Source organism: Mytilus trossulus, chromosome 4, assembly GCF_036588685.1.
Source record: "Mytilus trossulus isolate FHL-02 chromosome 4, PNRI_Mtr1.1.1.hap1, whole genome shotgun sequence".
NCBI classification, from domain to species: Eukaryota; Metazoa; Mollusca; class Bivalvia; order Mytilida; family Mytilidae; genus Mytilus; species Mytilus trossulus.
In genome coordinates, this window is record NC_086376.1 from 75,072,851 (window position 1) to 75,144,939 (window position 72,089).

General features: G+C 31.9%; 2 protein-coding genes across 4 annotated transcripts; one reads left to right on the top strand and one right to left on the bottom strand.

The window, feature by feature from the left end:
• Nucleotides 1–5,911: 5,911 nt before the first annotated feature.
• On the bottom strand, nucleotides 5,912–23,734 carry LOC134715974 (ionotropic receptor 25a-like). 2 transcript variants are annotated; one of them, XM_063578589.1, is made up of 15 exons: nucleotides 23,615–23,734; nucleotides 21,952–22,068; nucleotides 20,407–20,670; nucleotides 18,465–18,637; nucleotides 16,817–16,870; nucleotides 15,795–15,956; nucleotides 15,052–15,216; nucleotides 14,747–14,857; nucleotides 12,337–12,432; nucleotides 11,428–11,634; nucleotides 10,344–10,686; nucleotides 9,872–10,121; nucleotides 8,459–8,643; nucleotides 7,757–7,889; nucleotides 5,912–6,698 (listed from the first exon to the last, which is right to left on the bottom strand). In XM_063578589.1, the coding sequence occupies exons 1-15, from the start codon at nucleotides 23,724–23,726 to the stop codon at nucleotides 6,293–6,295; spliced, it is 2,778 nt and encodes a 925-aa protein (XP_063434659.1). In that variant the 5' UTR covers nucleotides 23,727–23,734; the 3' UTR covers nucleotides 5,912–6,292. The 2 variants fall into 2 exon arrangements, with proteins under 2 accessions (XP_063434659.1, XP_063434661.1); XM_063578591.1 differs by lacking the exon at nucleotides 23,615–23,734 and adding an exon at nucleotides 23,021–23,115 and having other exon boundaries at nucleotides 5,914–6,698.
• A 4,557-nt stretch (nucleotides 23,735–28,291) lies between these two features.
• Nucleotides 28,292–43,143, top strand: LOC134714188 (sphingolipid delta(4)-desaturase DES1-like). 2 transcript variants are annotated; one of them, XM_063575427.1, is made up of 2 exons: nucleotides 28,292–28,483; nucleotides 40,543–43,143. In XM_063575427.1, the coding sequence occupies exon 2, from the start codon at nucleotides 40,548–40,550 to the stop codon at nucleotides 41,580–41,582; it is 1,035 nt and encodes a 344-aa protein (XP_063431497.1). In that variant the 5' UTR covers nucleotides 28,292–28,483; nucleotides 40,543–40,547; the 3' UTR covers nucleotides 41,583–43,143. The 2 variants fall into 2 exon arrangements, with proteins under 2 accessions (XP_063431497.1, XP_063431498.1); XM_063575428.1 differs by lacking the exon at nucleotides 28,292–28,483 and adding an exon at nucleotides 29,718–29,769.
• Nucleotides 43,144–72,089: the final 28,946 nt, after the last annotated feature.

Below are 72,089 nucleotides of genomic sequence, written 5' to 3' on the forward strand. Positions count from 1 at the left end.
CGTAAGGGTACCCAAATTGCACCGAGTACCCAAATTGCACCTATTTAGAAAAGATAGCAATGGAAATCTTACAAGATTTCCCAGAGACTAAACAATTTGTATTTTTATGATTTGATACTATACACGTCCTTCAACATAGGTAAACATATTAAGATATACACAAAACGTTCCCAGTATTTATCAACAGATGGACTGTTTACTGGAAAAGCAAAATGTACGAAAACGTCACCATGCGACGTCATCAAAACGTCATCTATTTAAAATTGGCAAATACAATATATTATAAGAATCCATTTCGTAAAATATGAAGAGTAAGCATGGACTAATATCCAATTGTTCAAAATATTTGAAAAAAATAAACAAAAGCTCGGTTATAAGACTTTTGACGATGTGAATTTAAGCATGGATGCAATTTGGGTACTCCTCATTACAGAATCATGGGTAGTTTGGAGGTTGATTCAAACCCATATTTTTATGACTCAATGTGGATTAAAAATCAAAATGGTGTACCTATACAATAAAGAAGGATAGGGCTACAAAATAAACACAGTATGGACATTTTTTTCTTGATCATAAAAAAACGTAGGTGAAAAAACTGTCAAAATAGGTGCAATTTGGGTACCGTCACGTTAGTGGAATTAACTATTTGTGGATTCTTATAAATTCTTACTATAACTTTTGGACTAGTTTAAATCTCGGTCTATTTCTGAAATTTATTCTTACATATTTTTAATATTATAACCCTGTATTTAACATTGCCTTTGTAAATTTTAAAATTGTTTGTATGTGACGTGTACAATTTTTATGACGTCAGAAACACACATTAATGAATGTGTTTTTGTGTTCTGTTAAATTGTTCCTTTTAAAATTGTTATACGATGATGACTGATGTACCCATATTTTGACTATTTTATTTATGTCTGTTTAGTTTTCGCATCAACGTAAATATAAAGGAATTTGATGAGACTGTCATCAAAGTGAGAGGGTTAGCGCTATAAAACCAGGTTTAATCTACAATTTTCTACATTTAAAAATGCCTGTACCAAGTCAGAAATATGACAGTTCTTGTCCACTCGTTTTTGATGCGTTTTTTTTTTGGAATTTTGAATCCTCAAGCTCTTCCACTTTGTACTTGTTTGGCTTTATAAATATTTTGATTTGAGCGTCACAGATGAGTCTTATGTAGACGAAAGTTAACGCGCGTTTGGCGTACTAAATAATAATCCTGGTACCTTTGATAAATATTTACACCCATGGGTCAATGCCACTGCTGGTGGACGTTTCTTCCCCGAGGGTATCACCAGCTCAGTAATCAACACTTCGGTGTTGATATGGATATCAATCATGTGGTCGTTTTTATAAATTTTCTGTTTACAAAACTTTGAATTTTTCGAAAAACTAAGGATTTTCTTATCCCAGACATATTTTACCTTAGCCGTATTTGGCACAACTTTTTGGAATTTTGAATCCTCAAAGCTCTTTAACTTTGTACTTGTTTGGCTTTATAAATATTTTGATTTGAGCGTCACTGATGAGTCTCATGTAGACGAAACGCGCGTTTGGCGTACTAAATTATAACCCTGGTACCTTTGATAACTATTGTTATTTGATTTTGCCATGTGATTATGGACTTTCTGAACTAATTTTCCTCTAAGTTGAGTATTTTTGTGATTTTACTTTTTTGTAAATGCCGTCATCTTTAATTTCATCGATTGTTAAGGTAATTAAATGGATTTCGAATCTCCATATTGTATTTCGTACACAAAACTCGGTTAAATTCTGTATGTATGCATTTGCTGTGATATCTACGTGTTAAAGTTCGGTTATAGAAAGAGGAAGATGTTACTTTCTGTAAGATTCTGTTCTCAAGTCCAAATGAAATTACAGAAACGTCTAAGTTCCCAAGACAGTATAAGGACAACGGGAAGTCTGTTATTGTGATGGAGGAACGCGAAGTACTCGGAGAGAACCATCCTCGCTGGTAACAGACATATTCAAAAGATATCTGAAAACTGATCGCCAAGTCAAAGGTGGGGGTCACTTTGACTGAAGCTAACAAAGTATTTTTTTTCTAATTTAAACTCCGGTATAGGTATCTGAGATGTGTTTGGGAGATTGAAAAGGTACTGAAATGTCCACCTGCTTGCAGACAGGATCGAACTTCATCATTATAGATATTGGTCTGAACCAAAAGGCAACAAATTCATTGTCTGAGGTTTCTGAGATAAGTTCAAATGAATTACGAATGATATTTTTCTCATTTTAATATTTACAACGGCAGATATATGCGTTTCCCTGTTTGCCTTTTCTTGTATAATATTTCCAACAGAGATTTGGATAAGCCTATACCACTGGTATGAGGGCGTCCCATTTTAAAAGTAACGTTTGCTGCTGCTGCTTTAGTATTGGGTAATGATGATGCTGCTTCTCGAAGTTGTGCTATTACTGAAGTTGGCAGGATATGTGTTTTAATTTTACTCTTTTGTAAATGGAGAATGAATAGCATGGAGTAGTAGTGTTAAGTGAGAAGCGAAAATGTTAAGTGAGGAGCTTCTTGATAAAGGCTCCGGTAAAAACAAGTGTAGCCAGTTGACACTCCTGGATGTCTACCTCTCAGACACAGACACTTGTCCCTGACATCGTTTTACCTATAGGCTAGTACTTTAATATAAAATAAGGCTCCTAACTCGTATATTTGACTTACTCTACTTTTCAAAACCGTTTCTGAAATATAAACTTAAAATATTTTATTAATGATTTTTTGATAAATATTGCAAAACAAAGAAATAACAACATTTAAAACTATTTACTTTAACAGTAACATGATAATTATACATGTTATGAAACTTTATATAAAAACATGATAAAAAGTAAAATCACAAAAATACTGAACTCAGAGGAAAATCAATTTGTAAAGTCCATAATCACATGGCAAAATCAAAAAACAAAAAATGAATCAATGCTAAATAATAGGTAACATTTCCTGATATTGAATTAGAATTGTCTCCTTTGATGTCCACTACCATTTTGTTAATGTACAGAAGAGTTTTTATGCAATGATATTCACAGAATTCAATACTGTTTTGTACTGTTATGCCTACTGCATTATACTTGTACACAGCTACTTTTGCATAGGTACTATTTCTGTACTTAAAATCTGTAGTACTGGAAATTTACTTGTAACATTTAGTATTATTTCTCTACTTTAAAATTATTGTAATATTTAGGTACTTGTATTTTCCAGTAATATCTTTGTACTCAAAATATTGGTACAAAAATGATACCAACAATGATCACAATAATCCATGTTTGAATATGTAACCGTGCAACCAAAAATATGTAGTACTTATATTTCAAGTACAAATCAAGTACTGTAAAATATAGGTACTTAAATATTACAACAATTCGTAAGTAACATAGTAGTACTGAATATTAAAAGTAGATTTCCAGTACTACAGATTTGTGGTACATAAATCGTACATAAATAGTACCTATGCAAAAGTAGCTGTGTAATACCGAATGTCAACCTCATATACCATTCGCTTTCGGATGCATTATATAATTGACAATGTTTTATGAAAATTTCTGTGTTGAATAAGAACGTATAACAGCTGCCTTGTGACGGAATAAAAGTTCACTCTTGTATCTGTTCTATATCAAAATCATTCATTGCCATAATAAAATAACTTACATATTAGATATAATATTATATAAGAAGGTTCTCTGCTATAGCACTTCGAGAGAAACAATGATATTGGAATATCGAAACTGTAAACATTTTGATTGTAAAATTGCAAATATTTGTATTTGTGACAAACTTATTTACAAAACAACATTCCAAGATTTACAAAAAATATATTTATAAAATGAGGGTAAGTATCTATAATGTATTACAGTTTCCAGGAATAGTATAAGTATGTAAGAGAAGTTATTGGAATAAAATTAAAGAGATAATATTCGTGGCCTAATTAAAAAAATATAAAACTTCATGTACAGCTGATTACAAAATAAAATTGAGAATGAAAATAGGGTATGTGTCAAAGAGACAACAACCTGACCAAAGAGCAGATATCAGCCGAAGTCCACAAATGGGTCTTCGATGCAGCAAGAAAATCCAGCACCCGGAGGTGTGCTTCAGCTGATCCCTAAACAAAAATGTGTACTGGTTCAGTGATAATGGACGTCATACTTAACTCCGAAACATATAAAAGCAATAATACAAGACTAACAAATGCCAGAGGCACCTGAGTGACTTGATACAGGCACAAATACGTGCTTAATAAAATGCCCTTGATGTTCTTGGGTTAAAACAATCATAGGGTTCATATGTATATTCTATAAGGAGGCATACAAGTTATGGGTCTTTATGAAGAAATACATATCATTTAATTTTAGTTCTCAAGAACTTTTGCTATCAACCGTTTTATTTCATGTCGAACATGTATTATTCGGAATAAATATACAGGCACAACCCTTTTCCTTAAATAGAGCACAATCTAGAACAGCTTCAGACAAAATGTTATAAGGCCGCATAACTGGTATGGTGTAGAAAGTAACTTTCATTAACTGATGAATATCCTTGTTTGAATATTTCCATAGTTTACCCATGTCTGAAGTTTCTTAATAATAATTGTTTAATCTTTTAAAGCTGCTCATCAGATAATCTATACGTTAGTAAACTAAGATCCGCACACTAGTAAATAGTACCATCCACACGAATAAAAAAGTTACTTTTACAGAATACAAAAACAAAAGATAGATAATCATTCAAATCAAATTAAATTCTTTTTTTACACATCAGGAAAAAATTAAAAACAGTTCTGTAGTTGCATTCAATACAATATTTGTAAATAAAAGAACAAAATTTCTTCACATAATATGAATAAGAGAATGACAATTTTTAAAAAGAAAATCTATTCGATGAAAATCACATTCATTAAGTCAGTTCTTTTAGAATAAATATAAACTAAACCACTGTCTACAATACAAAACACATAACTTAAATCAACGAGGCATCTACTTAAGGTTAAGCACAAGCTCTCAAAAAGTTCTTTAGCAATGATGGATAAAATTACTGATTTGTAAAAGCAGCATACAATGACATAGGAACTGTGAACAATTTGATTGTAAAATTGCAAATATTTGTATTTGTGAAAAAAATTGTTTCAAGATAACATTCTTATTTTTACAAAATATATCGTTATCCCCGTTTGTAATTATACAATTCAGGGAAATATTTATTGTGTTACATAATTTCTAGAATAGTTATTATGTAAGAAATGTTCTTGGAACAAACATTATGTACGTGATATTGTGACCTTATTTTTTGTTATAAACCCTCAAGACCTTCAATGATAGGTAATTGCAGAGAAAACAACCACATAATACGGTCATGATACACATGTATATTTTATAAGGACGCATGGAATAAATAATGTGATGTTGTAATGTTTTTCTCTGTTACGGTTGTTAGCTGATGTGTTTTCCTCGGCTTTAGTTTGTGACCCGGATTTGTTTTCTCTCAATCTATTTATGACCTTTGAACACCGGCGTACTACTAGTGTTGCCTTTATTTAACATTCTAATTGTTTACTTGTGTCTGAAAGTTCGCTAATTAGAATTGGATAAATCATTTAAACTGGCTGACAGATAATTTATATGTTAGTATACTAAGATACCAGCACTAGTAACAAGTACTATCGACATAAATAAAACCAGTAACTTTTACAAAATAGAGATATGAAAGATTGATAATCATTCAAATCAACTCAATTGTTATACTTGTAATAAATTGTTCATGTTAGGAAACTATGTATTTTCTTTTCGATATACTTTAGGACAATATTGAAAAATTTTGATGTTGTGCAGTATTTGTAAATAAAATAACTAAATTACTATACAAAATATGAATGAGAGAATGACATTTTTAAAAAAGAAAATCAAGGTCAACGAATATCACATTTCTAAAAAAAAAATACTGTATGCTATTTTTGTAAGTAATATAACAAATTCTAAAATAATGGATATTTCACGGTTTTATAAAGTCCGCTTAATTTAGAAGAAATATAAACTAAACCACTGTTCACAATACAAAACACATAATGTAATTCAACGAAGCAGCTAGTTTAGGTAAAGCACAAGTTCCCACAAGGTTCTTTAGCAACGATGGCTAACATTGATGATTTGTAAAAGCAGCGTTTTAAACGTTTCTAGCCAGTCTTGAAGGCATCTGTTTCATTTACAGATATTTTTTGTAAATGTTTTATTCGCATATGATGAAGCGCTATATATTTTATAGCTGTCCATTTAGTTCAAAATGAACCATACCGTTACTTCTTGCCTCTTCTTCCGGTACAAAATCAGGAGCATTGTTAGCCCAGAGAGAACCATTACCATTGGACAAAGTAGTCGTTGCTGTTGGGCTAGTCGTCAATGAAGCTTTTGATTGGTTCCTCTTAACATTATATCTCATTCCATCTTGTTGAGGTCGATATTTATACCAGTAGAATTCAAATGCTAGACAAATCAATGAAAGCGCAGTCCCGACAGCTATCACGAGGAAGACGCCGCCAATGTTTTTTATGCTTATACCATCACTTTCATTTTCAATGTCTGGACATGTTTTCTTTTTTTGATTATTCGTCCACCATTTATGTTTTAATGTTTCCAGCTTCCTTTGATTCAATAGTTGTAATATCCTTTAAAAATATATAAAGTATTAAGCTACATATATATGTCTGGTTCTGGAATATATATATATATATATATATGGTAGAAAAGTAGAAACAAATTCAAGTAATGAGCAAACTTTTGTTTTAAGATGATAAATAGGCAAATGATGTGGAGTATTTTTCAAAATAATATTTTTTTTTTAGCTCAGATTTTTTAATTTTCAATTCTGCATGGAAGGCACATGGGTCTTACAAATACGGATTCAAATAAGAATATCTGTTGATATGCAAGCCAATAATACAGCACTTATATCAACACAATTTAATCGACCTGACATAAATTAGCGAAATATTCTATCAATATTTCATACTTTTTGATAATAAAACAAAACATATATTTTTGTAGTTTCAATCGAAGCTGGTGCCCCTTTAAAACGACTAATATGTTTTTGGATTATTTTCTGAACACATGTTATATACTGCCAATAGACATATTTTGCATTTATTTTTGATGTTAATAACGTCTTAACACTACCGTTGCATAAGACTAGTACTGATTGCTATTCTAGTCTTGTAAAACATGGCTTATTCACAAGTTTCGCTTAGTTTTTAACTAGATTTCAGTAACCTTAATGCACTCAAATGTGTACCCCATGTCCTCTGTATTTTAATTAGATATTTCATTAGATATTTTTGACCTAATGAGTTCAGCCTTTTCCAAAAAAGTTTAATACTAGTAGTTTGTTCTGTGCGTGTGTTACATTTTAATGTTGTGTTTCTGTTGTGTCGTTGTTCTCCTGTTATATTTGATGCTTTTCCCTCAATTTTAGTTTGTAACCGGATTTTTTTTTTCTTTATCGATTTATGAGTTTCGAACAGCGGTATACTACTGTTGCCTTATGTAACTAGTTTGAACGAGAAGAACAAAACTAAGAAATAAAATTATTAGAAAGACGAACACGTGTTGAGTTTCTTTAAAAATAAAAGTGTGGAAAATAGTTAACGCAACTAAATATACAATAATACGGACCAGCCATATTGATCCAAGTCTGTTCTGAGTCAACGCATAATTCATGATTACTTACGCATTGGACAGAATATTTCTTAGTGGTGAGCCTTCTTGTACCGCAAAGGCAAATGGTTTACGACTGAATTCTTCTCCAACTTCCCATAAGTCACATTTTGTCAACGTTTGAAATTTATTCTCCGCAGCATCGCCTATTAAGATTGTAAGGATATGAGTTATAATAAACGGTCTATAAAAAAATAATCATGGTATTTAATTACAAAAACCAATTAAATCTGAGTTAAATTCGAGGGTTTCCGTATTTAAAAGTACTACAGTCTATATATAGTCTGAGTGTATACAAAAAAATCCTTAGTTATAGATAAAAAAAAACCGGAAAAGTATGCGATTTGAAAAAGATGAAAATTGTAATGCCTGTCTACAACCGTAACTATTCTTTGCGATCAATCGACAATGCTGATTATTCATATATAATTTGTTTAATGGAACCCACGATTCTGTGTATACAGACTTTTCTGAGACCTTATCTTAAACCTAACACGTCATACAAACTTCAAAACAAACATTGCATGCAAAATGAACAATTGATGATCGTACTGTTGTCGAACTATTAATTATCGCTGTCTGTAAAGTCCATTCTGTTAATTTCATTTCAAGTCAGTTCTTTTAAGCAAAGAAGTTGATATAAAATGCATTTGTTCTGATTGTCATTTCTAAGAGTATTTGTAACAATTACAACAAAAGAACAAACTCTTCTCACCAATATACGCAAAATCTCCTGAAATAACCCTCTTTGTGGCCTCTTCCAGAGAGTCAGGAAATCCTGTATCTTGCATGGTTTCCCACAGCTTTGTGTATTTATTACTAACTGGATAGTCCCAAACAGCAAGTTTGGCTCTTTGTACAGCATCCAAGCTGTCATTCAAACTCATCTGCTTCCAAATTCTAAAACGATCATACTATTTGATTGTGTAGACTAACATAGTGAACCTATAGATGTGTATCTTCACACACAGAGGAAAATGCAAACATGTTTACACAGTATTCTCTCCAGGCCCCTAACGCACCGTGGTACCCGGAGCTACAATTTCTACCCCGTTGCTATCTTGGATGATTTTATAATAGAATGTATAGGGGCAATGGTCCTATATTATTTGGAAAACAAGTGCTATGTTAATAAATTTGATATATGCCTGTTTGTGCTTCCTTGCTATATATGTGTTTGTTTTTAAAGTGATTGTGGTGATAACACAATGTTGACTGCTGTACCCATATTTTTTTTAATTTTTACTTATTATGTCTGTTTGTTTTGTTCACACACCTTGTCAATATAATGGAATTTGATTCCGCTGTAGAACAAGTGAGAGGCTTTATCCCCCATTTTGCCTTTACTAAGTCAAAAGAATGACAATTGTTATCCATTTGTTTGATGTGTTTGAGATTTTGATTTTGCCATTCGATTAAGGACTTTTCGTTTTGAATTTTCCTCGAGTTTAGTATTTTTGTGATTTTACTTTTTTCCATTGTGCTATTTGAAAATTCAGGGGAGAACACTGATTCTGACAGGAGGATCTCATGCTAATGATAAATTGCTAAGAGACCTCATTATATTTGTCTCTGGAAGATAGCAACACTTTTTAATCAATCAAAGAACACAAAGAAATGAGAGAGAAAAACAACATATACAAACCCTAACTAGTATTTCGACGACATTCAATAAGAACAAAGAAAATTAATGTTTTGCTATTCAACTTTGTACTTGTTTAGCTTTATAACAATTTTGATTATAGCGTCATTGATGAGTGTCATGTAGACGAAACGCGCGTCTGGCATATTTAATTATAATCCTGCAAATGTCACGTTATAAAGTACGTGCGTCTGGGGTTTAATTGAATTCATCTCTTGCTGAAATGCTCAAACATACACAACAAAAAATCCAATGATCTATAAATACGGTGTAATTAGAATCAGTTAACAACTGCAAAGGAAAAACAAAGTAATATACCGTTAAATAAGCATTCATAACATTTCAAACTGTAGAATTTCAGATATAGATAAATATTGCCACAAACACTAGAATAAAATTATAAGGATAAAAGTAGAAAAAGTATAATCTGTATAACTTATTTTTATGGGATACATTTTCCGATAAGGAATAGGAAAGTCTGCTTACGTGTAAAATTTCTGTTCAATTTCTGCCATTCTTTTAAAGTAAACAAGGCCAGTACTTCCATTCATTGGTGCATATTGGATCTTATACTGAGACGATAGATCATCTAAGGATTTGATTGGCTCGTCCATTCTTGAAACCGTCAGGAATGCAGCCAAATTTGCTGTATATGTTGCAATAACTATGAACCCAAACAACCACCAAGTGGCAGCTATAAGTCTACCTGATAATGCTCTAGGTGCTTCACCACCACCTGAAATAGTAAGTGATTGCTTGTTTATATTTTAAAAATAAGTCGTGAAAATAATAAAATGACGTTTATTCTGTCTATTAAAATGTAAAATAACAAAAATACCAATCTCTGAGGAAAATTCAAAGCAGAAAGTTATCTTCTATAATATAATAAAGCATTTTGTTCAAGTTATTGGGAAATAAAATTTAAGTTAAGCCATATGAGTAAAAACAAAAATATTACCTTGTGGTGTCAGTGACATCATACAAAACCAAATCCCCTCTTTGAAAGAGAAAACCCTAGGCTCTGGTCCTTGTCCATCCCAAAGTGTTTGATCGTTCTGGTAACTATAGGGACTAAACTTATCAAAGGCCCACAGCAGTCCACTAAATAAGAAAAAAGCAGCAATGATACACAGCCACACATAATTGTCTAGAACTTCAATAAACTTTGTAATTTTGTAATCAAACTTAGGTTTCTTCATGAGTATGGTCAATCCTACAAGGTCATAATATGGAACTGTAAAGTCAACCACGTTTTCTCTCTCAGCCATCACTGAAATTGGTCCAACTGCAATATCAGCTTTCTGGAAAATAAAGTACATGTACCAGTAATTAGGTAGAGAATGAGAAAATTTCACACTGATATGTTTATTTCAACCTTTGAACAATCAATAATGTCACAACTTAATATTAATCAAAACTACAATTTGATAGCTTTTTGCAGTATCTGAAAATTTGTAAAAGATTATTGAATCAAAATTGCACTAAATAGTTTCGTAATGGTTGATTGTTGGTTGACAACGTCCATTTGTTGTGCTTTTCATGTCAAACATACTAATGTAAATAGTTGAATGATAGTACTTTGCTACAATAGCAAAATGCACAATACATACGTCTGTATATGCCTAAACAAATATAAGTATTAATCAGTCAGCGTTAGAATATCAGAATGGGTAAATATTCAGGTTTTGTTTAAAGGATTAGTTTAACTATCATTTTTAAGATTTAATAAACTAAGATGCATATTGTTCTAGCTGGATTGAGTGACTAATTTGTGAGTCTAACTTGAACATTCAGGATAAATGACTTTGATTTTCTAGTATTTGAAACAACAACTTATAGACATTACATACTAACTGTTCTAATTCAACTTTTACTTTTTATCATTTACAATCTCTTTCTTGATTTTTTTAACTTTAAATAAAACTGTGTTGCTAAATTTGAAATGTTGGTCAAAATGTGATTTTATAATTATATACTTTTCTTAAATGTTGTACAAGGCTCAATTTGTAAAGCGTGTCTTTAAATTAAACAAAAAAACATACCCTATCCATTAAATGTTTTATAACACCATCCCACGAACCATCATCTGACATAGCGCCAACCAAACCATCTGGTGACTCTTCAATCTCATATTCAAAATCAGCTGTATCAGCAATAGCGTCGAGTAGATCTAAGCAATACCCATCGTAGTCAGCTCTTGTTACATTTTTCTTGGAATTATCACTCAACTTTATCACGAAAGGCTCATACTAAGAATTTAAAAGAAAATTCCTTTATAACCTTTTAAAAATAAGATTCTTGTTGAAACACTAAAACTTTAAACTGTGGATACAATTAACCCTTTTCACGCGGGAAACTGCAAGTCGCCAAATAAATGGGGGTGTGTGTAGTAAAAACAAGGGACTTGTTTTCGTGATCACAGATACTGCAAGAAACAGCAATTGAGATATCATGATTCTCTTTCTTTAATAGAAAAGTAAGAAATTTTATAAAATAATTTAACACTTTTGCCATAGTTCAAAGGCAGTGTACATTGTATAACGTTTTCTGTTTTCATAACAAAGATATAACTTGGGCTAGTCTGGTGAAAATACTTGCGGCTGCAAAATTCGGTTGGAGTTTGATTAACTAGTATACATAGAAAAATAATATACACACCAAAAGGACTTTAAAACATCAAAACACGAGATAAAGTAGCATTACTTCATATTTAGTTCATTTATATAATAATACTATTATGACCTTTATCAAAACTCAATATCAAAATCATTGATTATTCTAGACTTTTTAGAAAATAACCTTCATTCGATTTGAAAAGTTATTGTATTAACTTATGATGAAGGACTTCATAGTATATTATTAATTGCCATCTTAAAGATTATCTTGTTTATAAATATTTGATCTATGACTTATAATTTAGTTTCTTTCTTTCTTCTCATTATCTTACTTGCCTTCGGAACAATGACTACCCTATATTTCTTCTTTCCTACTTCTTTTGTTAGTTTTCCATCGACAGATATATGGTCTTGTTCGTTCCACGTTCCTAACTGTAAATAAAAGGAACATAAGTAGACATGGAAGGACAAAATGTGATAGCTAAATATGAATGCGTATGAACAGCACGTACATATATTTATTTGATTTAGATGAACCCTTCTTAAAACTTTATATTAACGATGGACAATATTAAGAGTAAAAATACAACTTTTATAGGAAAGATCGCCTTGGGTCTATCATCTTATGTCAAAGGTACCAAATGAGTTTTAAAAAAATCAACCCACAGGTAGAATAATCAAAAATCAAAACCATCTGATAGACAACCAAAATTCACCTCAGCCCTGAATGTTTTTTTTTCGAGGAAGAATATTGTTCAGATCTTTCAGAAAATAAGGAAATTGTTTTAGGTAACTATAATATCAATTTGAAAATTAAAAAAATGAATGAACTTCGTAAAACATTTTAATCTTCAACATATCAAGACGTATTTCTGAAAGATATATCAGATATTCTTATTGATCATATTAACACTACCAGTCCGGAGAATATCACTCATTGACATATTTCCTCATAAGGGGCAATAGCTACGAGATATAAGAAACATTTAAAATATGGTGTTTTTGTTCAATCATTAATGAAAGTGAAATAGTGAAATAATAATTCGCCTTTATTAGTCAGTATGGTTCAATAGTGAAATGTCAAAATATGGCAAGAATTATCGATGATGAATGACCTCATTTTATCCGTTTTCATGTGGCCATCATTTTCCACCTGAGCTACAGAAGGATTAAGTATGAATTATGCACGAAGGAAAATAATGTCAACACTGACAGTGAAACAAAGGTAAATTATTCGATTGATTGACTCGATCCACACAAACTCACTCTTATACAGGTAAAAACGATGATTAACATATATTATAACCTATAATATGAAATTAAACAGACCTATTGCACGAGTTTGCTATCTATTTATATCTATATTTATGTTTACATCTTTCATATGACCGTCGGCAGTCTTCGGATATCAACTTTAAAGTTAAAAATAGGATGGTGTCTGACTCAAATACGAACGAAACGATGATACATATTATCAAGCCCATGCTTTGTAAATTGTTTATCTATAATTTTTATAAATTGAATATATATATTTCCGTATGTTACATATCAAATATGTGAATTTGATTCAAATCAGTGAATAGTATTTTGACAGCCAATACCCTTTTGAGAAACTACTTCCCGGTATGCATACATAGAAAAATTAATATGAAGATAAAGAAAGGGAAGCCTATCAAAATAAAATACAGGTGTTTGGACCATTTGAATGAATGAAGATCCTTTATATATGCAGATTAATTACCAGCCCATACATTTGAAATGAAAGATGATATTGAAATTGCCATGACAAATGGTATGAACTTTTTAAACAGATTATGAACAAGCATGCACTAATCAACATTTAAGAGTGAAATCACTAATGGTTCAATGTAAAATCAAAAATTACATTCAATACAGAAATATGTATGTCATGTATCATTCAAAAACATACTGGGGAAACTTTAATAAGTGCGAAATAATATAACATTTATATCTAATGATTTTTTTTTATCAAAACACTATGATATATAATTCAATAATAGTAAAAAAAAACTTAAAAGTTCAATACACAACATTGACAACATCTAATAAAAAACCTTAAATACAGAGTGCCTCAAGGTTCTATTATAGGTCCTCTGTTATTCTTAATTCAAATCAATGATTAACCACTTCATGTTAAACAATCCAACATGGATTTATATGCTAATGATGTAACATTGCATATTCCTGATATTGAATAAATAGAAAAAAAATAATAATATATTGGAAAATGATTTAAATTCTGTAAAATCCGGGTTCAACAGTGTGAAAAGCAATGCGTAAAAACAACAGAGTGTATGGAAATGAATCCAAAAAACAAAAACTTAGAAAACAATCAGAGTTATGTTTAACCAGCTGAATTGAGAATGAATAAAAACTTTATAATCGAATTTGCAAGAATATCTCCTCAAACTATAATTTTTGTATAAACCGATGACATGACCATGACGATGACGACGATGATGATGATGAACTAGCCTAAGTTTCACTTAGGCCCTCAAACAAAATACATGCATATAGTTAACAATACAATATATATTACCAGTATATACTCAATTTAATCATTCAAACAAACAAACTACATAAAGTTTCGATTAAATTTTCTTTTTCACATCGTATCAGATGACATATCTAACCAAACTACTCAAGAATGGGAAGTTGACTATATAGAAGAACTGAAATCATCAAGTTTGAAAATATTGTTTTAAATTACAAATGCCAATCTTACCGTATTTTTATTTAAGTTATCAAGTATGATACGGTTAATCGTTAACTGGACATCCTGTCTCAGCATGCCATTCCTGTATGATATATTTCCATAAACACCAGTCCGTTTTGCCTAAAATAAATTTTAGAATATTTTTAATATACATGTTATACTGAGTGCCAAACATTTTCTTCGACAGTTTACTTCAGTTTACTTCAACAGTTTATTCTAGCATCGTTATGGAAACTATTAAAAAAAATATTACAAACTGACAATAATTTGTTATAGTTTCAGGTACAAAAAGGAGGAACAAATATAAATTTTACCGTTTTGAAAGGCTCCACGATTCTCCTTGATTCGTCGACTCGGGACTGGTTCCTTACAAGAGAAACAGTATTGCAATCCGGGATGATGATTGGTGTGGCGTTAATAAAACGAGTTGAAACATCGTCCAGAATCATTCGCAAATCATACATAAAAGCTTCGTCAATCTATAAAAGAAAACCCACTTTCAATGTGTATTTATAGATATAAAGTAATGGTACATGCAAACAGGATAATACTTAAGGCTGCTCAATCCAAAAAAAAAAAAATGCAATCTCGATTTTGAATTTTTTGATAGCTTAACCCATGATTGTTTAATGATCATTTAATACGAGAAAAACACAAAAAATACACATTTACCATTTTCAAAAATATTATAATAAAATAGAATTTGCCTTAACAAGAACTAAGGTAAACAAAAAACTTCTTAAACCTTAAAAAAAAGTTAATATAACATACACCAAGGATATATGCAATTTTTTTAATTATTAATCACGATAAGGCCAATTAAAGAACATGTAGTAGTTTTAACTTTAAAAAAAAACCTGAATGTCCGTATTTATACAAAAGTAACATTACGGTTCATATATACAAAAGTAAAATACCGGCTTTATTACAAAATCAACATGCTGGTTCACAGGCACTTGTCTAAGAAAGCACTTGTCTACGAAGAAAAATTTCCTATATACCTTAAGGTATATAGGATTTTTTTTCTGAGACAAGTGCCTGTGTGCTGGTTACTTACATTGAATCCGTATATGGTGAAGAAGTTCTCTCTGAGCTGTATCTTGACAAAGTCCAAGTAAGCATCACGTGACGTATAGTTGTATGATTCGTTACCGTTGATATGTATCACTGTAGCTGACTGTCCTAAGGCTCTACATTTAGAGCACGTTAGTTCATGTGTCTGATAGAAATAAAAATACGGAATTTGCAGAACATAACATCATTCATTTGCATGATACGAATACTGTGAATTTATTAATATTCGTAGGCTGCTCACTTTTGTTAATTCTATGGGTATAGTTGAACAACTTTGAATTTCAATCTTCGACAGATGAACATTTTTTTATAGACTGGTCTGTAGAATATGTCATATCCAAGAAATCAAGTATTCACGAATAGAATGTTACCTTAGTCGATGAATATTGGTATCCACGAAAATAAATGAGTCCACGAACGGAATACTATTCATATTTCATTAACAAAAAAATGAATTAATTTTTTATTCTTATTCATTGGCACCTCTTTTAATCCCGTCGCCACTCTAGGTTTTATAAAATGTTTCCTATCCTCGGAATTGAGAGAATGCAAAGAGCGTTGAAATGGATCTGATACTAACACAATAAGTAAGTTACTAAGGACCATGGTTAGATGAACTATTGCAGTAAATTTATTCAAAGTTATCCTTCTTTGAATATTTTTTTTTAACATACATAACGCCAGTAAATTATTTTGTCATTTGTAATATACATTGTATTACAACAAAGATTACTTTCATATATTATCCAGCCTTGTTTTTAAATCATGTCGATTCGTGTTGAAAAAATAATAATTAGTCATGTTTAATACACATTGTATTGTAGACACACAAAATATTTTTACGAAGATAAATTACTATCATCATACTCTGCTTAAATCAACATGATCAAGGATGTATAGCACATACATAGTGAATTTCGACATAGGGAAAGCAGAGGTAAACTTGTTTTGATCTACTGATATAGGGGTTTATCTAAATCGTATGGTTTGTTTAAATAGAATTACCTTAGTTATGACAAACCAGTTGTAAGCTTCATCCATAAGCTCTTGATTGAATGCCTGAAACATAATTCTGAAATTATCTAATGCTACCTACATTCGGTGTATTAAAAAAAAAGAGTAAAATCACAAAAATTCTGAACTCAGAGGAAAATCAATTTGGGAAGTCCATAATCACATGGCAAAATCAAATAATAAAACACATAAAAAACGAATGGTCAAGAACTGTCATATTCCTGACTTGGTACAGGCATTTTCAAATGTAGAAAATGGTGGATTAAACCTGGTTTTATAGCGCTAACCCTCACACTTTGATGACAGTCTCATCAAATGGCGAGCAAATGAAGCTGCTTAAGAGTATTTTGATTTAATGCAACTATGAAAAATTGTTGCAAAATATTTAACAATTATGATAAAGACGATTTAGTGTTTCATATCCGATAGGATTGACTACAGTTGAATTTTTTACATGCAAGTTAAACAAATACAGGGCAAATCGCGGAGGCTAATCAGCAATACCTCTTCGGTGCGCTCGAAGCCATGTTTGGATGTACCTCAGTTTGTAGAAACGTACAAATAAAAGAAACATAAACATAAAAAGCTAAGGATGTATAACAACTTGGGTTTTCAATAACATGAGCAACACGATGGGTCCCACATGTGGAGCAGAATCTGCTGACCCCAGGTTTTTGGCGGGGATTCATGTTGCTTAGTCTTTAGATTTCTATGTTGTGTCTTATGTATTATTGTTTGTCTGTTTTTATTTTTATTTTTTAGCCATGGGTTTGTCCGTATATTTTCGATCTATGAATTTGAATGTCCCTCTGGCATTTTTCGACCCTCTTTTTGAATACGATAGCCGATAGGATCTATATATAATAACCAAAAGTGTTAAAAAGATAAAAGTCAAATTATTGCAGGTCAATTTTTCAAGGGTCTACTGACAACAAAGTTTCTTAATTATTTCTAAATTTATCAGCGGACATTTTCAGAAAAGTAAATTATGAAATAATGTGCGGAGAAGCGCCGACTAATGATTTATATTTGTTGGTTTTACTTATTTTCAACACTGGATACTTATTTGAGCCCTCTACAAAACTTTATTTATATTTTGGTGGCCAATTTAAATTTTGTCATAGTGATAATCATGAAAATGTGAAAGAAAATTATATCAAGCATTAAAACGTTATGCACAGGTAAGAATAATTTATCAGATGCTTTTACAAAATTTCTTATGGCAGTATATTTATAAACCATTGATCGATTTCCAATCATATTTGGAATCTGCCAATAATGAACAAAATCGGGAAAATGGCTCCATATGGCAGAGAAAATACTTATCATTGTCTTTGTCATTTTGCCTGCAGGAATATCGTGTGGAATTCGATATTCTGAAAATGGCTGTATCTTAGAGGTTGTAAACGTTTAGTTCAAATCAAACATTGATTTGGTAAAGGTTTCAATACAGTGTATGGGCATGAAATACATATATACAATACGATTATTTTGGGTCAAGTGAACCCAAAAGTACGATATATTTAGGCTTTAATTTCTAACATTTATAGAAACTTTTTGAAACAGAAAAAAATAAGAAAGTAATAGTCGAGCTTTCGTGGATTTTAAAAGTATTAATATTAAACAAACAGGGAACTACCTCGATTAAAACACTGTCAGCGCTGTTTTTATCACAAACAAGAATGAAAACTTTTGTCCCTATATCTTTCAGCTTTTTCATCTGTTCGGCCAGATCGTCTCCTTGGGCAATTTCCTGGTATAAATGTTGTGCTGGAACACCAGTTAAAATTCTCTTGGCTATAGTATGGAGATCTTGAAGTAAAATAAAACGAAAAAGTCGTTTAGTCAGAAAATATATATTATGGGGTCATTATGCTCGTCATATTATTTATCAATTTGTCATAACTGTTCGTTCAATATATTTTAAACTACTTCAACTGAACACATTTTAGTAGCGTGAGAATATTAAAATATAATTCATGACTAATAACTTTTTGTTGATATTTCAATATTAAATGTTTTTTTTCTGTACTTTCGTGTTGATTTATTTGCAGATCTGGTCTTCTTTTAAAAAAATTCATTCACAATTGTACGTCAGAAAACTCATCAGTGACGCTCGAATAAAAATATATAAAAAAAAGGCAAAATGAAGAACAAAGCTGGGCACATTGAAGATTTAAAATTCTGGAAGGTATTGCCAAAACAGTAAAGGTTATATCTACCTGGGGTATAAACCCCTTAGTTTTGTAGGTAGTTAATTCCTGCTTTTGACCAAACCGATGATAACATAATTTAACACAGAAGCGTTGACTAATATCATTGAATGTAGCTGTTTGTGTTGGAATAGTACTTGTCGATCGATCAGGGATTATAAATGTGTTTGGAAAAACCGAACATAACTAGCCCATTATAAGAAAAGTAAATAGGCAAACAAAACCAATAATGTTGATATTTATTCACTTATTGTTTGTAATGCATTTAAGAACATTTGTTTTGCTTTGTATAAACATGTAAAGATCAACGTGACTAAAACGCGTACATTTTGGCAGTGATGAAATGGTCACTTTTAGTATGTTTAATCCCCTATACATGAGTTATCTTGAGACAAACTTTCACTTCAACAATGTTTAAATATTTATCACGATGGATATGAAATACTGCTTTTTAATAAATGAACTATTATTATACTAGTCCAGCTCTGGTCTAAGTGATTTTTGTTTTTATTTTTCGAAGAACTAATTTTTTTATATATGATAAATGATAAGAATTTCTTCGGTTAAGCATGTTTTCCCCAGGTATTCCATATTTTATTTTCAAGTAGAATCAATTGGAAAAGCAGGATAAAGCTAAGATAATATTAATCAATATTAGTTTTGCTTTAAAAAAAGTTTTTACTACCACAGACCTTCAGAAAGAGCCACGTCTTTTTAGATTAAACTGGTCTGTATATAAACAGCAAGAACAGCACAATAAAGACAACACATAGTTTTAGAAGTAATCATAATTTTCTAATAACTGGTCATAAATGTCATACCAAAATGACTGATCAATATGTACTTACCAAATGATTGATCATAAATATCTTAACTAACGACTGATCAATAATTAAGTTCTTACCAAATGACTGGTCATAAATATCTCACCCAATGACTGATCAATATGTACTTACCAAATGACTGGTCATAAATATCTCACCCGATGACTGATCAATATGTACTTACCAAATGACTGGTCATAAATATCTCCCCCGATGACTGATCAATATGTACTTACCAAATGACTGGTCATAAATATCTCACCCGATGACTGATCAATATGTACTTACCAAATGACTGGTCATAAATATCTCACCCAATGACTGATCAATATGTACTTACCAAATGACTGATCATAAATATCTAACTAACGACTAATCAATAAGTACTTACTAAATGACTGATCATAAATATCTAACCAAATACTGACCAATAAGTACTTACCAAATGACTGATCATAAATATCTAACTAACGACTAATCAATAAGTACTTACTAAATGACTGATCATAAATATCTAACCAAATACTGACCAATAAGTACTTACCAAATGACTGATCATAAAGTATTGCAATCTTGGTGAGACTCCCATGTTTAACAATGTCTGGTATGACTCGAAACATCGTCGACCCAGGTGGCTCCACGCCTATGTGCAGGTCAGGGTCATAGTCCTTTGACTGTAATGTTGAAGGGTCCACCACAGTAATATATGGCAGACCAACTGTACGTGCAAATGACCGTATCAATAATCCAACATTTGGAGCAGACATGTCGATAAGTGCAGTTGCTCCAGTTTTCAGATGTTTGCAGACTGAAAAAAAAGTGAACATGCGATTATGTGTTGTTTAGTTTGTTGTTAAACCGGATTTACTGTGTTGAACGCGTCTATCCCACCGATTTAGACATAAAGGGTACAACAGATACAGGTGATGCCAATGCTGGTTTATTAACAGTAATGTTGAGGGATACATCTGATGCTTCCCCAATGATTGTGATTTATTCCAGTTATATTATCAAAAACAGATTAAACGACCCATCATTTGTTGAAAATGTAAAATAAAATCAATTCTAATTAAAAAAAACCCATACCTATATTACAATGCCCCCGTCAGTCCCTCTTAATCATTACCTCGAGCTCCGAAAACCAGCAAAATAGAACCGAGGTCCTATTCCATCATGTTCTAACACCCTACATACTATAGAAGTCCTGGCTTTAGAAAGGTTAGTCAGATTAACCATGCACTCAGTAATTAAGTCTTATATTAAAGGAATGACTGTAATATTTTTTCTGTCTATGAAGAAACAACATAAAAAATTTGGTGCACACTAAATAACGTGCGTAGCGGGTTATTTAACAGTGTGCACCACATGTTTTATGCTATATCGAATAGACAGAAAAAAATATTACAGTCATTTCTTATAATTTAATTCTAAATTCCATTTTAAACCGTAGAAAACCATGAAAAAACATTGATGACGTCACGGTCACATGACTGAATTATGTCTATGGGCTCATAACAAAATAACGTCAGCCAATCAGGAGACGCGTTACATCCAAAATTGAATTATTAGTAATTATAACCAAGTTCAACAACCTAACATTTGTTGAAAATCTAATGATAATCAAATTCTTTTAAAAAGTGCAGAGGCACTTCTCTCAGAAAAAAATTCAATACAACAGTATATAGAAATAAAATCTGAGACAAGTGGCTGTGAAAAAGGGCACACCCTTAGAAGATCTACTATATCAAAATCTTTCATCCTGCATAGTATGATAGTTCTTAATTGGACTGTAGTGGGAGTTAGCCTAATGACCAATATACCTAGGAGTTATCAATCCGAATCAAAAATACAAGTAGGACAGACGGTCGAACAGGGATAAAACAAAATGGCTAAAAATTTTGTCCCTTGGCCATAACAATAAGTGATAAAAAATATGATAATCATGCATCCACAAACGACAACACGCTCCTGCACATACATTATTATGCGGGTTTTAAACATGCTTGCGGGTGTCCCTATAACTCTGGGCAGTGGTGTAGAATCACAACATATTTAATCTTCAAAACCTCTAAAAATGATATAGTCTTACCCTCAGCAAGTGTCTGGTTCTGGTCATGTGATTCGACTATTTGTATCTTCCCTCCCCATTCTAAAGTTCTTCCAATTAACGGATTCTGCACAAGTTTAGCGTGTTCTACTACAGCAACTGCAAAATTGAATTGGTAATGATGATTGTGATGATATAAACAAACTAATTGTGGCTTCAAATAAACTCATTAAAGATACCAGGATTAAATTTTGTTTTACGCGTCTCATTTCGTCTACAAAAGACTCATCAGTGACGCTCGAATCAAAAAAAGTTTAAAAGGCTAAATAAAGTACGACGTTGAAGAGCTTTGAGGACCAAAATTTCCAAAAGTTTTGCCAAATACAGCTTAGGTTATCTATTCCTGGTAGAAAAACCTTAGTACATGTATTTCAAAAATTCAAAAGTTTAATTTATTAATACGACCATATTCATGATAATTCATGTCAGCACATAAGTGCTAGCTACTGGGCTGGTGAAGCCCTCGGTGAATTAAAACTCCACCAGCAGTGGCATTGACCCGTGGTTGTTAATTAACTCATCATAGATACCAGGATTGTTTAGATAGCGCTGATAAAGACACTTTCTGTGAAATTTCCTACATAAGAAATGTCTGTACAAAGTCAGGAATATGGCAGTTGTTATCCATTCGTTTGATGTGTTATTCTTTTGATTTTGCCATTTGATCACGGACTTTTCTTCTGAAGATTCCTCAGAGTTCGGAATTTCTCTTTTTTTCTTATAAAAACAAGCAGTTCAACAAATGATAATGTACGACACACCATTCCGTGCAGAAACCACAGCGCAATGGCCAATTTCACGGAGATGGGCGTAATACTTTTAGTTATATTTCGCAAAGGACACTACTTCCACCCACAGACACTGTTCATACGTTGTTTTTTTTTTCAGAAACAAGCGCCTGTGTTTCGGACGACGGTATCTCAATATACGACGTTTTCATTTCCCGTTCCTGGAAATTCCACTTTTTTGTTACCATGGAGATTTTTGTATTAGAAAGATGGTAATGTACCAATCTTAGATCTAATTTTATATATGAAAATGTAATTCTTACCAAAAGATTGCGATCTAGTTCCTATCATCACACATATAAGCAGAAACCCCCGATACAAAATAGCAATCGCCATTTTGTATGTCAGTCTGGCAATCGATGGCTTACCTTATTGTTAATTGGAAATATCAATTAATTGACAGGTAGACGACCTAAATGTAAAAGTCGATAAATCAATACAGAAAATTAAAATTTGTATTTGTTGTTTAGCTGTTTATCAAATATTCATTATATAAGTATGTAGTATACAGATAAAAATCGTTTAACAAATACAAAAAGGTCTACTCTCTATTCCAGTAACAACTTATTTCTTCACCTGTAGTTTTCCAAAAAATTTGGAGCTAGCGTCTTTTATAATTTGAATTGTTAAGAATGGCGCAAGTCGATTTCAAAGAGAAAATGAACCGCTCACAGAAAGTGCTGACATATATAATAGCACCCTCTTCCAGTGTAACAAAATATAATACAAAACACATATTTGGTAAGGATATCAAATGTCTTATGGTGTAATCTACCGTGACCGTATATGATGTATATTTATCTAAAATGGTCGGAAGAATTGTATGGTACACGGAAAAATGCAAAGAACAAACTCACTGAAAAAGTCTGCGAAAATGATTGAATAATGAAAACGGCATTGACAACATTGAATCATAAAGATATCCAGAGTAGAAGCGAACATGATGATTAATATAACACGAAGCTGCATCCAGTCTACAGAAGGAGCCGTCAACGGGCAAATACAAAGGATACGGGTCATGCTAATTTTTTAAGTAAAAATAAATAATGAATAACGTCGAATAATGTTAAGGTCAATGAACAATAAATGGGTTATATCACATATTTTGTTAGAAGTTTTACTAAATACTAGTAGGTGAACATTTGTATCGGAAGAACAAGAAAGCGGCGAAAAACATTCATTTTACCTCTAAATTATATATACATATTTTTAATTCATATATTTTAAAAAAACTAGAGGCTCTAAAGAGCCTGTGTCGCTCACCTTGGTATATGTGAATTAAACAAAGGGAGCAGACAGTTCATGACAAAATTGTGTTTAGGTGATTGTTATGTGTTGTACATCTTACTTTACTGAACATTCTTGCTGCTTACAATTATCTCTATCTATAATGAACTTGTCCGTGTAGTTTCAGTGGAAAATGTAAGTAAAAATTTACAAATTTATGAAAATTGTTTAAAAATTGATTATAATGGACAATAACTTCTTAGGGGTCAATTGCATTTTGACTTATTTTTGAGTCTTAAATTGCTGTACATTATTGCTGTTTACAGTTTATCTCTATCTATAATAATTTTCAAGATAATAACCCAAAAAAGCAAAATTTCCTTAAAATTACCAATTTAGGGGCAGCACCCTAACAACGAGTTGTCCCATTCATCTTAAAATTTCAGGGCAGATAGATCTTGACCAGATAAACAAGTTTACCCCTTGTCAGATTTGCTCTAAATGCTTTGGTTTTTGAGTAATAACCAAAAACTGCATTTAACCTCCATGTTCTATTTTTAGCCGTGGCGGCCATCTTGGTTGGTTGGCCGGGTCAAAAAACACAAATTTTAAACTAGATACACCAATGATGATTGTGGCCAAGTTTGGATTAATTTGGCCAGTAGTTTCAGAGGAGAAGATTTTTGTAAAAGATCATGGATATTTACGAAAAATGGTAAAAAATTGCCTATAAAGGGCAATAACTCCTAAAGGGGTCAACTGACCATTTTGGTCATGTTGACTTATTTGTAAATCTTAATTTGCTGAACATTATTGCTGTTTACAGTTTATCTCCATCTATAATAATATTCAAGATAATAACCAGTAAAATTTCATTAAAATTACCAATTTAGGGGCAGCAACCCAACAATGGGTTGTCTGATTCATCTGAAAATTTTGAGGGCAACTAGATCTTGACCTGATAAACAATTTTACCCCATTTCAGATTTGCTCTAAATGCTTTGGTTTTTGAGTTATAAGCCAAAAACTGCATGTTACCCCTATGTTCTATTTTAGGCCATGGCGGCCATCTTGGATGGTTGGCCGGGTAAAAAAACATAAACTTTAAACAAGATACATCAATGATGATTTTGGCCAGTTGGTTTAATTTGGCCCGGTAGTTTCAGAGGAGAAGATTTTTGTAAAAGTTAACGACGACGGACGACAGACGACGGACGACGGACGCCAAGTGATGAGAAAAGCTCACTTGGCCTTTTCGGCCAGGTGAGCTAAAAAAGCTATATGTTTTTGATGGGCAAATTTCGTTTTTAAAGATATAAAATGATCATATGGCCGCCGAACTCGTTTTTACTGTGTTACAAGTCTACACTAGCCTATGTGATCGAGTGGTCGAATTTGCCAATCTATCATTGTTAGGCTTAAATTTGAAAAAAAATATGTCGAAAGAACGAGAAAATATCGAATGACTTAAATGAGAACTTTCCATGGAGAACAAACGACAAAAATGTAAACAATTATAGGTTACCTTAAAAAAACATATCATAAACAACTTCTATATTGTAAGCTGTAAAAGACCCCAAAATAAAATAACAAACGGGGCATCATTCAATAAACAAACAAATGGCCAGATTTATGTTATGAAAGAGTGTTATGGCAAACGATAACAAATAGAATCATATTCAAAACAGTGTGGTCCTGGCCATTGATTGAAGACCTAAATTATCCCATTGACTGACACAGATTAGGTGAACGTTTGTCGGTAACAATCACTGCTCACTATGTACTTGTTAAAGACACTGAATCTGTGGGGTCACCAAAGGTTCTCAACGCCTAAATAAAGCAATTCGAAAAACAAATCCGGAATAATACGATGTGTTATAACATAATAAATTCATCCTGTAAATATTCATGGAATCGATGGGCTTGATGGCTGTCTAGATGAAGCAGTAGTCCATTTCATGCTTGAATTGTTGAATTTGTCTTTTTATTTCATCATCATTATTTACATCGGGATATACATGCTAGGTAAGCCAATCAAGGTTTTTACTGGTAAGACAGTGATATATCTTTTGGTACGATTTTGGTGGACGGCTTACCATCTGGTCATTAACTTAGGGCCGACAAGCGAATATTTATACAAAAAAAAAGTATTAATAAACATTAAAAAGACAAAATAAAAGGTTCCCGCAATACGATCTTGTCCTTCGTGCGAACATGCGGTGCAATTTATGAAATATTTGTTACAGTAGTGCTAAAACAGCAGAAGTTCATCACCAGCATTGCTATGAAAAGTTCTAACGAACCAACCACTACGTAATTCTTAAATAGCTGCATATGTCAAATGAATATGCCATTACTCCTTACATGTATCAGAGACAAATACTATGTCTCTGCATGCATGATGTTAATTAAATCACTAGTATCTATTAAATGTTGTTTGCTTTACGTCCAGTGGCGAGTATTTCATGCATGTTCAGAATGGTAGCAAATTTGGACCTATGTGACAAGCTTCTTTAAGTGTAGCCAGACTCTTTCTTGTCAAGAAGCCTTGGATTTGATGACTGATGTTCCCATATTTTGACTATTTTATTGATTGTGACTGTTTATTTTTAACGCATCATGTAAATGTAACGGAATTTGATGAGACTGTTATTAAAGTGAGAGGGTTAGCGCTATAGAACCAGGTTTAATCCACCATTTTCTACATTTGAAAATGCCTGTACCAAGTCAGGAATATGACAGTTCTTGTCCATTCGTTTTTTATGCGTTTTGTTTTTTGATTTTGCCATGTGATTATGGACTTTCCAAATTGATTTTCCTCTGAGTTCAGTATTTTTGTGATTTTACTTTTTGGATAGTAATTCCTCATCCTGACCGGACGAGGTTGTGAATTCAAACATACAACATGAAGAAAAACAGACGCCTCATTTTGACGTTAGACTGTACAACAATGTTAATTCATTTGAACGTTCATTGGACATACACAAAGCAAATAAATAATTTTAAAATGTCAGGCCAGGACAGGCATTCTTACCAACAATATTAATTATTTCACAGAATAGCACAGCCTTAGTTGCCAAAACATTTATAATTTACACAATGGCATGCAAGCAATGCATGAGTGATAATCATTAGCCAAATAATTCTTCTTGAGATATACCCAGATTAGAAAAAAACTGAGCGTATAAATCCTTGGTCTACATCAAAAGATCTGAACTTAAAAATGAACAAGAAGAATTTAGTGTAAAATAATATCGTTCACATTAAAGTTGAGGTTTGAATGGGGAATATGTCAAAGAGACAACAACCGACCAATTACCAGTCAACTGCCGAAGACAACCAATATGTCTTCTCTTCAACCTAACGAGAAACTCCCACACCCGGAGGTGGACCTCAGCTGCCCCTAAATAAAAATGTGTATTAGTTCATTGTTGAAAATGGACGTCATTAAAACATATTTAAAAAAACTCAACTAAGAAAACATACAAGACTAACAAAGAACAGCGGATACTCCTGACTTGGGACAGGCGCGAAAATGCGGCAGAGTTAAACATGTTTGAATAGAAGATAATGTGTATTAATGCGTATATCTCTTTATGGTTTCTCTAACTGCCTTGTCCTTTTTATTTGGATTTTCGAGCAGAATTATTTTTAAAATGTGTTTGTTTATGTTATTCAATCGATTAAAATATTGGCTAGTGATTGGTCTGTTTATCGATTATTTTTTCAGCCGATTTAGTGTCTACTGAGAGTTTGATTTTGAATGAATATGCAATACAAAGTGTAATTAATCACCGTTTAAACTCCTAGTCATTCTTTATTACACGATTGATGATTTTGTTTGCTTAACGTCCAGTTGAAAATGTAGAGCAACTTATCACTACAAATGCCATCCTTTAATAAATAACTTAATGATTTTTTCATTAAACAACATATAATCGATAGTATAAGTTTTACAATCATGGATTTTTTACTTTATTTTGTTTTTTGTTTTTTTGGATTTTCAAATTAAAGTTCAGTTTTCTCGATTTTTTTTTCTAAATAGAATCTTTACAGTTTCGAACGTCTCGGATAGTTTTGACATTTTCCTAAGACTGCTTTTGAATTTTTTTCAGTATGAAATCTAAGGGTAGATATTTCTGTCAAAACTTTTAGAAATTAAATGCTTTTGGTCTATATAGCAAGTTGTGTTTTAGATTAGACTAATAATAATTGTGACTTAGATCGAGAGTTCACTCATTAATTGGCACTCCTCTTTTATCTATCATGGACTTTAATACGCCACAGGCTAGTTTCAACATAGGTTTTTGCTGATCATAATGAGAGTTTCGCAAAGCAGTTCAATAACTAGAAGGGTTTATTGGAACATTTCATAATTTTAACCATTACTTTACCTTTAATAGCGAGTTGTCATAACAAATCAAAGTCTTTGAGTCATATTTACAATTATTAGTTGGTGTTTGACTTCGTTTATTTCTAAAAACGGACTTCACTAGAAGGTAAGATTAAAGTATAAATTATAAAATCGAAAATTTATGGAAAGAGTAATTATTAAAAATTATATAAAAAAACCTTACTTATTTATTCATTTTTTTAAAAGAAAAAGGTGTATGGTTTAAGAGTTTTCATAAAGATGCACACGCGCTTGGAGAACAGACCATTTTTTAAAATTAATATTCTATTGTGTTATTACTTACTTTTTTACGTATTCAATGTGCTCTTACTTTTATCCATATACTGAACTGGGTGGTTTGTCTTTTCTTTATTACTTCTGATTATTATTCTTACGCCGATTAAGAATTTGTGTACTAAAGAGATGGTTATATAAATGTATTTTCTCCAAATACAATGGTATACAGAAGATACATGTAAGAAAAGCGCAGTTATAAATTTAAAGGAAACATTAATATGTTCACTATTTACACTTAATTCAGTTTCGCCAGCAGAACACACACATGCATAAATAAATTATATGCCTAATAAAAGTACATAGCTATTTTAAATAGGATTTTTTTGTCATATTTATAACTTCATTGAATTGGATTACATTTTGATAATCATTTTCTTGCTTCTAATTAGAATGGTTCTTAAGACTCTATATGTCGATCTTTGAGGGGGTTTAAAGGGGGGAGGGGGTCACAGAAAAGAAGATTAAAACAACGGTTTTGACCAGAAAATTTTATAGATACATATAGTATATATTATACCCTTTTTATATCTTTATGAGATACATATCTTCGTAGGATACTTTAAACACATTTCCAATTGAAACGCTGTTAAAGAGTTAGAAAAGTCATATGTACTAGGAGCTTTTCCGTAACGTTAAGAAGTCAAATAGACTAGGAGCTTTTTGGCATTTTTAAGACATCGTTTCAAGTAGGGTAAATTCTGCAATTTTCGAGTTAAAAAGGAGTACCTGCTTATATCTGAAATAGAATTGGTAGATAAAGAAGACTCGTCAACGTATTAGAACTACTACGTGAATACCTGCATGGTATCGACCATTTATTTACCATTCCGAATAACGACCTTTTAAAAGTTTTTACACAAACAACAATATTTATTAAGTTATATAGCAATATGAATGTGAAAACATTATATAAGAGCTTTCTTACAATTAGACCAAATGTACGTATGCTTGACGAAGATAATTGTTATGGACCAAATCTCCCTGTTTCTAAAATAAATCTTTGTACAACTTTAAAAATATTTTCGTTTTCCTCATCACTGATGAGTTCACTACCTGATACTAATGTTTGTACATTATATATTGGTAGTGTAGAAGGTAAGATTTAAGTATAAATTATAAAATCGAAAATTAATGGAAAGAGTAATTATTAAAAAAATATATAAAAAAAAACTTACTTATTTATTCATTTTTTTAAAAGAAAGAAGTGTATGGTTAAAGAGTTTTCATAAAGATGCACAGGCACTTGGAGAACAGATCATTTTTCTTTTTTTTTAATGACTATTCTATTGTAATATTACTTACTTTTTTACGTATTTAATGTGGTCTTTCTCTTATCCATATACTAAACTGGGTGATTTGGTTTTTTTTTTATTACTTATGAATACTATTCATGCGACGATCAAGATTTTTTGTACTAAAGAGATTGTTATATATATATAAATCTGTATTCTAATAAAAAAAAAAAAAAAAATAATGGTATGCAGAAGTCTTATGTAAGAAAAAGCAGAGTTATAAATTTAAAGGAAACATAAATATGTACACTATTTACACTTAATTCAGTTTAGTCAGTAGAACACACGCACATGAATAAATATGCCTAATAAAAGTACATAGCTGTTTTAAATATGATTTTTTTGTCATATTTATTATTTCCTTAAATTTGATTTCATTTGGATAGTCAATATACCTTTTCTTTTTTCAACTTATAATGGTTCTTGAGACTCTATATGTCGATCTTTTAGGGGGAAATCCCAGAAAAGAAGATTAAAACAACGGTTTTGACCAGACAATTGTATAGATACATATATATATATTATACCCTTTCTTTTTTTTTTATCTTTATGAGATACATCTCTTCGTATGTTACGTTGAACACATTTCCAATTGAAACGCTGTTTAAAGTTAGAAAAGTCTTATGTACTAGGAGCTTTTCAGTACATTAAGAAGTCAAATGGACTAGGAGCTTTTCGGCAACTTTAAGACATCGTTTCAAGTTAGGTAAATTCTGCAATTTTCTTGTTAAGAAATAGGTGCCTGGTTATATCTGAAATAGGATTGGTAGATAAAGAAGACTCGTCAACGTCTTACGCGAAATAAAAAAGTATGCGTGGTTCCAGTTACATCTGAAAAAATTTAGGGTAGGTAGGTAGGTTTGTTTTTTTATTTTATGATTTTTTTACATTGAGTTTATGGGAGCAACTTTCTGACTTTATCAGTGCTTAATGAAAAATGACAATAAAAACTTTAGGGTAGGCTATTTTTAAGCCGAAAAAGTAGGGACGGTGGGGTTACTGGAACCACACATATATTTTTATTTGGCCTTAGAATTACTACGTAAATACCTGCATGGTGTCGACCATTTATTTACCATTCAATAACGACCTTTTAAAAGCGTTTACACAAACAGCAATATTTACTAAGTTATTATATAGTTCGCTTTAGCAATATGAATGTTAAAACTTGATTAGGTTAGAGCTTTCTTACAATCTGACCAAATGTACGTACACTTGACAAATCATACGTAAGTCGCGATTTAGGGATCCTCTATTTTGAAATATGTATGTCTTAATTAATCGAAGCGTAATGGAACTGCGATTGCAATTCAACTTGATGTTTGCCATTTAAGCTGGACTCTATACGTGTCGTTGCATGACGCTTCGATTTGAAACCGCTGTTTCAGCGCATAATTGTGTTTTAATGATATTTTGTACATTAAAATGTACGCCGAAAATATATTTGTAAATGAACAAAACAAAATCTATAATTAAAAACAAATTAGTCAGAGAACAAGTGAAGGTCTTTCTACCCAAAACGATATAGTTGATATGAAAATCTTAAAGTTTAAAATGTCATTTCCAGTGTCAAATGATAGAATATATTATACTGATTCAAAAAGTATATGGTTTATATACACTTTTATTTGAAAAAGAGAGATAATAAGTTACTTCCGGTGTTAAACATGTCATTTCCCTATTGTTAACTTTGATAATTCACTAGACACTTATTCCAGGAATATATGGTTCTATATACTGTTACATAAGATAAGAACACCAAAAAAGGCTACTGCCGGTTTACACAAGGTCAAGTTCCGGTTGTCTTTTTCAAGGTCTTATGGCTTGCAGCTGAAAGCAAAATTCTTTAGTTTTATCATGTATACATGGGAACGGTAAATTTAATATATATATATATGTTCCTGTGTATACGTATGCAGTTAAAGCAAAGGTCAAATTTTCATATGACCTGGACCTCAATTTCAAGACCATGAACCAAGGACCTCAAATCAAAATACCCTAGGTCTTATCATATATGGTTAATGACCTATATCATTATACGTGTTACGAAAAGTATTATGTATTACCATGATACTTATCAGGTAAAAACATAGAACAGAGTTCCAATGTCCCCTGCGTTGCACTTATTCAATATTTCAGTTAAAAGGGCATATAAACTCATTTTAAAAAAGTCGATCGTTCACCATTTTAGAAATTGTCCGAGATATTGCTGATTTTAACCTAATGTACTAGTACACGTTTTATGAAAATCTGACTATAATTGTACCCGTGAGAGCTTTAACGAGGGCCATTTTCCATAAATTCAACATCGACAAAAGGCATGACTCATTTAAATACAGTCGATCGTCCACCATTTTAGAACATGTCCGAGATAAATTGCTGATTTTAACTTATAGTATATACATGAAGATATAGGAAGATGTGGTGTGATGTCCAATGAGACAACTCTCCATCCAAAAACAATTTATAAAAGTAAACCATTATAGGTCAATGTTCTTCCTTCAACATGGAGCCTTGGCTCACACCGAACAACAAGCTATAACGGGCCCGATGTTACTAGTGAAAAACCATTCAAAAAGAAAACCAACGATCTAATCTATATAAAAACGAGAAACGAGAAACACGTATAAGCTACATAAACAAACAACAACTACTGTACATCAGATTCCTGACAGGTACAAATCGTTGATTTGCAGCGGCATAATATTAAACGTTTTAATGGTACCAAACCTTCTCCCTTTTTCTAAAACAAACCATAACATCACAACATAGAAAAACACACGAAAAAATATCAATTGGCAGGCTTATCTCAATGTTTTATAAAAATTGGACAGGAATTCTACCCGTGAGAGGCCATTTTCGTTAATTCAATATTTCCAATGGACATAACATAACAAAGTCGATCTCCCACCATTTTAGAACATATTAAACTATAAGTGTAAGGTTGTTTTTTAAAAGTTTTTTTAACCCCGTGAGAGCGCTAACGATCGAGGCCGTCTTTTTTCATCATGAACTTAATATCTTTTAGAGGAATAACTCTTTTTTTAAGTCGATCTCCAATATTTTGAAACTTACGCGAAAAGAATGATATATTAAAAGCGTGTATTATTTGTGTATGCTTAATTTTTTAAAGATATGCGTCTGATTTCTAAAAGAATGCTGTTTTATCGGATAAAACCACGACATGTGTTATCGTGGAAATGTAATACACCGCTTCAGTTCCGATCGTTCGTACGTACGTTTCGTCAAAATGTTAGGAAACTCTATTAATTGTTTATAGTACCTGGATAAAGCCAATGACATAGTTAGACAACGTATCGGAAAGGTATTGTTATGACATGTGTATGATACTGCTGGGTTAGCAATACAAGTTAAATTTTTACTGACCTATTGATATGTTGTTGTAGATTTTGAAAATTGCCGTGTGATTGCTACAACACATGACAAACATGTCCTGAGCTCGCAATTTTTTAAGTTATTAAGTTGATAAGACCATGCTGTGGGTCTGCTTAATTGATACAAGCACACATTCTGTTATAAATATTAAAATTGATACATTTAAACCATGTTCAATATAAATAATAAATTGTTCCTCAGTTGAATCGTGAACATATAAACACATGTCTCTGGTTGAATATAATATTTATCTATGGTACAAGTGTGGACACAGATGAGTGTGGATAGTATGTATGGATGTTTGACAGTGTCTTATGACAAAATGAGTTCTATGTTTTTTCTATATGGTGTTATTAACTATGTTGCACGATGACAACCAATCTGAGCATTATGAGTGTTATTTATTAAATTTTGTATGCCCCCACCTACAATAGTAGATGGGCATTATGTTTTCTGGTCTGTGGGTACGTTCGTTCGTTTGTCCCGCTTTAGGTTAAAGTTTTTGGTCAAGGTAGTTTTTGATGAAGCTGAAGTCCAATCAACTCGAAACTTAGTACACATGTTCATTATGATATGATCTTTCTAATTTTAAAGCCAAATTAGACTTTTGACCCCAATTTCATGGTCCATTGAACATAGAAAATGAAAGTGGGAGTTTCAGGTTAAAGTTTTTGGTCAAAGTATTTTTTGATGAAGCTGAAGTCCAATCAACTTGAAACTTAGTACACTTGTTGCATATGATATGATCTTTCTAATTTCAAAACTCATAACTGCTCCAAAAGTAATCTGAGAGAATTTCAAGCATTTTAAGCCAATATTATCAACATCTACTAATGAGTCTTAATATGTCTACATATCTAAAAAGTCATAGTATTCAAAAGGTAATGCAAAATTATTCCTTTTCATTATTTTTGTTATATGGATACACATTTGAGTGATACATGTACCAATACAATATTTGTTGTGGTATGAAAGTGCAGTAATTAGCATTTACTGTAACTATGTTAATTCACACAAATTGAAAAATAAACAAATGTATGGACCAGATGCTCCGCAGAGCCCAGCTTTATACGACTGCAGAGGTCGAAGCCTGAACAGTTGGGGCTAGTATTGACACAACATTCAAGCTGGAAACAGCTCTTAGTTTGGATTGTGATTAAATAGATGACACAGCTTAGGTTTCTGACACAGAATGAATGTGGTCTAATGAACTTAAAATATTTGTTTTGCTTTTGGGTTAGGAGCAATTCACTATGCTGTTGAATATTAATCCTTTCAAACAAAAATATCTGAAGAAATTTTCTTTTTAATTTCTGAAATGAGAAACATTTAGGAGACAAACTTCAGTTAAGAGATCAGAAACTAAAAAAATGTATAATTTTTCCATTTGTAAAAGGGCATACCCTAGAAAGTGCGTTCAATCACTGAATGGTTATTAATGACTGCTTTAATTTATCAGTTGGTAATAAAGTGAATACTGCATTGTATATTGTATAATTGATTTAAGTTGTCTGAACAAAGAAAGATAACTCCAATTTTCAAAGAAGATTTCATAAAGCATTGGTATTAGGTAATTTAACAACCATTCTGGACAAACTCCAATTAAGGGTCTTGAATTTACAAAAATGTTTGTTTTTGGTCCGTAATTATTAGACTGTTTGTCCCATAACCCACACAATATATCCGAACCTTCTACTTATGGTATTAAACATTGTGGTACAATTTCAGAACAATTGAAATACTTATACACAACTTTTTAAACCGACACTAGATTAAGGCTTGTTTTGGGCATCTTTGTACCCCTTATTCCTAAACCTTAGGGACCATAACCCCCAAAATCAATCCCAAGCTTCCTTTTGTGGTTATAAACGTTGTGTTATAATTTTGTTGATTTCTATTTACTTATAATAAAGTTATTATCCAGAAACCATCCATCTTTCGGACAGGATACCAATTTACAACCCAAATTTTTTGTGGTTGTATAAAAATGTTGAACATGTGCAATGAAGTATAGTTTTAGAAATCGATTAGACTGGATAGGCCTTATAATTTTTTTCCCTCCTAATTGAAGGACCATTTACACTCAGGGCCGAGTCATCAGCAGGCAATACAGATGTATTAAAACAACCTAGCATCATATAGCTAGTAGTGGGAGTAGCATTGTCCGGTAAATTTGTTCCCACTTTTTTTTTTATAAAATGTATGGTTCAAATCAAAATAGAATGCTTTTATCTCCTGAATACTTACATTGTACATAGAGATGATACTACTTTGACAAATCCTTGTCCATTAGAGTTGTCTGTCAAATCTTAATTTCACAAAGAATGAATTGCATAACAATGAACTGAGCTCAAAGCAAAGTACTTTAATAATACACTTAGACAAAGAGCTAAATCCAGTGATATACTTTGTACTACAGGTCCTTCATGACCATCCATCCACCCAAACCATATCTCAATAACATTCCATACTACATGATTGGATTCAGAAGTCCTGAAAAAGACATGACTTTTTTTATCTTGTTTTAAGTATATATGCACAGGTTAAACCTTTATTGTGGATATAATCATTCAGTATCTAGCAACTATCAATTTGCTTCATGCACATATTGATATAGGTTGATTGCTCCTCTGTTAGAAATTAGAACACACCTCCATCTAATTTTAGTCAACTGACGAAGAAAAATTCAAAACTATATAAAATGTTATCTAAGACTTGTCAGTGTCTATTTCCTTTGCCACTGAATAAGATTCCATATTTACAACCAATAAAAATCAAATATCCCTCTAATAGACTTGGCATTGAAATCGTTTTCTAAAATGGTAGTTATGTGGAACCTAGAACTAAAAAAATTGAAACAATATATCTTAAATATTTCAAATGCATGTACATTTAATAATTCTCCAAAATTCACTTTATTTTTCCTTTTTTGGTTTTCTGTTGGAGACTGTATATTGACCTCTATGTAGCCTTTTCAACTTATAAAAGGGGGGGATACATTTCCATAGAATTAAACTTTTCTGAAAGAATTGATTCCATTTATTTTCAATAAACAATAAATATTGAAGTCTATAACAGGCATCTAGGAACAGGCTCAACATTATTTCTAAACATGTATTAATATATACCAAAATGTGGACAAACCTACATTAAATATTCTACTTCAACGACTTTAATTAGTGGAGTAGACCAAATTAAAAAGTCAAAATGGTTAAAAACTCCAATGGCAGTCTTTCCTGCTAAAATCTTGATGTGTAGAATGTGATATACCATTTTTTAAATTTTTTTTTTAAATTTAGGTCATTTTGACACGGCAAAATATGAAAAAAAAATGTAAACTATGGTCTGGAAAGCACACAGTTTGTGATATTTTAAGGTATCTTTACTAAGAAAACCTGCAAATCTCAGTGGCAGATCCAGAACGTCTCAAAAAGGTGTGGGGGTTCTGATGGACCAGAGGGTTGCCCACTCCCATCAAGCTTCAATGATTTCTTACATATATGTCATCAGCTAAATTTCCCCCACCCCCTTGGTCTGTCTATGCATCTGTTTATCGTTCTGCGAAATAGTACTAATACTGTTTTTTCCCCTCCCTTACTTGGCCCTAGACAGTTGCTTACCTTTGTAAACATTTTATAATTATAGTCAGGTATATATTGATTGAGAGTAACTTACATAGTAGTTAATGGGACTCTATTTCACACGATTCTGTGAAATATAATACGGCAAATATATACCCGTACATACTATCCGCATAACACAGAAATCTGATAGATTTTCACTCCTCTGGGAAAAATCAACCTGTGAAATGAAATACCATGCCTGGAAAAAAATTACCGGGACAAATTATCCTCAGGATAAAATATCACAGAGGAAGAAATAAACCGTTACATTACATGAGAAGCCGGTTTGGTTACAAATAATTATGTCACATGAAGGCGCACTGACGTCACAATTTGCATTAATTTTGCAATACACTACAGTTCACTCATACAGAACCCATTATCATGCAAACATGCAACGTGAATGTGATTGGTTATCAAATAATACAGAATTTATGCACGTACAGTTAATATAGAAGAAATTAGTTCATTAAATGTGAGTTCGTGATCTTGTGGTTAAGACCGATGGCTACAGTGCTGAAAGTCCTGAGTTAGATTCTCACTTGGGGTGCTAAAAATATCAGTACATCAGCATAGATGCCAACCCCCTTTTGACACAATCAGTAACAAACTATCAAATTTTCCGTATTTTTGAAAAGTTTTCAGTAATCATTCATAAACGTGCATTTACCAATAAAAATTACTGACAAGTGGTTGCAAAGTGATGTGCACGAAATTTGTCGTTTAACATGTTGTCTGTAGTATGTATTCCATTCATTTATTGTTCAGATGTTCTCGACTCGTACATTTTTGTTTTGTCAAGGAGAAGTAGAGAAAGGGGGAAAGCTACTTCAAGTTTGCCTCTTCGGAAGTCAGTTAGTTACTCAACAATAGGTTGATAACTCCCGAGAAACCGGAAGCATTACATTGGCGTTTTCTAAATACCGGACCAGGACTGAAAAGTAATGATAAAAATCCGTGTTTTACAAAATTGAACAGCGATGATTGGTAATCCGTAACTATTCGACTTTGACCGCAAAATCGGAAAAACTACGCAAAAATCGTAATGGTTGGCATCTATGCATCAGAAGGGTAATTTTCACCCTCTCACACACATCTTTGTTAATGTTCCGGGATTGTTGAAAACTTGCATATTCATCAATATTTGATTTTGTGGTTTTAACAATCCAGACAGACAAATAGCAATAAGGTGTTTAGGAAAACATGACCTAAAACCTCCTTCATATATGACAAAAATACATGGTAACTCATATTGAATGGTCAAATGTGTTCAATATGAAAATTGAATTAAGATGGTAAAATCAAATATTAGCCGTTACTGTAAATGGACTTAAAGTATGACTTTTCAACAATTTAAAGGGAAATGACACGGAAGGGGCCAAATAGTGTTCAAGGGGAGCAAATGCTGTTTAAATTAGTATGCAGGTTTTTAATATAGAGGGAAGTTGAGTCATCTTTTTGGGTGAAGTTAAATACTGACTAGTGTGTGGGTCTCATTGGGTCTAAGCGTGACCAATATTGACAATTTTTCGTAAGCGTGAAACGTGAAAGTCAAATTATTGTGTCATGAAAACGGGAAATGAGGTCTGTCGTGAAAACGGGAAATGGGGTTCTGCAGGACCCCGGAAATGACAAAAAAATGAAAATTGCTCATGTACATAGTGTAAGCGGGATATGGGAATCTGACAAAACAGTAAGTGGGATCTGGGATCAGACCCCCCCCCCCAATGAGACCCCCTTATGTAGATTTACCTTCTAATTCTATATAAAAAAAAACACAACTAAGAACTACGTTTAATTCACTTTGACTACTGATATGCAAACCTAGAAATATATCATAAAATAGTGATTGAAAGATTCATAACTTTGAAAGGATAATTCAGACACGTGTTACGCGGGGAGCATGTTTTAAATTTGTTTACAAATAATAATGTCACGTGAAGGCGCACTGAATCCGGGTCCATTCGCCCTGATTCGCGTTCGCCATACTACCTGTTCGCCCTGATACCTGTTCGCCCAGTGTCCATTCGCCCAGATTTTTATTTTTTTTCTATTTGTTGTCTAGTCGCATAAATTTAAGTATTTGAACAAAATATGTTGAAGTTTGTAAAAAATGACAGAATATTTTCATTACCGTAATCATTTTTTCATTTTCCCTTTGATTTACAGCTAGAGTAGAATACTAATAATATAACAAAATAATTGTAATTTCAGTCAATCATGAATGTATGCAGTATATGAGACTAGTCTCCGAGTATAATAATAAATGAACTTGTAAATCAACGTATTTCAGTAAAATACATATGATTTACAGTTCGTACATCATTGTGTTTTAAGCTGAATATCTTATGAAAACAAAACATTTGATTTTTATTAATAATCCATCAAAAGACAAGTATCACAATAATTAGTGATCTGAATTATTTTGTCATTGAACAATTAACGATCCTAAACAAGCCATAAACTTTTAAATATTTCCCCGTTTCCATATATTTCAAGAATATATACTATAGAAATATCTGAATAAGTTTATTCAAGTTCAATGCCCTGAAAATAAATATTTTTTAGTAGGGCGAACGGACTCTCTGGGCGAACGAACTCAGGGCGAACGTACCCAGGGCGAACATGTTATTAGGGCGAACGTTCCCGATACCAGGCGCACTGACCTCAAGTTGCATCGCCCTGACAATTCACTAATACATGACCATTTGCATGCAAACATGCAACGTGAATGTGATTGAATATCATATAATACAGAAATAATGCATGCATAGTTTAAGAAGAAATTAGTTCAATGAATCGATGCGATTTTCACTTTTGACACGGAATGTCATCGGAGATAATATTGAGATAAATGGGATAAGGACCGTCAAAAAGGTCTAGAGAAGCACATCAGTAGAACCTTAACATTAATAAGTAATACTTACCAAAATTTCTCTAATTAAAGAACTATATAACTGAAATTTCACAAAGATAACGGTAAACATTTTGTTGATGGTGATGATGCTATTATCGATCCGTTGAGTTCAGGGTCAACGGAATTTTTTGCGTTGCGTTTAAATCATTGAGGCCATCTATTTTTATTGCGGGTTCCACATATTTAAATCGGAATTAAAGAAAAAATGGAATGTTGTTAGCAGAATCAAAACAGAAATGATGATCATTGCAACATTTTCAGCAAAATATAAATAGGATGGAGGATCTGTGTATTCACATTATTTGTAAAACTCTCCTTATTCATGTGAAGCGTGTGCACGCCACAGTACTTCAACCAATCAGACAATGTTTATTTTGGGCATTTGACTTTTTTTAACTCAGATTTTGGAATATTTTAATCGAAATTATAGAAAAATGGAATGTTGTTAGTACATATAAAATAGAAAATGATGAATACTTTTAGCTAAAGATAATTTGGATGGGGGTTCTGTGTATTCGCATTAGTTTGCACAACTCTCCTTACTGATGCCATATTTTGGAATTTCCGTGACCTAAATGGTTCGCGAAAATTAATATTTTTATATATAGTATAGTAATAATAATGGATATATTTATTTCAGGCAATATGGAATTCTTCCGAAGTTGTGCGAGCTTAGACTTTCGAATAAACTCATCTAACGAAGACTGGATTTACGAAGAAGAGCCACACTCTGCTCGTAGGAAAGAGATTTTAAGAAAATACCCAGAAATTAAGAAACTAATGGGATATGATCCATCAATTGCTTATATTGTAACTGCAGAAATCATTGCTCAACTGTGTATGTGTTGGTTATTACAAGAGGCTAATTGGGGTTCAATTCTTATTCTAGCCTACTGCTTTGGCGGAGTTTTGAATCATTCACTCGGTAGCGCAATACACGAAATAGGACATAACTTAGCCTTTGGTCATGCCAGACCCTGGGCTAATAGATTGCTTAGTATTTGGTGTAATATTCCCATAATTGTACCAATGGCTATAAGTTATAAGAAATATCACGCAGATCACCATAGATACCTCGGCGAGGAGAACCAAGATGTTGACATACCTACGCGCTTAGAAGGATATCTTTTTCGCAATCCCATAACAAAAATGGTATGGCTACTTATTCATCCTGCAATTCACGGAATTCGTCCATTTTATAAAAGTCCAAAACCTTTGACTGCATGGGAAATGATTAATAGCGCAATACAAATTATCTGCAACTTAATAATCTTGAAATATTTAGGCGTTAAATCAATTGTTTACCTCGTGAGTGGTACCTTTTTTGGACTGGGCCTTCATCCGCTTGCCGGGCATTTTATTTCCGAACACTATCTGTTCAATAAAGGACAAGCAACACATTCATATTATGGGCCTTTGAATTTTATTCTGTTTAATGTTGGATACCATATCGAACACCACGACTTTCCATATATTCCATACCATAAATTACCGGAAGTGAAAAGAATTGCCGCTGAATATTACGACCAACCTTATCATACATCATGGTTAAAAGTCTTGTGGGATTTTATTTTTGACAAAGACATGGGACCTCATTCTCGAGGTGTTGGATATTTGAAAGATGAAAAACACATGCTGTTATTGAGCAAGAATGGCCACCTTTTGGAGAAGGAATCGTAGAATTTGAACATTTTGCACCGATATTTTACCCGATTTTTTTTTCAATCAAATAAAGAATAGATGAAACTGACACACTTATCGCCATTAAATTCATATTGTGATTTACATATCTAAGGGAAAAAGAAAACGTAATAAAATATTTATAGATAACTTTGACTTGGAGCACTGTTGAGGAACAACATTAAATCAATGTATTGAAATATATGTTGAATGAACAATGCCATTCTATACATGTATGTATAATTTGAAAAATTGCAGATGACTGAATATTTTGTTCATAAAAAAAAAACATCATTCCGTTTGAAACCAAAACAAAACGATTATTACAATAAAAATTTTTTTTAAATGAGAGTAAATTTTAAAATCTTTTAAAAGCTTTATATCGCATGTAGCCTCGACGGTGTGCACAAAGTTGACGGCAACTGTAAAATGCGCTTTTAAAAGATGTTTGATTTATTCAACCTTGTTTAAAACATCTTTTAAACAGGAAAGGTTTTTGAATGATGAAATAATAAATGCTAGCCGTTAAAATCCACATTATTAGTAAGGTTATCAAAATTCTATATATACGAACTTGAAGAAAACGGAAAAAATATGTGTCACTTGTAACATTAAATAAGCATAAAATAGATTTTTTTTACTGAAATTTATACAAATTCAACATATTTACCCGCATTTTCGTATAATAGAATTTGTGGATTCGGACAATGACGTTATACGAGATTTTTCACTAAAAAATTTAAAAAAACGGCCATGGTGAATGAGATTGTATGTGTAAGAAGTAGAATTAAGAAGGATTAATAGTCGAAAATGGAAGAATCGGCAAGACAAAAAATGTAATGCTATTTTTTAATTACAAAATAACTTGATATTCCAAATGTGCATATCAAGAGGTTTGAAAAAAAATCTGCAAAATATGAATGATTCGATAGTCCAGACTGAACACATGAACTTTTTTAATGTCCAACTATCATTTTACAATAAAAAGAAATGACGTTTAAACGCTATTTTCTGAATGGTGTCCCCGACAAAGTAGCTAATCATTTCCATTACACTGCTCATAACTTATATATGTATTTATATTTCCAGAATGTGGAAGAAAAGGGGGCCTGGGCCCACTGAAAAACCCTCCAAATCCGCCTCTGTTATGAACCATTATAGCATTATCACCACACAAAATTTATTCGACACAATATCAAATGTTTGCCCCTAATGTAGTTAAAAATAATTTCATACCATTGTAATATTTTTTCAATATGAAATATATCAAGAATGCGAATATGTCCATCCCATTGCCAGCAGCCAACTCAATTGCCTATTCTTTGTCTTCAGGGTGTTTTAAAACAATATTTTTTGCGGGTAACATTTATTTTATTATCATATATGAATAATAATTTAGTCTCATTTATTAGGAAAAACATTATAAATGTAAGACCGTTACAGATTAGTATAGCTGTACTGCTTTGTGTATATGACTGTATTAAACATGTATTTGCATGTGTCTCTGGGTGTTATATTTAGTAAATACATCGGTGTGTATCGTACATCTATCAATATTTATTTTTAGAAGGTATCTGCTCAGCTTTTAAAAAGTTTTTATTTCTAAAAGTTGTGAAATAAAACTTGCATGACAAATTCGTTTTATTGAGTTTCTGGCATTACTAGCTCTTGGTGTTGAGATGTGATACTGTATACTGGTCATGCGCGTGTCTGTCGCGTTTTAGTTATGCATTTAAAAAAAATGTTGTATGCTTGCCAATGAGACAACTCCCCACACGAGACTAAATTGACACAGAAATTAACAACAGTTACTATAGGTCAGCGTACGGCCTTCGACAATGAGCAAAGCCCATATTTATTATACACACTTTAATAAAGTGTTTCAACTCAGTTACAACACCGTGTTGGGTATAAATGATCTGAATCCAAGCACGAGCTTGCATGCTCTTTGGCCAGTTGAGATTGTAAAACAATAGGGACATAAATTTAAATCGGCAATACCAGAGATAACACTCCGACAGAGACCTAATGATATAGAAGTTAACAATCGTGGGTCACTGTATACAGCCGTTAACAATGAGCAAAACCAATATCAATATTGTAGTCCGGTATAAAAGGCCCCGAAATGACAAATGTAAAACGGTTTAAACGAGGAAATCAAAACCGCGTCAAGATAAGAACAACTTTTTGACATTGAATGAACTTTGACGAAACATTATAAAAGTCGTCATGTTGTTTACGAACATCTATTTGAATAAAGATAGTTGTATGGCATTTGATAATAAGACCCAACGAAGGACATTAAACCATATCTACCGGTCATTTAGTGTGTATACAATTCGTCAAGCTCTAAATAGCATATACTATGATATAGTCTATACGATTCGTAAATATATGATCAACACCTTTAGTGCTTTATGACAAATCAATTTATTTGATTTAAAGAGATAACTCTAGACCCGGTTACTGACATTAAATTAGGTTAGATTAGTGTTTTTTTAAATCTCAACTAATTTTATATTACCAGGCATGTCTTTAATAACGTGCCTGTAAAAAGGAGATAGAAAATATCGAGATGTAATAAAAAAAAAAATCATGATTAAAAAAACAAAAAACATGAGCATACAGCATTTAATCAAATGTGAGCTTTATCTACAGCACTACAAATATTTACTTAATTACACCGAGAGACACATTTTCAAGATCATTTTGACAAACAAAATCTACTGGAAAATAAAATGTACATACTTTAAATGTAAATACGTATAGCCATTGGAAATTTGTCTTTAATTTGGTTACTCAAATATTTAAACAATATTCACGGATCACTGTTGGTTTCACCAGTTCATTGTAACATAATATAAATTGTTCTTTTCTGGGCAGTAAGAGTTATCCTTCGTTCCACATATATACAATGTAGGCAACTGACTCTCCTCATAAAACAAATACTTTTGTATTGGTATTTTTATATGTATGCTATTTTTTTCATTTACATGTTGTACTGTAAAATCAATCATCCTTAATCAGAACGATAGTTGTATGTGTGAGTGTATGTGAGTGGGAGAGAAAGGCTTTTTATTTTTACTTTGTGTGATTAAATGCTTGTTATGAGCCCTATGATTAGGAAATAAAAATATCTTTATCTTTATCTTATCTTATATGTAAACAATATCATTGGTATAACGCTTCTGTATAATGGTTGTTAAACATATTATTATTGTATCTTACTAAATGGTCAATTATTTTCACGGTGTCTAAATGTACAAATCAGTTCAGTTGATCTGCTTTTGAGTAAGTTTGTAAATTTACTCGGAGCTCAACCGTTTGTGAGAAAACGTCTGGCTGTATATGTCGCTTACAGCATTTGATTGGTCTATTATATTGTGTAGAATGTTTTCGTTACCAAATCTTTAAGCAGAAACTTAATATTATAACGTTTGCGTTAATCAAAACTTACATCCACCAACTTGTTGTTTTTCGAATGTCGGAGCACCGCTTGACAGTCTCCCGAATCACCAAAATATTAAAACACCGTACAGTTCCGTTCCCACACTGATTGTAAAATCAGACATGACAGGAATTGTCTCAGATATTAGATCTGAAACTGAGACAATTCCTGCCATGTCTGATTTTACAATACATATTCTAAGTAAAAGAGAGACGAAAGGTACAAGAGGGAGAGTCAAACTCATAGATAGAAAATAAACTGACAACGCCATGGCTAAGTAAACTTGTTTGTCCGACCCTCTTAAAATGAAGAATAACTTTCGACCGAGAATTGACTGTAAGGAGGACAAGCATCTGGTTTTGAACACTACATTAAACTTTATGCTCGTTCACTGATCTGCTCCGTCTGCTTCGACCAGATAATACTTACATTCAACAAACAGATTATCTACTATGACTTTACATGATGCGCATACGGGCAACCTCCTCCGATATTGTTTTGAATTGATTCAGCTTTGTTACGGAGGCTTTGAAAGTACCAGACACAAGTTGGTTCCTTTTTCCTTTTTCCTTTTTCGATATTCAAATTTTGAAAAATATTACAAGTCCAAACTAAATTTTTTTTTGCTTCAAATTTTTTTTTCCTCAAAATTTTTTTTCCTCAAAATTTTTTTTTCCTCAAAATTTTTTTCCTCAAATTTTTTTTTTTCTCAAATTTTTTTTTTCCTCAAATTTTTTTTTCCTCAAATTTTTTTTCTCAAAATTTTTTTTCCTCAAATTTTTTTTCTCAAATTTTTTTTTTTTCTCATTTTTTTCCGTTTCTTTATTCAATTTCTTTTTCCTTATTCGATTTTTATTTCCTTTTTCATATTCATTTCCTTTTTCGGTTTCTATTCCCTGAATCGGATTCTATTTCCATATTGGGTTTCTATTTCCTTATTCGGTTTCGATTTCCTTATTCGGTTTCTAGTTCCTTATTCGATTTTCATTTCCTTATTCGGTTTCTTTTTCCTTTTTCAATATTCATTTCCTTTTTCATTTCTATTTCCTTATTCGGTTTCTGTTTCCTTATTTGATTTCTTTTTCCTTATTCAATTTTCATTTCCTTATTCAGTTTCTATTTCCTTATTCGATTTTCATTTCCTTATTCGGTTACTTTTTCCTTTTTCAATATTCATTTCCTTTTTCGGTTTCTATTTGCTTATTCGGTTTCTATTTCCTTATTGGATTTTCATTTCCTTATTCGATTTCCATTTCCTTATTCAAATTTCATTTCCTTATTCGGTTTCTTTTTCCTTTTTCAATATTCATTTCCTTTTTCGGTTTCTTTTTCCTAATTCGGTTTCTGTTTCCTTATTTGATTTCTTTTTCCTTATTCAATTTTCATTTCCTTATTCGGTTTCTTTTTCCTTATTGGATTTTCATTTCCTTATTCAATTTCCATTTCCTTATACGGTTTCTTTTTCCTTTTTCAATATTCATTTCCTTTTTCGGTTTCTATTTCCTTATTCAGTTTCTATTTCCTTATTCGGTTTCTATTTCCGTATTCGGTTTCTTTTTCCTTACTCGGTTTCTTTTTCCTTTTTCAATATTCATTTCCTTTTTCGGTTTCTATTTCCTTATTTAGTTTCTATTTCCTTATTGGGTTTCTATTTCCTTATTCGGTTTCGATTTCCTTATTCGGTTTCTAGTTCCTTATTCGATTTTCATTTCCTTATTCGGTTTCTTTTTCCTTTTTCAATATTCATTTCCTTTTTCGGTTTCTTTTTCCTGATTCGGTTTCTATTTCCTTATTGGATTTTCATTTCCTTATTCGATTTCCATTTCCTTATTCGATTTCCATTTCCTTATTCGGTTTCTTTTTCCTTTTTCAATATTCATTTCCTTTTTCCGTTTCTATTTCCTTATTCGATTTTCATTTCCTTATTCGATTGATGTTTCCTTATTCAGTTTCTATTTCCTTATTCGGTTTCTATTTCCTTATTGGATTTTCATTTCCTTATTCGATTTCCATTTCCTTATTCGATTTCCATTTCCTTATTCGGTTCCTTTTTCCTATTTCGATATTCAATTTTGAAAAATAAAGTCCAAACTAATTTTTTTTTTTGCTTCAAAATTTTTTTTCCTCAAATTTTTTTTTTCCTCAAAATTTTTTTTCCTCAAAATTTTTTTTTCCTCAAAATTTTTTTCCTCAAATTTTTTTTTTTCTCAAATTTTTTTTTCCTCAAATTTTTTTTTCCTCAAATTTGTTTTCCTGAAAAAAAAAAATTTCTCAAATTTTTTTTCCTCAAAATTTTTTTTCCTCAATTTTTTTTTCTCAAATTCTTTTTTTTCCTCATTTTTTTTCGTTTCCTTATTCAATTTCTTTTTCCTTATTCGATTTTTATTTCCTTTTTCATATTCATTTCCTTTTTCGGTTTCTATTCCCTGAATCGGATTCTATTTCCTTATTGGGTTTCTATTTCCTTATTCGGTTTCGATTTCCTTATTCGGTTTCTAGTTCCTTATTCGATTTTCATTTCCTTATTCGGTTTCTTTTTCCTTTTTTCAATATTCATTTCCTTTTTCGTTTCTATTTCCTTATTCGGTTTCTGTTTCCTTATTTGATTTCTTTTTCCTTATTCAATTTTCATTTCCTTATTCGGTTTCTAGTTCCTTATTCGATTTTCAGTCCTTATTCGGTTTCTTTTTCCTTTTTCAATATTCATTTCCTTTTTCGGTTTCTTTTTCCTGATTCGGTTTCTATTTCCTTATTGGATTTTCATTTCCTTATTCGATTTCCATTTCCTTATTCGATTTCCATTTCCTTATTCGGTTTCTTTTTCCTTTTTCAATATTCATTTCCTTTTTCGGTTTCTATTTCCTTTGTGAAAAAACATTGCAATTTATTAAAATTTAGCATTTTCTCAATTTACTCATGTCCTGATACTGTGCTGGTGGGTCCTGTCATTGTGCTGGTGGGTCCTGATACGGTGCTGGTGATTTTGGATAAGAAGTTGGTCATTTTTGAAACAAATGTTACAAAATCAATAAAACTAGTCAGATAATTGTTGCCAACAGGATCTATGACTCCTATTTTAGCTCTTGTGCATCCATTTGGCTGTTTAATATGTGTTTTCAAATGATTTGAACTTGTATTACAAAAAATAACATCATAACATAAAAGGGCAACATCTTTCGTCCAATATCAGATAACAATTAATATAACGTATCTAAAAAAAGTTAAAAATTACACAATACTAAATAATTCATTTTATGTGTCAATATGTCCGAAAAAAGTCGAAAGGAAGAGACTTTTTTTAATGTCATGATTATATGTCGCTTTCTAGATCTATGCTTAGCATTTATTTCAGATGACATGGACTCCTCACCCTGATGACCCTGCTGCCTTTCATAACTTTATCCGTATACATATATTAATAGATAAACAAAAGGCTGCATGCAACACGTATTTTTGTATTTGAAATGATTCGTTGTAAGGAGAATATTTTTGGTGAATGGAAACTGTGAGGGTCACAATCTTAAATTGCTTATAAATGTTGCTGGAACCAGTTCCATTATCTGATCTGAATTTTCTGAAATGTGCAAGCTAGATAGACATTTTGATTTTTTTCACCGTCGGTAATGAACCATTGTGTTGATCCCAAGCTAAACATAACAAAAAAATCTGTACAAAGGTCTGTGAATTTTCTACAAAACTGGTGATTTTATTTTCACTTAATTCTCTTTTTCTACTAAATACAATAATGATCAATAATGAACTAGAAATAATAGTTTCCCCTTGATATATGTACAAAATTATATCTCTATTATTCATTGTCTGTGCTGTTTTGATACTATTGCAGTTTGCACATTTCGGAATTGACAGGCCACAGGAGGGGTCATAAACCGTACAAGAAAAGATAAAATATTGATATAAGTACTTAATTTGCATCTTTGAACGCCACCCCGGCTTGTTTTTTTAGGAGCCTGGGGTGTCTAAAATGGTCGATTACAGACAGCCGAGAACGCATTTTACTTTCCAGGCGTGTTATTGTTGATGGTTAAAGTCCCGAAAACGGATAGATGGAAACAAAAATGTTTGATATATCTGGCTTTAGATTCAGTTTTTTTTAAATATAAATTAAGGCTACATTTTAATATAATAATTCTATGAATTCACAATATAAAAAAATGCAGAAAAAAAATGAATGAAGTGAAATATCTTAGTAAGGAGTCATTACTACAGAGATGGTGTGTTTGACACACAAAACTTAAAAGCTTAGTGATATTACCAATATTAAAATAAAAGTGTATTTTAGTTGGGTATTTTTTCCATTTACTCATTTTCAATTATAATCAAGGCACATTTTATTTTTATTCATGAAAAATATTTATATATAGAAAAGAAGGATACATTGTTCACTTCCTCCCCCGTAATTCTTTATCAAAAATATTTATTTTGAAATGAAAAAAGCTAAGAAATCTTAATTGTATAGTGTTTTCTAGGTTATCTCGTCTTCATTCTCTGACATATTCTAGCCTGCCCTTTCATAAAATAGTGATTTATTTTTAGTATTCTATCGAACTTTCGAAAAAAAAAATACCTGATAACCGTTTAGACAAAACAAATGTGTTGGAAAAATCTTACAGCAAGTGATTCTTAATAGCTATAAGATACATTTTTCTTTTACAAAATAACTTTTAAATCTTACGGGAAACTATTCCAAGCTTTCACTGTAACCTCGCTCTAACTTATCCCCCTCCCCCACCACCCCACCCCAAAAAAACACCAAACAAACAAACCCGCAATACTATTGGAATTCTTATAGTCAGCACTCAATTGTTCACAAACAAATGTGTTTTAAGCTCCTAAAGACATGATTCAAACGCTCAGAAAGTCCTTTGTTCTATATTTTTGCTCTCCATTTTTATGCAAAACCTTTTACATTTTTATTTTATGGGTTATTGTTGAAGGTCGTACGATGACGTATGGTTGTTTACACATACTTCCTTTGGTTTCTTAAGGAAATTTGTCCATTGACAACAAACATACCACATCATCTACTTTATATACGTATTGTATAAATTACAACGTTTTTTGGTGATCTTGCAAAATGATCGTAATCCCGAAAATCGTAAACATATTTTCTTATCTTAAAAGGGGGCAGGAAGGGTTCCATTAACAGGCCAATAAATAAGATTACAGTTAGTTTAAAAAAAATATTGTTTTTTTTCTCTCATAATAACAGTAAACAGATTCACAACAATGTCAATTTCAAGAAAGCAGACAACAGCTAATAAGTCAATAACAGTACAGCATCAATGATCTTGAATATATGCCACTTTTAACTAAAATATAAAAGCACAGAACCAGGACCGTTTTTCTTATCACCAGCACAGCTTCAGGACAATTCCGTTTAACGAACTTGCACGACTTTTGCAATATAATATTGTTGTAATATACTTTGCATGGTACTTATGACACATCAGAGACAAATTAACCAACAAAACAGTCGTTTTATTGCCGTTCTGATACAATGTAAACAAACCCACCAGCACAGAATCAGGACCCACCAGCACCCGTCAGGACCAAATCACCAGCACAGTACGTTCTCTCGCAGGACAACCATACCCACCGTGATATCGGCTACCTCGCAACGTCTTGTAGCACAATGTTTTGAACGAGTGATGCTATCATTTGATAGATTTTATAATAGCTCTAGTAAATATTAGATTTTATAATAGCTCTAGTAAATATTAGATTTTATAATAGCTCTAGTAAATATTCCAGTTCAAATGACCAATCAATCTTTATGAAATCTTCAAATAAGCAGTTTGAAAATTCTCGCCCATTATGTATTTGTTCTGTGTAATATAGATGTAACTGAAGTTATGAGTCGTTAGTTGGCCAGTTGCAGTCTTATTGACTTCCCATGTCTCCATTTCATGACAACACTTTTAATTCAACATAAGCTAGTACATCCTTTTATGTGTACTTCTTATAAAACCTTCTTTAAGGATCGTGAATACCTTCTTACTTTTTTAACGCTCATGTCAGTAATGTTGCTCTCCCTAAAAAGACACCTTTGTTGATCATTTGTGATTGGTTTTTACGCCCAATGCATGTGTTGAAATGGTGTATTTGTTACCATCTGCACTTGTACAGCATGTCCAATTCGAACAAAAAAAATACAACCAACCCTCCACACCAAGCGTAAATTAATATGAAGCTGTATCAAAAAATCAATCAGGTCAAAGACCAATCTATGTTACCTTTCTTGTAATAAACAGAATGGTTTGAATTTGATTTCACTTATGGAGAGGAGACTCTTCCGAAACCACATTTGATTTCTTCTGTACAGCTTTATTATTTTTGAAAAATGGAAAAAGGGAAAGGCGTGCGGCCAAATAACCAAATTCAATATTTGGTCTTTATTAGCAGCGTTTTGATACCTACTTTTAAAAATATCGTCTGGAAACAGAGTGCATCAAATTCAATGCAAACAAACAGTAAAAACCCTATTAAACATTAAAGATTTCAGCTTTCCAATTGTAAACTTGCCATTTCTAAGAAGCAACATTCCAGCAGCACCTGCATACGGGGTATATAACTCCCAATTGGTACGAGATTCCCGTGCTTGCATTTTCTATCATGATTTTCTTGATCGAGGGTTGCTGCTAACAAGGAAGCTATTAAACCAAGAGTTCCAAATGGTGAAATTGAAATCATCCCTTCGCAATTTTACGGACGCAATCACGAGTTGGTTGACCAATATGGAATAACCGTTTTACAAATGATATCGGATATGTTCCTTACCTCGTAAATACAATTCATCCCCTTCCCTTTCATGACTGTGACCTACCGAATTAGACTATTTACCGGATTTGTTATCACATAAGCAACACGACAGGTGCCACATGCGGAGCACCTGAGATCACCCCTAGTTTTTGGTAGGGTTCGTGTTGTTTATATGTTTGGTCATGTGTACTATTATTTTAGCCATGGCGATGTCAGTTTGTTTTAGATTTATGAGTTTGACTGTTCCTTTGGTATCTTTCGTCCCTCTTTTAAGGTTTTTGAAGTAGAAGAAACAGGACTTCTATCTTGCTAAAAGAGGGACGAAAGATAGCAAAGGGACAGTCAAACTCATAAATCTAAAACAAACTGACTAACTAATAAACTTGCTAAAGGACAAGACCGAGACTAGCCATAACAAAACCCACATATTTGATCGATTTCAATTTAAATGAGCTTTCCATTTATAAGACTTTCATAAGCAACGGGATGAGAGAAAGGAGAAAGGGGCGACAGAACGGAGAATACAGACTTGGATAAACAAAACTGAAGTAAAAAGTTAAAATGTGACAACTTTTCTAGTCTTTGAATTTTTACGAACAGAAGTGTTTAAAATTGCTATTGGATGAAAGATCAGATATATGCATAGGCTTGAAATTTAAGTTAAATCTTTTATAACTAAATGAAGCATATCAAGAGTTATATTGTTTTTTCAATCAAAGACTATCAGTAACTTGCCATAAAAACTACCGTAAAAGGGGTTGACGTTTTAAATTCTTTTATCAATTTGAGATATTATCAAAGTTAAACAAACAAAAAAGATGAAAAGCACAAATGTGCTAAGGGAAGCACTGCAGTTAATGCATTTTTTAGACAAATTTTGGTCTCGACAGATCATACCTTATTTTGTGTCTAAAACATGATCAGAGTAGGAATTTCACTCGATTGCATTTCCCTTCTAACAACCCAGGTAGAACTCAGGTGCACCTCTATAAATGGAGTTGAAATATGAAAAACAAAATTTTACTTTTATATACATTATCTCAAGATGAAGAGAAATAGTTTGAATTCCCTTACAAACTTAACACGCCCCAACCTGAACTCCCAGAAAAAGCTTGTAACAGGCAATTCCTTATATAAATAATGGTTCATTCAATTTTGTTGCATAGCAAGCTTAACTCTCACTTGTGTGAACGTCGCATATTCCATTATATATGGCAAGCCGTTTTACTACTTATTCTAATTACAAGATATCTCCTATAATATATAAGATATCTTATATAATTTCATTTTTATATGATATCTCATATATTATATAAGAAATCTTTAATGTTATATACTATATCTTTAATGTTATATAAGATATCTTATAAAGTTAATAAGATATCTTATATATACTTTATAAGATATCTTATATATACTTTATAAGATATCTTATATATACTTTATAAGATATCTTCTACATTTTATAAGATATCTTATAAAGCTTATAAACAACTTTTATATAAGATATCTTATATAATTTTAAAGATATCTTATATAGTTTATAAGATATCTTATATAGTTTATAAGATATCTAATATAGTTTATGAAATATCTTATAAATACAATTATATAAGATATCTTATAAAGACAATTATATAAGATATCTTATAAAGACAATTATATAAGATATTTTACAAAGGCAATTATATAAGATATCTTACAAAGACAATTATATAAGATATCTTATAAAGACAATTATATTAGATATCTTATAAAGACAATTATATAAGATATCTGATAAACTATATGAGATATCTTATCTTATAAACTATATAAGATATCTTATAAACTTTATGAGATATCTTATCAACTTTATGAGATATCTTATAAACTAAATAAGATATCTTTATAATATATAAGATATCTCCTATAATATATAAGATATCTTATATAATTTCATTTTTATGAGATATCTTATATCTTATACGAGTTCATTTGTTCAGACGTATATATGATATTTTCTTTTACATACATATAATAACTGAGGCGTTTCTGGTGTGTATTTGTACCTAATGTATCCTGTTTCAAATATTATATTCAAAAACTATAATAGTATCGTATTTATATGTCATAGCTATACTGAATATAAAGAGTGAATGATACAGAAAAATTACATTGACATTGCATTGCTTCTATAGTTGTCACATTCATCAAAAACGTATGTGTGTACATATATGGTGTAATAACATTGGAGATTTTTTATGCCCGCATGGCAAAGCCTTCAACATCTTCAAAGCATATCTGTGCCGCAGCATATGTGCCGCGAGACTATACACAGCAATCATTATCATCTTGAAATAAATAAAAATATGTTTACAATTCAATACTTGTGTTAATTAAGGTTATTAATAGTGTGATACGTTTCAAACTGACAGACCAATACATTTAAATTATAAATAAATGTCTTTAGAAATTTTCTAGGAAATGCTTCCAATATTTCATAATTTTCTCATTTGAAATTTCAAATGATAAATAATTACAGAATAAACTTTAAATGATAAATTATGAGAAATTTGAAGTTAAAATATAATATAAAATGGGGAAATAAAACTCAACAAAAGCCATTTGATTTTCTTCTGATCATTGACTATTATAAGGTATTTCCAATTTTCAATGGAAAGACCTTTTGATATTTTTCTGATTATTTTTTTTTCTGCCAAATTTTTTTCGCAGATCCGTTCATCATCCGTTTTGTCGGTTATACGTCCGGTAGAGGTCCGTTTCACATTTGTTCAACATTCGTTTTATACGTGACACATCCGGTCGAAATCCGTTAATGAATTTGTCTTTTTTACCTCCAACGGAACTGTAGCGGACAATTTACGGATACAAAATTGAAACGAAATGGACGAGTACCGTCCAAAACAGACGCCTACCGGACGTTCAACGGACACTTCATCCGTTGGACGTCCGTTGAAAGTTTTGAACATGCTCAAAATTTTCCACCGGATATAACGTACGCTTTACGGACACGAAACGGATATGAATGGACGTCTAACGATTGAGAACGGATGTATAACGGACATGAACGAATTGAAAAAAAGGTAATCGTTAGGTATCCGTTCGAGCTATCCGTTAATGCTCGGTCACACCTTACCGGATAGCACGAACGGACGCCTAACGGATAAAAAATTAAAGTTGTCCGCTGACGAAATTGTCCGTTGAATGTCCGTTCAAAGTTTTGAACATGCTCAAATTTTCCACCGGATATAACGTCCGCTTAACGGGCATGATACGGATATGAACGGACGTCTAACGGGCATGAACGAATTGAAAAAAATGGAAATCGTTAGGCATCCGTTCGAGCTATCCGTTGAGGTGTGAACAAGGCTTTCATGTGTGACAGAGGCTTACAGAAGACAACTCGCTACGCATTTTAGATTTGCTATGGATTTCATAAAATGTTATACTAAAATCCCGGCCGAGACAGCATTTTTTGTTAGTGTATACTATTGGAGTCCATTTAAAGACTTAAAGAAGGACTTGATTAACTGTAGAACCCTATGGGATTTATTGTGTTTAATTTTCAAATAACTATTTCTCGAAAACAGTAAGTGATAGACAGACACGGTCTTCAGTAATGAGAACAGGACAATATAACAAATAAAATGAAATAAAGGATGAGTGCTTTAATCTATCTTGGAAATGATCGCGATCCCCAACTCTAAATCATATACATACGTGTATATGGGACAATAAAACAAATCAAATGAAAATAAAACAAAAAATCCCCGATGTCGCCCAACCTCCTTCTGTTTGAGGATTTGTGAACGCTCAAGGTCCCCACAAATAAACCACATATATTCATTTATGGGACATTATAACAAATCAAATGAAATATATTGGAGTCCATGGGGTCACCCAATCCCTCCTGGTTTTGAATTTTGAATTGGTCGAAATCCAAACCCCTAAATCATAAATAGTCATGTATGGGACAATAAAACAAATCAAATCAAATATAGCAAGTGTCCCTTAGGGTCACCTCACCCCTCCGTTTTAGAATTTGGAAATTGTCGAGATCCCCACCTGTAAACCATATATGTTCATTAATGGGACAATAAAACAAATCAAATGAAATATAGGGGGAGTCCCTTTGGTCACTCAACACCCTCCTGTTTGAGATCTTGTAATAGGTCGAAATTCCCAACCCTAAACCATATACATGCATGCAAGGGACAATAAAACAAATCAAATGAAATATAGGGGGAGTCCCTTTGGTCACTCAACACCCTCCTGTTTGAGATCTTGAAATAGGTCAAAATTCCCAACCCTAAACCATATACATTCATGTACGGGACAATAAAACAAATCAAATGAAATATATTGGGAGTCCCTAGGGTTACCAAACATCCTCCCGTTTGAGAACTTGAAATTGGTCGAGATCCCCATCCCTAAACCATATATATTCCTAAATATCAAAACAAATAAAATTAAATATAGGGGGAGTCCCTTGGGTCACTCAAACCCCTCCTGTTTGAGAACTTGGAAATGGTTCAGATCACTACCACTAAAACCATATATGTTCATGTATAGACAATAAGACAAATCAAATGAAATATAGGAGGAGTCCGTGGTTTTCCCCATCCTCTCCTGTTAAGAACGTGTAAACGGTCGAATTCCCAACCACTTAATCATGTGAAGTCATGTATGGGACAAATCAAATGAAATATAAGGGGAGTCCCTGGGGTCACATCACCCCTTCTGTTTTAAAATTTGGAAAATATCGAGATCCCCACCCCTAAACCATATATATATATATATATAAATAACCAATAAGTCAAATCAAATAGATTATAGGGAGAGTCCCTGGGGTTACCCAACACCCTCCTGTTTCAGAACTTGGAATTGGTCGAGATCCCCACCCCAAACCATATATCCATATATAGAAAATTAGAAAAATCAAATAAATTAAAGGCAGAATCCCAATTGTCACCCGCCCCTTTCTGCTTTAGAAATTGTAAACTGTCGAGATCCAAATCCCTAAACCATATATAGTCATATATGGGGCAATTAAACAAATCAAGTGAAATATTGTTGGGAGTCTTTAGGATCACCTCACCCCTCCTGTTTTAGAATTCAGAATTGTCGAGATAACCATCCCTAAACCATATTTATCTATGTATGGGACAATTAAACAATTAAATGAAATATAGGGGGAGTCCATGAGGTCACCTACCAACTCCTGTTCGAGTTGCCGGGTGACCTAAGGGACTCCCCCAACTCATGTTCGAGAACTTGGAAATGGTTGAGATCCCCCTAAACCATATATATTCATGACAATATTACAAATCAAATGAAATACACGAGTCCCTTGGGTCACATCACCCCTCCTGTTTTAAAAATTTGGAAATTGTCCCCACCCCTAAACCATATATATATTCTTATCGGACCACAGATGAATTATCACGTTGTAATTGGTTAAAACTCCCTATGGATTTTACTAACCCTCTATGGATCCATAGGGGGTCAGTAGCGAACTATATAACTTATAATATATAACCAATAAGACAAATCAAGTAAAATATAGGGAGAATCCCTGGTGTCATCCCACATCCTCCTGTTTGAGAACTTGAAAACAGTCGAGATCACACTTCGTAGCCATATATATATATTCATGTATGGAACAATAAAAGAAATCAATTAAAATATAGGGGAGTCCGAAGACTCACCACGACCCCTCACGTTTGGGAACATAGCAATGGTTGAGATCCCCACCTCGAAAAAATTATATGTTCGTGTAAAAGACAGTGAACAAATCAACCAAAATATAAGGGGGGTCCCATGGGTCACCCACCGCCTCATGTTTGAGACCTTGTAAACAGTCAAGATCCTCACCCCTAAACCATATATATTCATGTATGGGACAATAAAACAAATCAATGAAGTAAATGGGGAGTCCCTGTGGTAACAACATCCCCTCCTGTTTGAAAACTTGGAATTGGTCGGGATCCTCTTCCCTTGAACCATACATTTTTACATGGGGGATGCTATAACAAAACAAATGAAATAATAAGAGTCCCTGGGGTCACCAGCCCCTCCTGTTCTAGAACTTGTAAATGGTAGATCTCCACTCTTAAATCATTGGTTGTCATGTATGGGACAATAAAACAAATCAAATGATATATTCAGGGAGTACGTGGGTCATTATTTCCATCCTGTTTGAGAATTTGTAAACGGTCGAGTCCCCCACACCTTAACCACATATATGGGACAATAAACAAATCAAATGAGATATATGGGGATTCCCTGTGATCACCCCACCCACTCCTGTTTAGAACATGGAATTGGTCGAGATCCCAATCCTTAACTATATATATTTATGTATGAGAAAATAAAACAAATCAAATGAAATATAGGGTGAGTCTCTTGGGTCACCCACCCATACCTGTTAGAGAACTTGGAAATGATCGAGATCCCAACCCCAAACCATATATATTCATCCCGCCACATTTTTTATGTATGTGCATGTCCCAAGGCAGGAGCCTGTAATTCAGTGGTTGTCGTTTGTTTATGTGTTACATATTTGTTTTTCGTTCATTTTTTTAAACCAGAAAACATAATGCCCCTCTACTATCGTAGGTGGGGGCATACAAAAATTAATAAATAACACTCATAATGCTTAGAATGGTTGTCCTCGTGCAACACAGTTAATAACACCATATAGGAAAAACAGAACTCATTTTGTCATAAGACACTGTCAAACATCCATACATACTATCCACACTCATCTGTGTCCACACTTGTTTTTTTTATATAAATAAGGCCGTTAGTTTTCTCGTTTGAATTGTTTTACATTGTCTTATCGGGGCCTTTTATAGCTGACTATATGCGGTATGAGATTTGCTCATTGTTGAAGGCCGTACGGTGACCTATAATTTTTAATGTGTGTGTCATTTTGATCTTTTATGGATATTTGTCTCATTGGCAATCATACCACAACTTCTGTTTTATATCATGTATAACAAATATAATAAGGTTTATGGCGAGTCCCTGGAGGTCACCTCACCCTTCCTGTTTGAGAACTTGTAAACGGTCAAGATCCCCACTCCTAAACCGTATTTATTCCTGTTCGTCATTTCAAAAAGATTTGAATGTCATACAAGATCATTCTCCTATGCGTCGCATATGTATATCACTTTACTACTCTTAACCAATGTGTACTGGACTTTGTCCAATGTCAGGCTTCAACGTGAATGACGAATTGTTGGAGCTTTATTTGGGAGACTTCGTAACGGAATCCCGTTACAAATAGTATGTTTATTATAAAATTTTATTGGTGCATAAAATGAGACTAGGTTAATTGAATTTACTTTAATTATTTTAGGAATTATTTCTGGGCCTATCACAATTTTTAACCGGATTTTTGTGACAAAAATGTCGGTTATTGATTTGGGGATGTACGGCGGGCGGCCGGGCGGGCGACAACCAAATGTTGTCCGTGCATTTACTTATGAACCATTCAACCGAAGCTTTTCAAATTTTAATATATTGTTACAGACAACGAAATGAAGGTCAAGTTCAATAATGACGATTTTGACTTTTTCCGTTCAGGAGTTATGGTTCTTGAAAGATAGAAAAATGGCATTTTCAGTCGCGTCCTTGCATTTACGCACTAACTGTTCAACCAAAGCTTCCCAAATTTTAATATGTTGTTACTGATGACAAAATGGAAGTCAAGTTCAATAATGACGATTTTGACTTTTACCGTTCAGGAGTTATGGTTCTTGAAAGATTGAAAAATGGCATTTCCAGTCGTGTCCGTGCATTTACGAATGAACTGTTCAACCAAAGCTTCCCAAATTTTAATATGTTGATACTGATGACAAAATGGAAGTCAAGTTCAATAATGACGATTTTGACTTTTACCGTTCAGGAGTTATGGTTCTTGAAAGATAGAAAAATGGGCATTTTCAGTCGTGTCCGTGCATTTATGCATGAACTGTTCAACCAAAGCTTCTCCAATTTCAATATGTTGTTACTGATGACAAAATTGAGGTCAAGTTCAATAATGACGATTTTGACTTTAACCGTTCAGAAGTTATGGTTCTTGAAAGATTGAAAAATGGCTTTTTTAAGTCGTGTCCGTGCATTTACTCGTGAATCATTCAACTTAAGCTTTTCAAACTTTAATATGTTGATACTGATGACACAATGGAGGTCAAATTTGATATTGACGACTTTTACTTTCACCTTTCATCAGTTATGGTTCTTGTAATATTGGCATGACACAAATAAATGTTAATAACTCCGGTTTGTTGTCGTTGTGACAGCCTCTTGTTATTTATGGATCATTGTTAATTAATTTGCCATTAAATAAACATAAATTTACAATAAACGAATGTCTAATGTTTGAAATAAATTGAAGCAACACTGCCACAGTTTCCATAATTACGTTTGCCTTGCTTTTTGGTTAACTGCCTACATCGCTTATAGTGCTTCGATTACTTTCTTTGGATACTCACACCGATAGTAGAAAGGTTAATTTTGTATAATTCCGTATTTGATTTTGAAATTTAAAAATCAAATGAGGCGTCATTTTGCATTTGCGCCGATCTGCACTTCATTTGCGCCGATTTTTTCTTTCATTTGCGCCGATATTTTCTTTCATTTGCGCCGATTGTTTTACAGGTAAATTACAGGTGAATAATTCAGTTCAGTTCAGTTTCTTGTATATTCCTCCATTAAATGTGGAGCACTACCCAAAGGATATAGTTTGAGCAACTATTTACACCTTAAAACATAGGGAAACAATTAATTATATTATATACAGATGACTGAATTTGGTCAGAATGATCACTAAATAATAGATATCATAATTAATTCATAGGATTGTCATCATAAAGTTTTGTGTTTTTTTTGTGTTTTTTTTTTAATATATAATAATTTATATGTGCTAGGGTGTAGGAAAATGCCGATTAAAAAAAAAAAACTGCATATACATGTATTTACAGGAATTAAAATGGTCAAAAGTTTTAAATTACTTATAATCATTAGCTGAGAGTGCTATATATAGAATAAGAATAAAGAATAAAATTGTTTATTATAGTGTCACATATTGATTGAAACAAGACATTCACACAATATACATATACATACATACAACAATCAATATCCAGCCAAAAAATGACTTATGAGACACTTGATTCTTAAAACCAAAATATATACAAAAATATACTATTTAAACTTGTGAGTAATCACATAAAAGTTTTATCTAAATGGAACAAGTAGCTTAAAATATAAATAATTCTTAGTTTAAAAAAAAAAAAAAAAAAAGATATGTATTAACTATGAAATATGAAATACTGTAAAATTGGGTAAAAATCTTATAAATAAATGCATTAAAAATTGATTAATGAAAAATATTACTGTAAAAATAGTTTTCTACGTAAATAAAATTTATGTAAACATTTGCAAAAATAATACTGGATATTGGTACAATTCATAATTTCAATAAATTTTCTGTTTGTATTAAAATCTTGAAAGTTTTCAATAAGTTTTGAGCATTCATTAAACAAATTGTATCGAAGATCGTCATATAATGAGCATTCCATTAGAAAATGTTTTTCTGTTTCTATGCTGTTGGTTTCGCAAAGCACACATATTCGGTCTTCAATGGGTGTAGGCGGCCTGGAGTATCTTCCCGTCTCACACGCAAGTGGAAGTGAACCGGAGCGAAACAGAGCCATTGTACGTCGCTCAGTTTTGGAAATGTTCAAACGGACGTATTGTTCGGTTTTCACACTTTGTTTGTATTGCCTATAAGTTCGTAATTTGTTTCCGTTCTGTGAGTTATGTCGATCATTAAAGACTTCCTCGTTCCATTCCGTGTTATCTAATACAGTTATTTTTTCGCTAATTGTACGCATTACAGTTTTTGTAGATACAGATAAATCGTACACAAGATCTCTCACATTTAGCAAATCAACAGTTTTGTGCACTTGGAAAGCCCAACCCTTTCTATACCTTGAAGTCCATTTAAGTATTTTAGTACAGTTTCTATGTTGATCAGAGCGTAAAAGTCTACACAAAAGCCTACAGAAGTTAATTCGCTGTTTTGTAAAGCACGACGTCCAGCCCATATCGCCGCGTGATGCTAAATTAGACGTTCGTTTTCCTACGGACAAAAAGAATTTACAGGCCCGGTTCTGAATTGTCGATATGGCACTAAACGCTTTAGTTCCCCAAATACCACTACCATAGAGAAGAACAGGCTCTACCATTGATGTATACAGTTTAGTGTAAACTTTATATGTCATTCCACCTAACATAGACGCCTTTGTCATTAAAGCTCCAAGGGCACGACTAGCCGCTTTTGATAACTCCGTTACATGTTTTTTAAAAGTCAAGTACTCGTCCATCCAGACACCTAAGTATTTGTAGGATTCACAGTAATCAATATTATTGCCTGAACAATTGAAAATCCGATCTGACCTTGCAATTGATTGATTTCGGAAATGTACGATTTTGGTTTTGTTAATGTTAATTGAAAGTTTCCATGTAGCACACCAGTCCGATACGACATCTAGCATTCGTTGTAAACTATTTTCGTCGGGTGCGATTAAGGCGATATCGTCCGCATATAATAAAATACTCAAATGAAAATCATCAACCTTCACTCCACAGTTTAACGCATTAATGCGGTCCGCTAAGTCATTTATGTAAAGAGAAAACAATGTCGGTGAAAGGATACATCCCTGTTTTACTCCGGCTTCAACGTTGAACCACTGAGTAAGGTCATTATTAACACGAACGGTACAATTAACATCATCATACAGTGACTGAATTGCGAATAAAAACTTCCCCCTTACTCCTGCACGTTGCAGTTTATACCATAAAAAGCTATGCTCAACCGTATCAAATGCTTTTTTCATGTCAACGAAACATGTAAACGTGGATTTTCTTGATATTTTACGATCATTTATGATTGAGTATAGCGAATGTATATGCTCCTCACAGCTTCTGCCTATTCGAAATCCATTTTGTTCGTCACATAAAATTTTGTTATCTTCAAGCCATTTACTTAAACGATAATTTAAAATGTTACAATAAATTTTATATATAATAATTACATTAGATGTATGTTTCATTGTAATACGTTATTCTAATTGGCTAACAGTACATCACATGTTATTCCGTAAACAATTGCATGAGACAATAACATTTATCATGCATGATGACACAAGGTCCCACAATAAAGTGCACAGGTGAATTAAATAAAACTGGATAACAATCGTGTTTTCATGATCCTAGCTAAAAAATGTAATTATAAGTATTGAATGCTTCTTTTTGTAACTTTATAGTGTTGTAAAAGCGTTGACCGTGCGTACATTTTAAGAATGAAGCGCGGAAGCGCTTCATACAAAATGTACTTCGGTCAACGCTTTTACACCCCAATAAATTTACAAAAAGAAGCATTCAATTCTTTAAAAGATATAAGAAGTTGTGATATGAGTGCCAATGAGAGAACTCTCCATCCAAGTCATGTTATTTTTCATTTTACATTATAGACCTCTTCCATTAGACACTTGTACAAATTTATGAATTGTCAATCATAACATGTATATAACTGTTGTCCCCTGGTCACAGTGGGGAGGTGGAAGAAGGCCTACAAGATACATCTCCAGACATTTTCCCTGAACGTAACCGTAGTTCTTCACCCTCTGTCTTTCGGACATCTGCCACATATTTATGCTCGATCTGTGTTTTGACAATAAAATCCGTGGTGACTCTGGCTTTACACAGTTTTATAGTACATTAGTAAGATATGTTGTTATATTTTAGGACACTTATCTTCCGATATGTATGGCCCTTGATAATTAAAGAATTGTCTCCGCGGCTAGTTTCAGTGTGCAATATGTCTATCATGTTACAATGAAGTTGCAGAAACATATGAATCAAAATTATCTTAAAAACATAAATGAAAAACATTTAGAACCAAATTTTACCACTGGTATAGTACATGTACAAGTATTAACTTACCTGTAAATCTAATTAGGAGCAAATAAAAAAAATCGGCGCAAATGAAAAAATGAAATCGGCGCAATGAAAGAACGAAAATGTTCAAAATCGGCGCAAATGTCATACGCCCAAATGAGGATGAGAGTCGAGAACTGACATTTGATCTCGAGTGTTCGAATTGATATATCAATCAATCTACCTTTTCTCTTATCATAAAAACATGTTCTTTAGTAGAATAAACAATGCAAAATTTAAAGACAATAATGAATTCAGCGTTGAAAAAACGATTTGATATGTCTACATCGCTCAATATATAACGTCGACTGCTCGTGCCACGCAAGGTCAAGTAATCGACATTTTTAAGCTAGTGTCCGAGATAGCAAGTCGAACACTTCCGATATTTAGTTAGTAACTTGATTGTTTTTATAATTAAGTCGAACGCTACAGGTATTATGTTGGGCGCCCAAGATATTGTAATTGAGGCTCGAGATATAATGTCTAGCGCTTCAGATGATATCAGTAATCTTGTTGACTTTTTTCAAAACTCAAATGATGAAATCATAATCTTTCAGTCAGTTTAATTGAAGTCTGGAGCTGGCATGTCAGTTAACTGCTAGTAGTCTGTTGTTATTCATGTATTATTGTCATTTTGTTTATTTTCTTTGGTTACATCTTCTGACATCAGACTCGGACTTCTCTTGCACTGAATTTTAATGTGCGCATTGTTATGCGTTTACTTTTCTACATTGGTTAGAGGTATAGGGGGAGGGTTGAGATCTCACAAACATGTTTAACCCCGCCGCATTTTTGCGCCTGTCCCAAGTCAGGAGCCTCTGGCATTTGTTAGTCTTGTATTATTTTAATTTTAGTTTCTTGTGTACAATTTGGAAATTAGTATGGCGTTCATTATCACTCAACTAGTATAAATTTGTTTAGGGGCCAGCTGAAGTACGCCTCCGGGTGCGGGAGTTTCTCGCTACATTGAAGACCGGTTGGTGACCTTCTGCTGTTGTTTTTTTTTATTTAGTCGGGTTGTTGTCTCTTTGACACATTCCCCATTTCCATTCTCAATTTTACGTATGGTTTGGGTTATAGGTTGAGATCTAGACATTATAAGCATAGTGCTCATTAGTTTAGCCTTGGTATAAAACACATAGTGCTCAGGACGATGAATATTGAAAAAGGAAAAAGAAACCGAATAAGGAAATGAAAATCGAATAAGGAACTAGAAACCGAATAAGGAAATCGAAACCGAATAAGGAAATAGAAACCCAATAAGAAAATAGAAACCCAATAAGGAAATAGAATCCGATTCAGGGAATAGAAACCGAAAAAGGAAATGAATATGAAAAAGGAAATGAAAATCGAATAAGGAAAAAGAAATTGAATAAGGAAACGAAAAAATATGAGGAAAAAAAAAATTAAAAAAAAAATATATTTGAGGAAAAAAATTTTGACGAAAAAAAAATTTTGAGGAAAAAAAAATTTTGAGGAAAAAAAAATTTTGAGGAAAAAAAATTTTGAAGCAAAAAAAAATTTAGTTTGGACTTGTAATATTTTTCAAAATTGAATATCGAAATAGGAAAAAGGAACCGAATAAGGAAATGGAAATCGAATAAGGAAATGAAAATCCAATAAGGAAATGAAAATCCAATAAGGAAATAGAAACCGAATAAGGAAATAGAAACCGAATAAGGAAATAGAAACCGAATAAGGAAACAGCAATCGAATAAGGAAACAGCAATCGAATAAGGAAATGAAAATCGAATAAGGAAATAGAAACCGAAAAAGGAAATGAATATTGAGAAAGGAAAAAGAAACTGAATAAGGAAATGGAAATCGAATAAGGAAATGGAAATCGAATAAGGAAATGAAAATCCAATAAGGAAATAGAAACCGAATAAGGAAATAGAAACCGAAAAAGGAAATAGAAACTGAATAAGGAAATAGAAACCGAAAAAGGAAATGAATATTGAAAAAGGAAAAAGAAACCGTATAAGGAAATGGAAATTGAATAAGGAAATGAAAATCCAATAAGGAAATAGAAACCGAATAAGGAAATGAAAATTGAATAAGGAAAAAGAAATCAAATAAGGAAACAGAAACCGAATTAGGAAAAAGAAACCGAAAAAGGAAATGAATATTGAAAAAGGAAAAAGAAACCAAATAAGGAAATGAAATTTGAATAAGGAAATGGAAATCTAATAAGGAAATGAAAATCCAATAAGGAAATAGAAACCGAATAAGGAAATAGAAACCGAAAAAGGAAATGAATATTGAAAAAGGAAAAAGAAACGGAATAAGGAAATGGAAATCGAATAAGGAAATGGAAATCGAATAAGGAAATGAAAATCCAATAAGGAAATAGAAACCGAATACGGAAATAGAAACCGAAAAAGGAAATGAATATTGAAAAAGAAAAAAGAAACCGAATAAGGAAATGAAAATCCAATAAGGAACTAGAAACCGAATAAGGAAATTGAAACCGAATAAGGAAATAGAAACCCAATAAGGAAATAGAAACTAAATAAGGAAATAGAAACCGAAAAAGGAAATGAATATTGAAAAAGGAAAAAGAAACCGAATAAGGAAAAAGAAACAGAATAAGGAAATAGAAACCGAATAAGGAAATAGAAACTGAATAAGGAAATAGAAACCGAAAAAGGAAATGAATATTGAAAAAGGAAAAAGAAACCGTATAAGGAAATGGAAATTGAATAAGGAAATGAAAATCCAATAAGGAAATAGAAACCAAATAAGGAAATGAAAATTGAATAAGGAAAAAGAAATCAAATAAGGAAACAGAAACCGAATAAGGAAATAGAAATGAAAAAGGAAATGAATATTGAAAAAGGAAAAAGAAACCAAATAAGGAAATGAAAATCGAATAAGGAACTAGAAACCGAATAAGGAAATCGAAACCGAATAAGGAAATAGAAACCCAATAAGGAAATAGAAACCCAATAAGGAAATAGAATCCGATTCAGGGAATAGAAACCGAAAAAGGAAATGAATATGAAAAAGGAAATGAAAATCGAATAAGGAAAAAGAAATTGAATAAGGAAACGAAAAAAAATGAGGAAAAAAAATTTTGAGGAAAAAAAATTTGAGAAAAAAAAAATTTTGAGGAAAAAACATTTTGAGGAAAAAAAATTTGAAGGAAAAAAAATTTGAGGAAAAAAAAAATTTGAGAAAAAAAAAAAATTTGAGGAAAAAAATTTTGAGAAAAAAAAATTTTGAGGAAAAAAAAATTTTGAGGAAAAAATTATGAAGCAAAAAAAAATTTAGTTTGGACTTGTAATATTTTTCAAAATTGAATATCGAAATAGGAAAAAGGAACCGAATAAGGAAATGGAAATCGAATAAGGAAATGGAAATCGAATAAGGAAATGAAAATCCAATAAGGAAATAGAAGCCGAAAAGGAAATAGAAACCGAATAAGGAAATGGAAACCGAATAAGGAAACAGCAATCGAATAAGGAAATGAAAATCGAATAAGGAAATAGAAACCGAATAAGGAAATAGAAACCGAAAAAGGAAATGAATATTGAAAAAGGAAAAAGAAACGGAATAAGGAAATGGAAATCGAATAAGGAAATGGAAATCGAATAAGGAAATGAAAATCCAATAAGGAAATAGAAACCGAATAAGGAAATAGAAACCGAAAAAGGAAATGAATATTGAAAAAGGAAAAAGAAACCGAATAAGGAAATGAAAATCGAATAAGGAACTAGAAACCGAATAAGGAAATCGAAACCGAATAAGGAAATAGAAACCCAATAAGGAAATAGAAACTAAATAAGGAAATAGAAAATGAATATTGAAAAAGGAAAAAGAAACCGAATAAGGAAAAAGAAACCGAATAAGGAAATAGAAACCGAATAAGGAAATAGAAACCGAAAAAGGAAATGAATATTGAAAAAGGAAAAAGAAACCGAATAAGGAAATGAAAATCGAATAAGGAACTAGAAACCGAATAAGAAACTGAAAAAGGAAATGAATATTGAAAAAGGAAAAAGAAACCGTATAAGGAAATGGAAATTGAATAAGGAAATGAAATTCCAATAAGGAAATAGAAACCGAAAATAAGGAAATGAAAATTGAATAAGGAAAAAGAAATCAAATAAGGAAACAGAAACCGAATTAGGAAAAAGAAACCGAAAAAGGAAATGAATATTGAAAAAGGAAAAAGAAACCGAATAAGGAAATGAAATTTGAATAAGGAAATGGAAATCGAATAAGGAAATGAAAATCCAATAAGGAAATAGAAACCGAATAAGGAAATAGAAACCGAAAAAGGAAATGAATATTGAAAAAGGAAAAAGAAACCGAATAAGGAAATGGAAATCGAATAAGGAAATGGAAATCGAATAAGGAAATGAAAATCCAATAAGGAAATAGAAACCGAATAAGGAAATAGAAACCGAAAAAGGAAATGAATATTGAAAAAGGAAAAAGAAACCGAATAAGGAAATGAAAATCGAATAAGGAACTAGAAACCGAATAAGGAAATGAAAACCGAATAAGGAACTAGAAACCGAATAAGGAAATCGAAACCGAATAAGGAAATAGAAACCCAATAAGGAAATAGAAACCCAATAAGGAAATAGAAACCCAATAAGGAAATAGAATCCGATTCAGGGAATAGAAACCGAAAAAGGAAATGAATATTGAAAAAGGAAAAAGAAACCGAATAAGGAAATGAAAATCGAATAAGGAACTAGAAACCGAATAAGAAAATCGAAACCGAATAAGGAAATAGAAACCCAATAAGGAAATAGAAACTAAATAAGGAAATAGAAACCGAAAAAGGAAATGAATATTGAAAAAGGAAAAAGAAACCGAATAAGGAAAAAGAAACCGAATAAGGAAATAGAAACCGAATAAGGAAATAGAAACTGAATAAGGAAATAGAAACCGAAAAAGGAAATGAATATTTAAAAAGGAAAAAGAAACCGTATAAGGAAATGGAAATTGAATAAGGAAATGAAAATCCAATAAGGAAATAGAAACCGAAAATAAGGAAAGGAAAATTGAATAAGGAAAAAGAAATCAAATAAGGAAACAGAAACCGAATTTGGAAAAAGAAACCGAAAAAGGAAATGAATATTGAAAAAGGAAAAAGAAACCGAATAAGGAAATGAAATTTGAATAAGGAAATGGAAATCGAATAAGGAAATAAAAATCCAATAAGGAAATAGAAACCAAATAAGGAAATAGAAACCGAAAAAGGAAATGAATATTGAAAAAGGAAAAAGAAACCGAATAAGGAAATGGAAATCGAATAAGGAAATGGAAATCGAATAAGGAAATGAAAATCCAATAAGGAAATAGAAACCGAATAAGGAAATAGAAACCGAAAAAGGAAATGAATATTGAAAAAGGAAAAAGAAACCGAATAAGGAAATGAAAATCGAATAAGGAACTAGAAACCGAATAAGGAAATGAAAATTGAATAAGGAAAAAGAAATCAAATAAGGAAACAGAAACCGAATAAGGAAATAGAAACGAAAAAGGAAATGAATATTGAAAAAGGAAAAAGAAACCGAATAAGGAAATGAAAATCGAATAAGGAACTAGAAACCGAATAAGGAAATCGAAACCGAATAAGGAAATAGAAACCCAATAAGGAAATAGAATCCGATTCAGGGAATAGAAACCGAAAAAGGAAATGAATATGAAAAAGGAAATAAAAATCGAATAAGGAAAAAGAAATTGAATAAGGAAACGAAAAAAAATGAGGAAAAAAAAAATTTGAGAACAAAAATTTGAGGAAAAAAAATTTCGAGGAAAAAAAATTTGAGAAAAAAAAAATTTTGAGGAAAAAAAATTTTGAGGAAAAAAAAATTTGAGGAAAAAAAATTTGAAGAAAAAAAAATTTGAGGAAAAAAAAAATTTGAGAAAAAAAAAAAATTTGAGGAAAAAAATTTTGAGAAAAAAAAATTTTGAGGAAAAAAAAATTTTGAGGAAAAAAAATTTTGAGGAAAAAAAAATTTGAAGCAAAAAAAAATTTAGTAATATTTTCAAAATTGAATATCGAAATAGGAAAAAGGAACCGAATAAGGAAATGGAAATCGAATAAGGAAATGGAAATCGAATAAGGAAATGAAAATCCAATAAGGAAATAGAAACCGAATAAGGAAATAGAAACCAAATAAGGAAATAGAAACCAAATAAGGAAACAGCAATCGAATAAGGAAATGAAAATCGAATAAGGAAATAGAAACCGAATAAGGAAATGGAAATCGAATAAGGAAATGAAAATCCAATAAGGAAATAGAAACCGAAAAAGGAAATGAATATTGAAAAAGGAAAAAGAAACCGAATAAGGAAATGAAAATCGAATAAGGAACTAGAAACCGAATAAGAAAATCGAAACCGAATAAGGAAATAGAAACCCAATAAGGAAATAGAAACTAAATAAGGAAATAGAAACCGAAAAAGGAAATGAATATTGAAAAAGGAAAAAGAAACCGAATAAGGAAAAAGAAACCGAATAAGGAAATAGAAACCGAATAAGGAAATAGAAACTGAATAAGGAAATAGAAACCGAAAAAGGAAATGAATATTTAAAAAGGAAAAAGAAACCTTATAAGGAAATGGAAATTGAATAAGGAAATGAAAATCCAATAAGGAAATAAAAACCGAAAATAAGGAAAGGAAAATTGAATAAGGAAAAAGAAATCAAATAAGGAAACAGAAACCGAATTAGGAAAAAGAAACCGAAAAAGGAAATGAATATTGAAAAAGGAAAAAGAAACCGAATAAGGAAATGAAATTTGAATAAGGAAATGGAAATCGAATAAGGAAATGAAAATCCAATAAGGAAATAGAAACCAAATAAGGAAATAGAAACCGAAAAAGGAAATGAATATTGAAAAAGGAAAAAGAAACCGAATAAGGAAATGGAAATCGAATAAGGAAATGGAAATCGAATAAGGAAATGAAAATCCAATAAGGAAATAGAAACCGAATAAGGAAATAGAAACCGAAAAAGGAAATGAATATTGAAAAAGGAAAAAGAAACCGAATAAGGAAATGAAAATCGAATAAGGAACTAGAAACCGAATAAGGAAATGAAAATTGAATAAGGAAAAAGAAATCAAATAAGGAAACAGAAACCGAATAAGGAAATAGAAACGAAAAAGGAAATGAATATTGAAAAAGGAAAAAGAAACCGAATAAGGAAATGAAAATCGAATAAGGAACTAGAAACCGAATAAGGAAATCGAAACCGAATAAGGAAATAGAAACCCAATAAGGAAATAGAATCCGATTCAGGGAATAGAAACCGAAAAAGGAAATGAATATGAAAAAGGAAATAAAAATCGAATAAGGAAAAAGAAATTGAATAAAGAAACGGAAAAAAATGAGAAAAAAAAAAAATTGAGAAAAAAAATTTGAGGAAAAAAAATTTTGAGGAAAAAAAATTTGAGAAAAAAAAAATTTTGAGGAAAAAAAATTTGAGGAAAAAAAATTTGAGGAAAAAAAAATTTGTGAAAAAAAAAAATTTTAGGAAAAAAATTTTGAGGAAAAAAAAATTTTGAGGAAAAAAAATTTTGAGGAAAAAAAAATTTGAAGCAAAAAAAAATTTAGTTTGGACTTGTAATATTTTTCAAAATTTGAATATCGAAAAAGGAAAAAGGAAAAAGGAACCAACTTGTGTCTGGTTTTGAAAGTTCCATCTCTGTTGGTTCGTTTGAAAAAATAATATATCTGGTAATCATCACTTGTTGTGATATCAGATAACATTTCTTTGTTTCTGCAATTTTATTGTTTATAATTTTAGAGAGCATGGTAGGTCTTGCATCATCTTCGCCTTTTTTACAACTATTAAACTTGCTTACATTTAATCACAGAGTTTATTTATTCATCACATATCGTGCTGCTCAGTTCTCGACAATCTTTAATAAATAAATGTCTGTTTGTTACTCTAAATTTATGATGTTTGTGTTTTCTTCCACAAATTCAACAAGTTGTGTTTCGTGTGAACGTTTAAAACGAAAGCCGTGTTGTAATGGGTATAGAATTTGGTGGCTTTCTGCATACTAGTAGTTTAAGATGTGGCTTGCGATTATGTGTTTATGAGTTAACTGTAGTTGCAGTTCAAATATATTGGTGAATAGTTCTTTACTCTATACCTCTCTTCTTTCAAGAATACTTGACTAACGTTGGAATTACTACAGTCAGATTTGATGCATATTTTAAAAATGATTGTAAGAATTTGAGCTATTTCTATTGATAATTCTTTCTGTAATCATGGTCTGATATTGTCTATT

What these genes read in the sequence shown, in the direction of transcription:
- LOC134715974 (XM_063578589.1), bottom strand. Translation starts at nt 23,726, where the DNA reads ATGCAGCTTCGTGTTATATTAATCATCATGTTCGCTTCTACTCTGGAT. An exon ending in GAACCAGACACTTGCTGAGG is followed by an intron (nt 20,671 to 21,951) that starts GTAAGACTATAT and finishes CTTTTTTTTCAG; the next exon opens with TCTGCAAACATCTGAAAACT. An exon ending in ACTGGTTTGTCATAACTAAG is followed by an intron (nt 15,957 to 16,816) that starts GTAATTCTATTT and finishes TATTTCTATCAG; the next exon opens with ACACATGAACTAACGTGCTC.
- LOC134714188 (XM_063575427.1), top strand. Translation starts at nt 40,548, where the DNA reads ATGGAATTCTTCCGAAGTTGTGCGAGCTTAGACTTTCGAATAAACTCA.